Source organism: Bombus fervidus, chromosome 17 (assembly GCF_041682495.2).
Source record: "Bombus fervidus isolate BK054 chromosome 17, iyBomFerv1, whole genome shotgun sequence".
NCBI classification, from domain to species: Eukaryota; Metazoa; Arthropoda; class Insecta; order Hymenoptera; family Apidae; genus Bombus; species Bombus fervidus.
Genome location: NC_091533.1, coordinates 2,078,524 through 2,150,612, shown reverse-complemented (window position 1 = coordinate 2,150,612; position 72,089 = coordinate 2,078,524).

Sequence of the window (72,089 nt, the reverse complement as noted above, 5' to 3'; positions counted from 1 at the left end):
TTATACGTTATAACGTACTGCTACATGACGTTATACATTATAAGGTAATAGTCTATAACGTTATACGTTATAACGTAATGCTACATAACGTTATGCGTTATAACGTAATGCTACATAACGTTATACGTTATAAGGTAATAGTATATAACGTTATACGTTATGACGTAATACTATATAACGATATACGTCATAACGTAATGCTACATGACGTTATACATTATAAGGTAATAGTCTATAACGTTATACGTTATAACGTAATGCTACATAACGTTATACGTTATAACGTAATGCTACATAACGTTATACGTTATAACGTAATGCTACATAATGTTATACATTATAAGGTAATAGCTTATATCGTTATACGTTATAGGGTAATAGTATATAACGTTATACGTTATAACGTAATACTATATAACGTTATACGTTATATCGTAATGCTACATGACGTTATACATTTTAAGGTAATAGTCTATAACGTTATACGTTATAACGTAATGCTACATAACGTTATACGTTAATACGTAATAGTATATAACGTTATACGTTATAAGATAATAGTATATAACGTTATACGTTATAACGTAATACTATATAACGTTATACGTTATAACGTAGTGCTACATGACGTTATACATTATAAGGTAATAGTCTATAACGTTATACGTTATAACGTAATGCAACATAACGTTATACGTTATAACGTAATGCTACATGACGTTATACATTAATACGTAATAGTATATAACTTTGTACATTATAAGGTAATTCTATATAAGGTTATACGTTATAGGGTAATATTCTATAAAGTTATACGTTATAACGTAATACTATATAACGTTATACCTTATAACGCAAAGCTAGATGACGTTATACATTATAAGGTAATAGTCTATAACGTTATACGTTATAACGTAATGCTACATAAGGTTATACGTTATAACGTAATACTATATAACGATATACGTCATAACGTAATGCTACATGACGGTATACATTATAAGGTAATAGTCTATAACGTTATACGTTATAACGTAATGCTACATGACGTTATACGTTATAACGTAATGCTACATAACGTTATACATTATAAGGTAATAGCTTATAACGTTATACGTTATAGGGTAATAGTATATAACGTTATACGTTATAACGTAATACTATATAACGTGATACGTTATATCGTAATGCTACATGACGTTATACATTATAAGGTAATAGTCTATAACGTTATACGTTATAACGTAATGCTACATAACGTTATACGTTATAACGTAATGCTACATAACGTTATACGTTAATACGTAAGAGTATATAACGTTATACGTTATAAGATAATAGTATATAACGTTATACGTTATAACATAATACTATATAACGTTATACGTTATAACGTAGTGCTACATGACGTTATACATTATAAGGTAATAGTCTATAACGTTATACGTTATAACGTAGTGCTACATGACGTTATACATTATAAGGTAATAGTCTGTAACGTTATACGTTATAACGTAATGCTACATAACGTTAAACGTTATAACGTAATGCTACATAACGTTATACGTTATAACGTAATACTATATAACGTTATACGTTATAACGTAGTGCTACATGACGTTATACATTATAAGGTAATAGTCTATAACGTTATACGTTATAACGTAATGCTACATGACGTTATACATTAATACGTAATAGTATATAACTTTGTACATTATAAGGTAATTCTATATAAGGTTATACGTTATAGGGTAATATTCTATAAAGTTATACGTTATAACGTAATACTATATAACGTTATACCTTATAACGTAAAGCTAGATGACGTTATACATTATAAGGTAATAGTCTATAACGTTATACGTTATAACGTAATGCTACATAAGGTTATACGTTATAACGCAATGCTATATAACGTTATACGTTATAACGTAATGCTACATGACGTTGTACATTATAAGGTAAGAGTCTATAACGTTATACGTTATAACGTAATAGTATATAACGTTATACGTTATAACGTAATGCTACATGACGTTATACATTATAAGGTAATAGTCTATAACGTTATACGTTATATAGTAATGCTACATAACGTTATACGTTATAACGTAATGCTACATAACGTTATACGTTATAAGGTAATAGTATATAACGTTATACGTTATAACGTAATACTATATAACGATATACGTCATAACGTAATGCTACATGACGTTATACATTATAAGGTAATAGTCTATAACGTTATACGTTATAACGTAATGCTACATAACGTTATACGTTATAACGTAATGCTACATAACGTTATACATTATAAGGTAATAGCTTATAACGTTATACGTTATAGGGTAATAGTATATAACGTTATACGTTATAGCGTAATACTATATAACGTGATACGTTATATCGTAATGCTACATGACGTTATACATTATAAGGTAATAGTCTATAACGTTATACGTTATAACGTAATGCTACATAACGTTATACGTTATAACGTAATGCTACATAACGTTATACGTTATAAGGTAATAGCTTATAACGTTATACGTTATAACGTAATGCTAAATAACGTTATACGTTGTAACGTAATGCTACATAACGTTATACGTTATAACGTAATGCTACATAACGTAATACGTTAATACGTAATAGTATATAACGTTATACGTTATAAGGTAATTCTATATAACGTTATACGTTATAACGTAATGCTATATAACGTTATACGTTAAATGGTAATAGTATACAACGTTATATGTTATAAGGCAATAGTATATAACGCCATACGTTATAACGTAATAGTATATAACGTTATACGTTATAACGTAATGCTACATCACGTTATACATTATAAGGTAATAGTCTATAACGTTATACGTTATAACGTAATGCTACATAACGTTATACGTTATAACGTAATGCTACATAACGTTATACGTTATATGGTAATAGTATATAACGTTATACGTTATAACGTAATACTATATAACGTTATATGTCATAACGTAATGCTACATGACGTTATACATTATAAGGTAATAGTCTATAACGTTATACGTTATAACGTAATGCTACATAACGTTATACGTTATAACGTAATGCTACATAACGTTATACGTTATAAGGTAATAGCTTATAACGTTATACGTTATAGGGTAATAGTATATTACGTTATACGTTATAACGTAATACTATATAACGTTTTACGTTATAACGTAGTGCTACATGACGTTATACATTATAAGGTAATAGCCTATAACGTTATACGTTATAACGTAATGCTACATAACGTTATACGTTACAAGGTAATAGCTTATAACGTTATACGTTATAACGTAATGCTAAATAACGTTATACGTTGTAACGTAATGCTATATAACGTTATACGTTATAACGTAATAGTATATAACGTTATACGTTATAAGATAATAGTATATAACGTTATACGTTATAACGTAATACTATATAACGTTATACGTTATAACGTAGTGCTACATGACGTTATACGTTGTAACGTAATGCTATATAACGTTATACGTTATAACGTAATAGTATATAACGTTATACGTTATAAGATAATAGTATATAACGTTATACGTTGTAACGTAATGCTACATAACGTTATACGTTATAACGTAATGCTACATAACGTAATACGTTAATACGTAATAGTATATAACGTTATACGTTATAAGGTAATTCTATATAACGTTATACGTTATAACGTAATGCTATATAACGTTATACGTTATATGGTAATAGTATACAACGTTATACGATATAAGGTAATAGTATATAACGCTATACGTTATAACGTAATAGTATATAACGTTATACGTTATATCGTAATGCTACATGACGTTATACATTATAAGGTAATAGTCTATAACGTTATACGTTATAACGTAATGCTACATAACGTTATACGTTATAAGGTAATAGTATATAACGTTGTACGTTATAACGTAATACTATATAACGTTATACGTCATAACGTAATGCTACATGCCGTTATACATTATAAGGTAATAGCCTATAACGTTATACGTTATAACGTAATGCTACATAACGTTATACGTTATAACGTAATGCTACATAACGTTATACGTTATAAGGTAATAGCTTATAACGTTATACGTTATAGGGTAATAGTATATAACGTTATACGTTATAACGTAATACTATATAACGTTATACGTTATAACGTAGTGCTACATGACGTTATACATTATAAGGTAATAGCCTATAACGTTATACGTTATAACGTAATGCTAAATAACGTTATACGTTGTAACGTAATGCTACATAACGTTATGCGTTATAACGTAATGCTACATAACGTTATACGTTATAAGGTAATAGTATATAACGTTATACGTTATAACGTAATACTATATAACGATATACGTCATAACGTAATGCTACATGACGTTATACATTATAAGATAATAGTCTATAACGTTATACGTTATAACGTAATGCTACATAACGTTATACGTTATAACGTAATGCTACATAACGTTATACGTTATAACGTAATGCTACATAACGTTATACATTATAAGGTAATAGCTTATATCGTTATACGTTATAGGGTAATAGTATATAACGTTATACGTTATAACGTAATACTATATAACGTTATACGTTATATCGTAATGCTACATGACGTTATACATTTTAAGGTAATAGTCTATAACGTTATACGTTATAACGTAATGCTACATAACGTTATACGTTAATACGTAATAGTATATAACGTTATACGTTATAAGATAATAGTATATAACGTTATACGTTATAACGTAATACTATATAACGTTATACGTTATAACGTAGTGCTACATGACGTTATACATTATAAGGTAATAGTCTATAACGTTATACGTTATAACGTAACGCTACATGACGTTATACATTAATACGTAATAGTATATAACTTTGTACATTATAAGGTAATTCTATATAAGGTTATACGTTATAGGGTAATATTCTATAAAGTTATACGTTATAACGTAATACTATATAACGTTATACCTTATAACGTAAAGCTAGATGACGTTATACATTATAAGGTAATAGTCTATAACGTTATACGTTATAACGTAATGCTACATAAGGTTATACGTTATAACGCAATGCTATATAACGTTATACGTTATAACGTAATGCTACATGACGTTGTACATTATAAGGTAAGAGTCTATAACGTTATACGTTATAACGTAATAGTATATAACGTTATACGTTATAACGTAATGCTACATGACGTTATACATTATAAGGTAATAGTCTATAACGTTATACGTTATATAGTAATGCTACATAACGTTATACGTTATAAGGTAATAGTATATAACGTTATACGTTATAACGTAATACTATATAACGTTATATGTCATAACGTAATGCTACATGACGTTATACATTATAAGGTAATAGTCTATAACGTTATACGCTATAACGTAATGCTACATAACGTTGTACGTTATAACGTAATGCTACATAACGTTATACGTTATAAGGTAATAGCTTATAACGTTATACGTTATAGGGTAATAGTATATTACGTTATACGTTATAACGTAATACTATATAACGTTATACGTTATAACGTAGTGCTACATGACGTTATACATTATAAGGTAATAGCCTATAACGTTATACGTTATAACGTAATGCTACATAACGTTATACGTTACAAGGTAATAGCTTATAACGTTATACGTTATAACGTAATGCTAAATAACGTTATACGTTGTAACGTAATGCTATATAACGTTATACGTTATAACGTAATAGTATATAACGTTATACGTTATAAGATAATAGTATATAACGTTATACGTTATAACGTAATACTATATAACGTTATACGTTATAACGTAGTGCTACATGACGTTATACGTTGTAACGTAATGCTATATAACGTTATACGTTATAACGTAATAGTATATAACGTTATACGTTATAAGATAGTAGTATATAACGTTATACGTTGTAACGTAATGCTACATAACGTTATACGTTATAACGTAATGCTACATAACGTAATACGTTAATACGTAATAGTATATAACGTTATACGTTATAACGTAATTCTATATAACGTTATACGTTATAACGTAATGCTATATAACGTTATACGTTATATGGTAATAGTATACAACGTTATACGTTATAAGGTAGTAGTATATAACGCTATACGTTATAACGTAATAGTATATGACGTTATACGTTATAACGTAATGCTACATGACGTTATCCATTATAAGGTAATAGTCTATAACGTTATACGTTATAACGTAATGCTACATAACGTTATACGTTATAACGTAATGCTACATAACGTTATACGTTAATACGTAATAGTATATAACGTTATACGTTATAAGATAATAGTATATAACGTTATACGTTATAACGTAATACTATATAACGTTATACGTTATAACGTAGTGCTACATGACGTTATACATTATAAGGTAATAGTCTCTAACGTTATACGTTATAACGTAATGCTACATAACGTTATACGTTATAACGTAATGCTACATGACGTTATACATTAATACGTAATAGTATATAACTTTGTACATTATAAGGTAATTCTATATTAAGTTATACGTTATAGGGTAATAGTCTATAAAGTTAGACGTTATAACGTAAAACTATATAACGTTATACCTTATAAAGTAATGCTACATGACGTTATACATTATAAGGTAATAGTCTATAACGTTATACGTCATAAGGTAATGCTACATGACGTTATACATTATAAGGTAATAGTCTATAACGTTATACGTTATAACGTAATGCTACATAACGTTATACGTTATAACGTAATGCTACATAACGTTATACGTTATATGGTAATAGTATATAACGTTATACGTTATAACGTAATACTATATAACGTTATATGTCATAACGTAATGCTACATGACGTTATACATTATAAGGTAATAGTCTATAACGTTATACGTTATAACGTAATGCTACATAACGTAATACGTTAATACGTAATAGTATATAACGTTATACGTTATAAGGTAATTCTATATAACGTTATACGTTATAACGTAATGCTATATAACGTTATACGTTAAATGGTAATAGTATACAACGTTATATGTTATAAGGCAATAGTATATAACGCCATACGTTATAACGTAATAGTATATAACGTTATACGTTATAACGTAATGCTACATCACGTTATACATTATAAGGTAATAGTCTATAACGTTATACGTTATAACGTAATGCTACATAACGTTATACGTTATAACGTAATGCTACATAACGTTATACGTTATATGGTAATAGTATATAACGTTATACGTTATAACGTAATACTATATAACGTTATATGTCATAACGTAATGCTACATGACGTTATACATTATAAGGTAATAGTCTATAACGTTATACGTTATAACGTAATGCTACATAACGTTATACGTTATAACGTAATGCTACATAACGTTATACGTTATAAGGTAATAGCTTATAACGTTATACGTTATAGGGTAATAGTATATTACGTTATACGTTATAACGTAATACTATATAACGTTATACGTTATAACGTAGTGCTACATGACGTTATACATTATAAGGTAATAGCCTATAACGTTATACGTTATAACGTAATGCTACATAACGTTATACGTTACAAGGTAATAGCTTATAACGTTATACGTTATAACGTAATGCTAAATAACGTTATACGTTGTAACGTACTGCTATATAACGTTATACGTTATAACGTAATAGTATATAACGTTATACGTTATAAGATAATAGTATATAACGTTATACGTTATAACGTAATACTATATAACGTTATACGTTATAACGTAGTGCTACATGACGTTATACGTTGTAACGTAATGCTATATAACGTTATACGTTATAACGTAATAGTATATAACGTTATACGTTATAAGATAATAGTATATAACGTTATACGTTGTAACGTAATGCTACATAACGTTATACGTTATAACGTAATGCTACATAACGTAATACGTTAATACGTAATAGTATATAACGTTATACGTTATAAGGTAATTCTATATAACGTTATACGTTATAACGTAATGCTATATAACGTTATACGTTATATGGTAATAGTATACAACGTTATACGATATAAGGTAATAGTATATAACGCTATACGTTATAACGTAATAGTATATAACGTTATACGTTATATCGTAATGCTACATGACGTTATACATTATAAGGTAATAGTCTATAACGTTATACGTTATAACGTAATGCTACATAACGTTATACGTTATAAGGTAATAGTATATAACGTTGTACGTTATAACGTAATACTATATAACGTTATACGTCATAACGTAATGCTACATGCCGTTATACATTATAAGGTAATAGTCTATAACGTTATACGTTATAACGTAATGCTACATAACGTTATACGTTATAACGTAATGCTACATAACGTTATACGTTATAAGGTAATAGCTTATAACGTTATACGTTATAGGGTAATAGTATATAACGTTATACGTTATAACGTAATACTATATAACGTTATACGTTATAACGTAGTGCTACATGACGTTATACATTATAAGGTAATAGCCTATAACGTTATACGTTATAACGTTATGCTAAATAACGTTATACGTTGTAACGTAATGCTACATAACGTTATGCGTTATAACGTAATGCTACATAACGTTATACGTTATAAGGTAATAGTATATAACGTTATACGTTATAACGTAATACTATATAACGATATACGTCATAACGTAATGCTACATGACGTTATACATTATAAGGTAATAGTCTATAACGTTATACGTTATAACGTAATGCTACATAACGTTATACGTTATAACGTAATGCTACATAACGTTATACGTTATAACGTAATGCTACATAACGTTATACATTATAAGGTAATAGCTTATATCGTTATACGTTATAGGGTAATAGTATATAACGTTATACGTTATAACGTAATACTATATAACGTTATACGTTATATCGTAATGCTACATGACGTTATACATTTTAAGGTAATAGTCTATAACGTTATACGTTATAACGTAATGCTACATAACGTTATACGTTAATACGTAATAGTATATAACGTTATACGTTATAAGATAATAGTATATAACGTTATACGTTATAACGTAATACTATATAACGTTATACGTTATAACGTAGTGCTACATGACGTTATACATTATAAGGTAATAGTCTATAACGTTATACGTTATAACGTAATGCTACATGACGTTATACATTAATACGTAATAGTATATAACTTTGTACATTATAAGGTAATTCTATATAAGGTTATACGTTATAGGGTAATATTCTATAAAGTTATACGTTATAACGTAATACTATATAACGTTATACCTTATAACGTAAAGCTAGATGACGTTATACATTATAAGGTAATAGTCTATAACGTTATACGTTATAACGTAATGCTACATAAGGTTATACGTTATAACGCAATGCTATATAACGTTATACGTTATAAAGTAATGCTACATGACGTTGTACATTATAAGGTAAGAGTCTATAACGTTATACGTTATAACGTAATAGTATATAACGTTATACGTTATAACGTAATGCTACATGACGTTATACATTATAAGGTAATAGTCTATAACGTTATACGTTATATAGTAATGCTACATAACGTTATACGTTATAAGGTAATAGTATATAACGTTATACGTTATAACGTAATACTATATAACGTTATATGTCATAACGTAATGCTACATGACGTTATACATTATAAGGTAATAGTCTATAACGTTATACGCTATAACGTAATGCTACATAACGTTATACGTTATAACGTAATGCTACATAACGTTATACGTTATAAGGTAATAGCTTATAACGTTATACGTTATAGGGTAATAGTATATTACGTTATACGTTATAACGTAATACTATATAACGTTATACGTTATAACGTAGTGCTACATGACGTTATACATTATAAGGTAATAGCCTATAACGTTATACGTTATAACGTAATGCTACATAACGTTATACGTTACAAGGTAATAGCTTATAACGTTATACGTTATAACGTAATGCTAAATAACGTTATACGTTGTAACGTAATGCTATATAACGTTATACGTTATAACGTAATAGTATATAACGTTATACGTTATAAGATAATAGTATATAACGTTATACGTTATAACGTAATACTATATAACGTTATACGTTATAACGTAGTGCTACATGACGTTATACGTTGTAACGTAATGCTATATAACGTTATACGTTATAACGTAATAGTATATAACGTTATACGTTATAAGATAATAGTATATAACGTTATACGTTGTAACGTAATGCTACATAACGTTATACGTTATAACGTAATGCTACATAACGTAATACGTTAATACGTAATAGTATATAACGTTATACGTTATAACGTAATTCTATATAACGTTATACGTTATAACGTAATGCTATATAACGTTATACGTTATATGGTAATAGTATACAACGTTATACGTTATAAGGTAGTAGTATATAACGCTATACGTTATAACGTAATAGTATATAACGTTATACGTTATAACGTAATGCTACATGACGTTATCCATTATAAGGTAATAGTCTATAACGTTATACGTTATAACGTAATGCTACATAACGTTATACGTTATAACGTAATGCTACATAACGTTATACGTTAATACGTAATAGTATATAACGTTATACGTTATAAGATAATAGTATATAACGTTATACGTTATAACGTAATACTATATAACGTTATACGTTATAACGTAGTGCTACATGACGTTATACATTATAAGGTAATAGTCTATAACGTTATACGTTATAACGTAATGCTACATAACGTTATACGTTATAACGTAATGCTACATGACGTTATACATTAATACGTAATAGTATATAACTTTGTACATTATAAGGTAATTCTATATTAAGTTATACGTTATAGGGTAATAGTCTATAAAGTTAGACGTTATAACGTAAAACTATATAACGTTATACCTTATAAAATAATGCTACATGACGTTATACATTATAAGGTAATAGTCTATAACGTTATACGTCATAAGGTAATGCTACATGACGTTATACATTATAAGGTAATAGTCTATAACGTTATACGTTATAACGTAATGCTACATAACGTTATACGTTATAACGTAATGCTACATAACGTTATACGTTGTAAGGTAATAGCTTATAACGTTATACGTTATAGGGTAATAGTATATAACGTTATACGTTATAACGTAATACTATATAACGTTATACGTTATAACGTAGTGCGACATGACGTTATACATTATAAGGTAATAGCCTATAACGTTATACGTTATAACGTAATGCTACATAACGTTATACGTTATAACGTAATGCTACATGACGTTATACATTAATACGTAATAGTATATAACTTTGTACATTATAAGGTAATTCTATATAACGTTATACGTTATAACGTAATGCTAAATAACGTTATACGTTGTAACGTAATGCTACATAACGTTATACGTTATAACGTAATACTACATAACGTAATACGTTAATACGTAATAGTATATAACGTTATACGTTATAAGGTATTCTATATAACGTTATACGTTATAACGTAATGCTATATAACGTTATACGTTATAACGTAATGCTACATAACGTTATACGTTACAAGGTAATAGCTGATAACGTTATACGTTATAACGTAATGCTAAATAACGTTATACGTTGTAACGTAATGCTATATAACGTTATACGTTATAACGTAATGCTACATGACGTTATACATTATAAGGTAATAGTCTATAACGTTATACGTTATAACGTAATGCTACATAACGTTATACGTTATAACGTAATGCTACATATCGTTATACGTTATAACGTAATGCTACATAACGTTATACGTTATAAGGTAATAGCTTATAACGTTATACGTTATAACGTAATGCTAAATAACGTTATACGTTGTAACGTAATGCTACATAACGTTATACGTTATAACGTAATACTACATAACGTAATACGTTAATACGTAATAGTATATAACGTTATACGTTATAAGGTATTCTATATAACGTTATACGTTATAACGTAATTCTATATAACGTTATACGTTATAACGTAATGCTATTTAACGTTATACGTTATATGGTAATAGTATACAACGTTATACGTTATAAGGTAATAGTATATAACGCTATACGTTATAACGTAATAGTATATAACGTTATACGTTATAACGTACTGCTACATGACGTTATACATTATAAGGTAATAGTCTATAACGTTATACGTTATAACGTAATGCTACATAACGTTATGCGTTATAACGTAATGCTACATAACGTTATACGTTATAAGGTAATAGTATATAACGTTATACGTTATGACGTAATACTATATAACGATATACGTCATAACGTAATGCTACATGACGTTATACATTATAAGGTAATAGTCTATAACGTTATACGTTATAACGTAATGCTACATAACGTTATACGTTATAACGTAATGCTACATAACGTTATACGTTATAACGTAATGCTACATAACGTTATACGTTATAACGTAATGCTACATAACGTTATACATTATAAGGTAATAGCTTATATCGTTATACGTTATAGGGTAATAGTATATAACGTTATACGTTATAACGTAATACTATATAACGTTATACGTTATATCGTAATGCTACATGACGTTATACATTTTAAGGTAATAGTCTATAACGTTATACGTTATAACGTAATGCTACATAACGTTATACGTTAATACGTAATAGTATATAACGTTATACGTTATAAGATAATAGTATATAACGTTATACGTTATAACGTAATACTATATAACGTTATACGTTATAACGTGGTGCTACATGACGTTATACATTATAAGGTAATAGTCTATAACGTTATACGTTATAACGTAATGCTACATAACGTTATACGTTATAACGTAATGCTACATGACGTTATACATTAATACGTAATAGTATATAACTTTGTACATTATAAGGTAATTCTATATAAGGTTATACGTTATAGGGTAATATTCTATAAAGTTATACGTTATAACGTAATACTATATAACGTTATACCTTATAACGCAAAGCTAGATGACGTTATACATTATAAGGTAATAGTCTATAACGTTATACGTTATAACGTAATGCTACATAAGGTTATACGTTATAACGTAATACTATATAACGATATACGTCATAACGTAATGCTACATGACGGTATACATTATAAGGTAATAGTCTATAACGTTATACGTTATAACGTAATGCTACATAACGTTATACGTTATAACGTAATGCTACATAACGTTATACATTATAAGGTAATAGCTTATAACGTTATACGTTATAGGGTAATAGTATATAACGTTATACGTTATAACGTAATACTATATAACGTGATACGTTATATCGTAATCCTACATGACGTTATACATTATAAGGTAATAGTCTATAACGTTATACGTTATAACGTAATGCTACATAACGTTATACGTTATAACGTAATGCTACATAACGTTATACGTTAATACGTAATAGTATATAACGTTATACGTTATAAGATAATAGTATATAACGTTATAAGTTATAACATAATACTATATAACGTTATACGTTATAACGTAGTGCTACATGACGTTATACATTATAAGGTAATAGTCTATAACGTTATACGTTATAACGTAATGCTACATGACGTTATACATTAATACGTAATAGTATATAACTTTGTACATTATAAGGTAATTCTATATAAGGTTATACGTTATAGGGTAATATTCTATAAAGTTATACGTTATAACGTAATACTATATAACGTTATACCTTATAGCGTAAAGCTAGATGACGTTATACATTATAAGGTAATAGTCTATAACGTTATACGTTATAACGTAATGCTACATAAGGTTATACGTTATAACGCAATGCTATATAACGTTATACGTTATAACGTAATGCTACATGACGTTGTACATTATAAGGTAAGAGTCTATAACGTTATACGTTATAACGTAATAGTATATAACGTTATACGTTATAACGTAATGCTACATGACGTTATACATTATAAGGTAATAGTCTATAACGTTATACGTTATATAGTAATGCTACATAACGTTATACGTTATAACGTAATGCTACATAACGTTATACGTTATAAGGTAATAGTATATAACGTTATACGTTATAACGTAATACTATATAACGATATACGTCATAACGTAATGCTACATGACGTTATACATTATAAGGTAATAGTCTATAACGTTATACGTTATAACGTAATGCTACATACCGTTATACGTTATAACGTAATGCTACATAACGTTATACATTATAAGGTAATAGCTTATAACGTTATACGTTATAGGGTAATAGTATATAACGTTATACGTTATAGCGTAATACTATATAACGTGATACGTTATATCGTAATGCTACATGACGTTATACATTATAAGGTAATAGTCTATAACGTTATACGTTATAACGTAATGCTTCATAACGTTATACGTTATAACGTAATGCTACATAACGTTATACGTTATAAGGTAATAGCTTATAACGTTATACGTTATAACGTAATGCTAAATAACGTTATACGTTGTAACGTAATGCTACATAACGTTATACGTTATAACGTAATGCTACATAACGTAATACGTTAATACGTAATAGTATATAACGTTGTACGTTATAAGGTAATTCTATATAACGTTATACGTTATAACGTAATGCTATATAACGTTATACGTTAAATGGTAATAGTATACAACGTTATATGTTATAAGGTAATAGTATATAACGCCATACGTTATAACGTAATAGTATATAACGTTATACGTTATAACGTAATGCTACATCACGTTATACATTATAAGGTAATAGTCTATAACGTTATACGTTATAACGTAATGCTACATAACGTTATACGTTATAACGTAATGCTACATAACGTTATACGTTATAAGGTAATAGTATATAACGTTATACGTTATAACGTAATACTATATAACGTTATATGTCATAACGTAATGCTACATGACGTTATACATTATAAGGTAATAGTCTATAACGTTATACGTTATAACGTAATGCTACATAACGTTATACGTTATAACGTAATGCTACATAACGTTATACGTTATAGGGTAATAGCTTATAACGTTATACGTTATAGGGTAATAGTATATTACGTTATACGTTATAACGTAATACTATATAACGTTATACGTTATAACGTAGTGCTACATGACGTTATACATTATAAGGTAATAGCCTATAAAGTTATACGTTATAACGTAATGCTACATAACGTTATACGTTACAAGGTAATAGCTTATAACGTTATACGTTATAACGTAATGCTAAATAACGTTATACGTTGTAACGTAATGCTATATAACGTTATACGTTATAACGTAATAGTATATAACGTTATACGTTATAAGATAATAGTATATAACGTTATACGTTATAACGTAATACTATATAACGTTATACGTTATAACGTAGTGCTACATGACGTTATACGTTGTAACGTAATGCTATATAACGTTATACGTTATAACGTAATAGTATATAACGTTATACGTTATAAGATAATAGTATATAACGTTATACGTTGTAACGTAATGCTACATAACGTTATACGTTATAACGTAATGCTACATAACGTAATACGTTAATACGTAATAGTATATAACGTTATACGTTATAAGGTAATTCTATATAACGTTATACGTTATAACGTAATGCTATATAACGTTATACGTTATATGGTAATAGTATACAACGTTATACGATATAAGGTAATAGTATATAACGCTATACGTTATAACGTAATAGTATATAACGTTATACGTTATATCGTAATGCTACATGACGTTATACATTATAAGGTAATAGTCTATAACGTTATACGTTATAACGTAATGCTACATAACGTTATACGTTATAAGGTAATAGTATATAACGTTGTACGTTATAACGTAATACTATATAACGTTATACGTCATAACGTAATGCTACATGACGTTATACATTATAAGGTAATAGTCTATAACGTTATACGTTATAACGTAATGCTACATAACGTTATACGTTATAACGTAATGCTACATAACGTTATACGTTATAAGGTAATAGCTTATAACGTTATACGTTATAGGGTAATAGTATATAACGTTATACGTTATAACGTAATACTATATAACGTTATACGTTATAACGTAGTGCTACATGACGTTATACATTATAAGGTAATAGCCTATAACGTTATACGTTATAACGTAATGCTACATAACGTTATACGTTATAACGTAATGCTACATGACGTTATACATTAATACGTAATAGTATATAACTTTGTACATTATAAGGTAATTCTATATAACGTTATACGTTATAACGTAATGCTAAATAACGTTATACGTTGTAACGTAATGCTACATAACGTTATACGTTATAACGTAATACTACATAACGTAATACGTTAATACGTAATAGTATATAACGTTATACGTTATAAGGTATTCTATATAACGTTATACGTTATAACGTAATGCTATATAACGTTATACGTTATAACGTAATGCTACATAACGTTATACGTTACAAGGTAATAGCTGATAACGTTATACGTTATAACGTAATGCTAAATAACGTTATACGTTGTAACGTAATGCTATATAACGTTATACGTTATAACGTAATGCTACATGAAGTTATACATTATAAGGTAATAGTCTATAACGTTATACGTTATTACGTAATGCTACATAACGTTATACGTTATAACGTAATGCTACATAACGTTATACGTTATAACGTAATGCTACATGACGTTATACATTAATACGTAATAGTATATAACTTTGTACATTATAAGGTAATTCTATATAACGTTATACGTTATAACGTAATGCTAAATAACGTTATACGTTGTAACGTAATGCTACATAACGTTATACGTTATAACGTAATACTACATAACGTAATACGTTAATACGTAATAGTATATAACGTTATACGTTATAAGGTAATTCTATATAACGTTATACGTTATAACGTAATGCTATATAACGTTATACGTTATATGGTAATAGTATACAACGTTATACGTTATAAGGTAATAGTATATAACGCTATACGTTATAACGTAATAGTATATAACGTTATACGTTATAACGTACTGCTACATGACGTTATACATTATAAGGTAATAGTCTATAACGTTATACGTTATAACGTAATGCTACATAACGTTATGCGTTATAACGTAATGCTACATAACGTTATACGTTATAAGGTAATAGTATATAACGTTATACGTTATAACGTAATGCTAAATAACGTTATACGTTGTAACGTAATGCTACATAACGTTATACGTTATAACGTAATACTACATAACGTAATACGTTAATACGTAATAGTATATAACGTTATACGTTATAAGGTAATTCTATATAACGTTATACGTTATAACGTAATGCTATATAACGTTATACGTTATATGGTAATAGTATACAACGTTATACGTTATAAGGTAATAGTATATAACGCTATACGTTATAACGTAATAGTATATAACGTTATACGTTATAACGTACTGCTACATGACGTTATACATAATAAGGTAATAGTCTATAACGTTATACGTTATAACGTAATGCTACATAACGTTATGCGTTATAACGTAATGCTACATAACGTTATACGTTATAAGGTAATAGTATATAACGTTATACGTTATAACGTAATACTATATAACGATATACGTCATAGCGTAATGCTACATGACGTTATACATTATAAGGTAATAGTCTATAACGTTATACGTTATAACGTAATGCTACATAACGTTATACGTTATAACGTAATGCTACATAACGTTATACGTTATAACGTAATGCTACATAACGTTATACATTATAAGGTAATAGCTTATATCGTTATACGTTATAGGGTAATAGTATATAACGTTATACGTTATAACGTAATACTATATAACGTTATACGTTATATCGTAATGCTACATGACGTTATACATTTTAAGGTAATAGTCTATAACGTTATACGTTATAACGTAATGCTACATAACGTTATACGTTAATACGTAATAGTATATAACGTTATACGTTATAAGATAATAGTATATAACGTTATACGTTATAACGTAATGCTACATGACGTTATACATTTTAAGGTAATAGTCTATAACGTTATACGTTATAACGTAATGCTACATAACGTTATACATTAATACGTAATAGTATATAACTTTGTACATTATAAGGTAATTCTATATAAGGTTATACGTTATAGGGTAATATTCTATAAAGTTATACGTTATAACGTAATACTATATAACGTTATACCTTATAACGTAAAGCTAGATGACGTTATACATTATAAGGTAATAGTCTATAACGTTATACGTTATAACGTAATGCTACATAAGGTTATACGTTATAACGCAATGCTATATAACGTTATACGTTATAACGTAATGCTACATGACGTTGTACATTATAAGGTAAGAGTCTATAACGTTATACGTTATAACGTAATAGTATATAACGTTATACGTTATAACGTAATGCTACATGACGTTATACATTATAAGGTAATAGTCTATAACGTTATACGTTATATAGTAATGCTACATAACGTTATACGTTATAAGGTAATAGTATATAACGTTATACGTTATAACGTAATACTATATAACGTTATATGTCATAACGTAATGCTACATGACGTTATACATTATAAGGTAATAGTCTATAACGTTATACGTTATAACGTAATGCTACATAACGTTATACGTTATAACGTAATGCTACATAACGTTATACGTTATAAGGTAATAGCTTATAACGTTATACGTTATAGGGTAATAGTATATTACGTTATACGTTATAACGTAATACTATATAACGTTATACGTTATAACGTAGTGCTACATGACGTTATACATTATAAGGTAATAGCCTATAACGTTATACGTTATAACGTAATGCTACATAACGTTATACGTTACAAGGTAATAGCTTATAACGTTATACGTTATAACGTAATGCTAAATGACGTTATACGTTGTAACGTAATGCTATATAACGTTATACGTTATAACGTAATAGTATATAACGTTATACGTTATAAGATAATAGTATATAATGTTATACGTTATAACGTAATACTATATAACGTTATACGTTATAACGTAGTGCTACATGACGTTATACGTTGTATCGTAATGCTATATAACGTTATACGTTATAACGTAATAGTATATAACGTTATACGTTATAAGATAATAGTATATAACGTTATACGTTGTAACGTAATGCTACATAACGTTATACGTTATAACGTAATGCTACATAACGTAATACGTTAATACGTAATAGTATATAACGTTATACGTTATAACGTAATTCTATATAACGTTATACGTTATAACGTAATGCTATATAACGTTATACGTTATATGGTAATAGTATACAACGTTATACGTTATAAGGTAGTAGTATATAACGCTATACGTTATAACGTAATAGTATATAACGTTATACGTTATAACGTAATGCTACATGACGTTATCCATTATAAGGTAATAGTCTATAACGTTATACGTTATAACGTAATGCTACATAACGTTATACGTTATAACGTAATGCTACATAACGTTATACGTTAATACGTAATAGTATATAACGTTATACGTTATAAGATAATAGTATATAACGTTATACGTTATAACGTAATACTATATAACGTTATACGTTATAACGTAGTGCTACATGACGTTATACATTATAAGGTAATAGTCTATAACGTTATACGTTATAACGTAATGCTACATAACGTTATACGTTATAACGTAATGCTACATGACGTTATACATTATAAGGTAATAGTCTATAACGTTATACGTTATAACGTAATGCTACATAACGTTATACGTTACAAGGTAATAGCTTATAACGTTATACGTTATAACGTAATGCTAAATAACGTTATACGTTGTAACGTAATGCTATATAACGTTATACGTTATAACGTAATAGTATATAACGTTATACGTTATAAGATAATAGTATATAACGTTATACGTTATAACGTAATACTATATAACGTTATACGTTATAACGTAGTGCTACATGACGTTATACGTTGTAACGTAATACTATATAACGTTATATGTCATAACGTAATGCTACATGACGTTATACATTATAAGGTAATAGTCTATAACGTTATACGTTATAACGTAATGCTACATAACGTTATACGTTATAACGTAATGCTACATAACGTTATACGTTATATGGTAATAGTATACAACGTTATACGTTATAAGGTAATAGTATATAACGCTATACGTTATAACGTAATAGTATATAACGTTATACGTTATAACGTACTGCTACATGACGTTATACATTATAAGGTAATAGTCTATAACGTTATACGTTATAACGTAATGCTACATAACGTTATGCGTTATAACGTAATGCTACATAACGTTATACGTTATAAGGTAATAGTATATAACGTTATACGTTATAACGTAATGCTAAATAACGTTATACGTTGTATCGTAATGCTACATAACGTTATACGTTATAACGTAATACTACATAACGTAATACGTTAATACGTAATAGTATATAACGTTATACGTTATAAGGTAATTCTATATAACGTTATACGTTATAACGTAATGCTATATAACGTTATACGTTATATGGTAATAGTATACAACGTTATACGTTATAAGGTAATAGTATATAACGCTATACGTTATAACGTAATAGTATATAACGTTATACGTTATAACGTACTGCTACATGACGTTATACATTATAAGGTAATAGTCTATAACGTTATACGTTATAACGTAATGCTACATAACGTTATGCGTTATAACGTAATGCTACATAACGTTATACGTTATAAGGTAATAGTATATAACGTTATACGTTATAACGTAATACTATATAACGATATACGTCATAGCGTAATGCTACATGACGTTATACATTATAAGGTAATAGTCTATAACGTTATACGTTATAACGTAATGCTACATAACGTTATACGTTATAACGTAATGCTACATAACGTTATACGTTATAACGTAATGCTACATAACGTTATACATTATAAGGTAATAGCTTATATCGTTATACGTTATAGGGTAATAGTATATAACGTTATACGTTATAACGTAATACTATATAACGTTATACGTTATATCGTAATGCTACATGACGTTATACATTTTAAGGTAATAGTCTATAACGTTATACGTTATAACGTAATGCTACATAACGTTATACGTTAATACGTAATAGTATATAACGTTATACGTTATAAGATAATAGTATATAACGTTATACGTTATAACGTAATACTATATAACGTTATACGTTATAACGTAGTGCTACATGACGTTATACATTATTAGGTAATAGTCTATAACGTTATACGTTATAACGTAATGCTACATGACGTTATACATTAATACGTAATAGTATATAACTTTGTACATTATAAGGTAATTCTATATAAGGTTATACGTTATAGGGTAATATTCTATAAAGTTATACGTTATAACGTAATACTATATAACGTTATACCTTATAACGTAAAGCTAGATGACGTTATACATTATAAGGTAATAGTCTATAACGTTATACGTTATAACGTAATGCTACATAAGGTTATACGTTATAACGCAATGCTATATAACGTTATACGTTATAACGTAATGCTACATGACGTTGTACATTATAAGGTAAGAGTCTATAACGTTATACGTTATAACGTAATAGTATATAACGTTATACGTTATAACGTAATGCTACATGACGTTATACATTATAAGGTAATAGTCTATAACGTTATACGTTATATAGTAATGCTACATAACGTTATACGTTATAAGGTAATAGTATATAACGTTATACGTTATAACGTAATACTATATAACGTTATATGTCATAACGTAATGCTACATGACGTTATACATTATAAGGTAATAGTCTATAACGTTATACGTTATAACGTAATGCTACATAACGTTATACGTTATAAGGTAATAGCTTATAACGTTATACGTTATAGGGTAATAGTATATTACGTTATACGTTATAACGTAATACTATATAACGTTATACGTTATAACGTAGTGCTACATGACGTTATACATTATAAGGTAATAGCCTATAACGTTATACGTTATAACGTAATGCTACATAACGTTATACGTTACAAGGTAATAGCTTATAACGTTATACGTTATAACGTAATGCTAAATAACGTTATACGTTGTAACGTAATGCTATATAACGTTATACGTTATAACGTAATAGTATATAACGTTATACGTTATAAGATAATAGTATATAATGTTATACGTTATAACGTAATACTATATAACGTTATACGTTATAACGTAGTGCTACATGACGTTATACGTTGTATCGTAATGCTATATAACGTTATACGTTATAACGTAATAGTATATAACGTTATACGTTATAAGATAATAGTATATAACGTTATACGTTGTAACGTAATGCTACATAACGTTATACGTTATAACGTAATGCTACATAACGTAATACGTTAATACGTAATAGTATATAACGTTATACGTTATAACGTAATTCTATATAACGTTATACGTTATAACGTAATGCTATATAACGTTATACGTTATATGGTAATAGTATACAACGTTATACGTTATAAGGTAGTAGTATATAACGCTATACGTTATAACGTAATAGTATATAACGTTATACGTTATAACGTAATGCTACATGACGTTATCCATTATAAGGTAATAGTCTATAACGTTATACGTTATAACGTAATGCTACATAACGTTATACGTTATAACGTAATGCTACATAACGTTATACGTTAATACGTAATAGTATATAACGTTATACGTTATAAGATAATAGTATATAACGTTATACGTTATAACGTAATACTATATAACGTTATACGTTATAACGTAGTGCTACATGACGTTATACATTATAAGGTAATAGTCTATAACGTTATACGTTATAACGTAATGCTACATAACGTTATACGTTATAACGTAATGCTACATGACGTTATACATTATAAGGTAATAGTCTATAACGTTATACGTTATAACGTAATGCTACATAACGTTATACGTTGTAACGTAATGCTATATAACGTTATACGTTATAACGTAATAGTATATAACGTTATACGTTATAAGATAATAGTATATAACGTTATACGTTATAACGTAATACTATATAACGTTATACGTTATAACGTAGTGCTACATGACGTTATACGTTGTAACGTAATACTATATAACGTTATAAGTCATAACGTAATGCTACATGACGTTATACATTATAAGGTAATAGTCTATAACGTTATACGTTATAACGTAATGCTACATAACGTTATACGTTATAACGTAATGCTACATAACGTTATACGTTATAAGGTAATAGCTTATAACGTTATACGTTATAGGGTAATAGTATATTACGTTATACGTTATAACGTAATACTATATAACGTTATACGTTATAACGTAGTGCTACATGACGTTATACATTATAAGGTAATAGCCTATAACGTTATACGTTATAACGTAATGCTACACAACGTTATACGTTATAACGTAATGCTACATAACGTTATACGTTATGAGGTAATAGCTGATAACGTTATACGTTATAACGTAATGCTAAATAACGTTATACGTTGTAACGTAATGCTATATAACGTTATACGTTATAACGTAATGCTACATGACGTTATACATTATAAGGTAATAGTCTATAACGTTATACGTTATAACGTAATGCTACATAACGTTATACGTTATAACGTAATGCTACATAACGTTATACGTTATGAGGTAATAGCTGATAACGTTATACGTTATAACGTAATGCTAAATAACGTTATACGTTGTAACGTAATGCTATATAACGTTATACGTTATAACGTAATGCTACATGACGTTATACATTATAAGGTAATAGTCTATAACGTTATACGTTATAACGTAATGCTACATAACGTTATACGTTATAACGTAATGCTACATATCGTTATACGTTATAACGTAATGCTACATAACGTTATACGTTATAAGGTAATAGCTTATAACGTTATACGTTATAACGTAATGCTAAATAACGTTATACGTTGTAACGTAATGCTACATAACGTTATACGTTATAACGTAATGCTACATAACGTAATACGTTAATACGTAATAGTATATAACGTTATACGTTATAAGGTAATTCTATATAACGTTATACGTTATAACGTAATGCTATATAACGTTATACGTTATATGGTAATAGTATACAACGTTATACGTTATAAGGTAATAGTATATAACGCTATACGTTATAACGTAATAGTATATAACGTTATACGTTATAACGTACTGCTACATGACGTTATACATTATAAGGTAATAGTCTATAACGTTATACGTTATAACGTAATGCTACATAACGTTATGCGTTATAACGTAATGCTACATAACGTTATACGTTATAAGGTAATAGTATATAACGTTATACGTTATAACGTAATACTATATAACGATATACGTCATAACGTAATGCTACATGACGTTATACATTATAAGGTAATAGTCTATAACGTTATACGTTATAACGTAATGCTACATAACGTTATACGTTATAACGTAATGCTACATAACGTTATACGTTATAACGTAATGCTACATAACGTTATACGTTATAACGTAATGCTACATAACGTTATACATTATAAGGTAATAGCTTATATCGTTATACGTTATAGGGTAATAGTATATAACGTTATACGTTATAACGTAATACTATATAACGTTATACGTTATATCGTAATGCTACATGACGTTATACATTTTAAGGTAATAGTCTATAACGTTATACGTTATAACGTAATGCTACATAACGTTATACGTTAATACGTAATAGTATATAACGTTATACGTTATAAGATAATAGTATATAACGTTATACGTTATAACGTAATGCTACATAACGTTATACGTTATAACGTAATGCTACATGACGTTATACATTAATACGTAATAGTATATAACTTTGTACATTATAAGGTAATTCTATATAAGGTTATACGTTATAGGGTAATATTCTATAAAGTTATACGTTATAACGTAATACTATATAACGTTATACCTTATAACGCAAAGCTAGATGACGTTATACATTATAAGGTAATAGTCTATAACGTTATACGTTATAACGTAATGCTACATAAGGTTATACGTTATAACGTAATACTATATAACGATATACGTCATAACGTAATGCTACATGACGTTATACATTAATACGTAATAGTATATAACTTTGTACATTATAAGGTAATTCTATATAAGGTTATACGTTATAGGGTAATATTCTATAAAGTTATACGTTATAACGTAATACTATATAACGTTATACCTTATAACGTAAAGCTAGATGACGTTATACATTATAAGGTAATAGTCTATAACGTTATACGTTATAACGTAATGCTACATAACGTCATACGTTAATACGTAATAGTATATAACGTTATACGTTATAACGTAATGCTACATAACGTTATACGTTATAACGTAATGCTACATAACGTTATACGTTATAACGTAATGCTACATAACGTTATACGTTACAAGGTAATAGCTTATAACGTTATACGTTATAACGTAATGCTAAATAATGTTATACGTTGTAACGTAATGCTACATGACGTTATACATTATAAGGTAATAGTCTATAACGTTATACGTTATAACGTAATGCTACATAACGTTATACGTTATAACGTAATGCTACATGACGTTATACATTAATACGTAATAGTATATAACTTTGTACATTATAAGGTAATTCTATATAAGGTTATACGTTATAGGGTAATATTCTATAAAGTTATACGTTATAACGTAATACTATATAACGTTATACCTTATAACGTAAAGCTAGATGACGTTATACATTATAAGGTAATAGTCTATAACGTTATACGTTATAACGTAATGCTACATAAGGTTATACGTTATAACGCAATGCTATATAACGTTATACGTTATAACGTAATAGCTTATAACGTTATACGTTATAGGGTAATAGTATATAACGTTATACGTTATAACGTAATACTATATAACGTTATACGTTATAACGTAGTGCTACATGACGTTATACATTATAAGGTAATAGTCTATAACGTTATACGTTATAACGTAATGCTACATAACGTTATACGTTATAACGTAATGCTATATAACGTTATACATTATAAGGTAATAGCTTATATCGTTATACGTTATAGGGTAATAGTATATAACGTTATACGTTATAACGTAATACTATATAACGTTATACGTTATATCGTAATGCTACATGACGTTATACATTTTAAGGTAATAGTCTATAACGTTATACGTTATAACGTAATGCTACATAACGTTATACGTTAATACGTAATAGTATATAACGTTATACGTTATAAGATAATAGTATATAACGTTATACGTTATAACGTAATACTATATAACGTTATACGTTATAACGTAGTGCTACATGACGTTATACATTATAAGGTAATAGTCTATAACGTTATACGTTATAACGTAATGCTACATAACGTTATACGTTATAACGTAATGCTACATAACGTTATACATTATAAGGTAATAGCTTATATCGTTATACGTTATAGGGTAATAGTATATAACGTTATACGTTATAACGTAATACTATATAACGTTATACGTTATATCGTAATGCTACATGACGTTATACATTTTAAGGTAATAGTCTATAACGTTATACGTTATAACGTAATGCTACATAACGTTATACGTTAATACGTAATAGTATATAACGTTATACGTTATAAGATAATAGTATATAACGTTATACGTTATAACGTAATACTATATAACGTTATACGTTATAACGTAGTGCTACATGACGTTATACATTATAAGGTAATAGTCTATAACGTTATACGTTATAACGTAATGCTACATAACGTTATACGTTATAACATAATGCTACATGACGTTATACATTAATACGTAATAGTATATAACTTTGTACATTATAAGGTAATTCTATATAAGGTTATACGTTATAGGGTAATATTCTATAAAGTTATACGTTATAACGTATTACTATATAACGTTATACCTTATAACGTAAAGCTAGATGACGTTATACATTATAAGGTAATAGTCTATAACGTTATACGTTATAACGTAATGCTACATAAGGTTATACGTTATAACGCAATGCTATATAACGTTATACGTTATAACGTAATAGCTAATAACGTTATACGTTATAGGGTAATAGTATATAACGTTATACGTTATAACGTAATACTATATAACGTTATACGTTATAACGTAATGCTAAATAACGTTATACGTTATAACGTAATGCTACATGACGTTATACATTAATACGTAATAGTATATAACTTTGTACATTATAAGGTAATTCTATATAAGGTTATACGTTATAGGGTAATATTCTATAAAGTTATACGTTATAACGTAATACTATATAACGTTATACCTTATAACGTAAAGCTAGATGACGTTATACATTATAAGGTAATAGTCTATAACGTTATACGTTATAACGTAATGCTACATAAGGTTATACGTTATAACGCAATGCTATATAACGTTATACGTTATAACGTAATGCTACATGACGTTATACATTATAAGGTAATAGTCTATAACGTTATACGTTATAACGTAATAGTATATAACGTTATACGTTATAACGTAATGCTACATGACGTTATACATTATAAGGTAATAGTCTATAACGTTATACGTTATATAGTAATGCTACATAACGTTATACGTTATAACGTAATGCTACATAACGTTATACGTTATAAGGTAATAGTATATAACGTTATACGTTATAACGTAATACTATATAACGATATACGTCATAACGTAATGCTACATGACGTTATACATTATAAGGTAATAGTCTATAACGTTATACGTTATAACGTAATGCTACATAACGTTATACGTTATAACGTAATGCTACATAACGTTATACATTATAAGGTAATAGCTTATAACGTTATACGTTATATGGTAATAGTATATAACGTTATACGTTATAACGTAATACTATATAACGTTATACGTTATAACGTAATGCTACATGACGTTATACATTATAAGGTAATAGTCTATAACGTTATACGTTATAACGTAATGCTACATAACGTTATACGTTATAACGTAATGCTAAATAACGTTATACGTTGTAACGTAATGCTACATAACGTTATACGTTATAACGTAATGCTACATAACGTCATACGTTAATACGTAATAGTATATAACGTTATACGTTATAACGTAATGCTACATAACGTTATACGTTATAACGTAATGCTACATAACGTTATACGTTATAACGTAATGCTACATAACGTTATACGTTACAAGGTAATAGCTTATAACGTTATACGTTATAACGTAATGCTAAATAATGTTATACGTTGTAACGTAATGCTACATGACGTTATACATTATAAGGTAATAGTCTATAACGTTATACGTTATAACGTAACGCTACATAAGGTTATACGTTATATCGTAATGCTACATAACGTTATACGTTAATACGTAATAGTATATAACGTTATACGTTATAAGGTAATAGTATATCACGTTATACGTTATAACGTAATGCTAAATAACGTTATACGTTGTAACGTAATGCTATATAACGTTATACGTTATAACGTAATGCTACATGACGTTATACATTATAAGGTAATAGTCTATAACGTTATACGTTATAACGTAATGCTACATTACGTTATACGTTATAACGTAATGCTACATAACGTTATACGTTATAACGTAATGCTACATAACGTTATACATTATAAGGTAATAGCTTATAACGTTATACGTTATAGGGTAATAGTATATAACGTTATACGTTATAACGTAATACTATATAACGTTATACGTTATATCGTAATGCTACATGACGTTATACATTATAAGGTAATAGTCTATAACGTTATACGTTATAACGTAATGCTACATAACGTTATACGTTATAACGTAATGCTACATGACGTTATACATTAATACGTAATAGTATATAACTTTGTACATTATAAGGTAATTCTATATAAGGTTATACATTATAGGGTAATATTCTATAAAGTTATATGTTATAACGTAATACTATATAACGTTATACCTTATAACGTAATGCTACATGACGTTATACATTATAAGGTAATAGTCTATAACGTTATACGTTATAACGTAATGCTACATAAGGTTATACGTTATAACGTAATGCTACATAACGTTATACGTTAATACGTAATAGTATATAACGTTATACGTTATAAGGTAATAGTATATCACGTTATACGTTATAACGTAATACTATATAACGTTATACGTTATAACGTAATGCTACATAACGTTATACGTTATAACGTAATGCTACATAACGTTATACGTTACAAGGTAATAGCTCATAACGTTATACGTTATAACGTAATGCTAAATAACGTTATACGTTGTAACGTAATGCTATATAACGTTATACGTTATTACGTAATGCTACATGACGTTATACATTATAAGGTAATAGTCTATAACGTTATACGTTATAACGTAATGCTACATTACGTTATACGTTATAACGTAATGCTACATAACGTTATACGTTATAACGTAATGCTACATAACGTTATACATTATAAGGTAATAGCTTATAACGTTATACGTTATAGGGTAATAGTATATAACGTTATACGTTATAACGTAATACTATATAACGTTATACGTTATATCGTAATGCTACATGACGTTATACATTATAAGGTAATAGTCTATAACGTTATACGTTATAACGTAATGCTACATAACGTTATACGTTATAACGTAATGCTACATGACGTTATACATTAATACGTAATAGTATATAACTTTGTACATTATAAGGTAATTCTATATAAGGTTATACATTATAGGGTAATATTCTATAAAGTTATATGTTATAACGTAATACTATATAACGTTATACCTTATAACGTAATGCTACATGACGTTATACATTATAAGGTAATAGTCTATAACGTTATACGTTATAACGTAATGCTACATAAGGTTATACGTTATAACGTAATGCTACATAACGTTATACGTTATAACGTAATACTATATAACGTTATACGTTACAACGTAATGCTACATGACGTTATACATTATAAGGTAATAGTCTATAACGTTATACGTTATAACGTAATGCTACATAACGTTATACGTTAATACGTAATAGTATATAACGTTATACGTTATAAGACAATAGTATATAACGTTATACGTTATAACATAATGCTATATAACGTTATACGTTATAACGTAGTGCTACATGACGTTATACATTATAAGGTAATAGTCTATAACTTTATACGTTATAACGTAATGCTACATATCCTTATACGTTATAACGTAATGCTACATGACGTAATACATTAATACGTAATAGTATATAACTTTGTACATTATAAGGTAATTCTATATAAGGTTTTACGTTATAGGGTAATATTCTATAAAGTTATACGTTATAACGTAATACTATATAACGTTATACCTTATAACGTAATGCTACATGACGTTATACATTATAAGGTAATAGTCTATAACGTTATACGTTATAACGTAATGCTACATAAGGTTATACGTTATAACGTAATGCTACATAACGTTATACGTTATAACGTAATGCTACATAACGTTATACGTTAATACGTAATAGTATATAACGTTATACGTTATAAGATAATAGTATATAACGTTATACGTTATAACGTAATACTATATAACGTTATACGTTATAACGTAGTGCTACATGACGTTATGCATTATAAGGTAATAGTCTATAACCTTATACGTTATAACGTAATGCTACATAACGTTATACGTTATAACGTAATGCTACATGACGTTATACATTATAAGGTAATAGTCTATAACCTTATACGTTATAACGTAATGCTACATAACGTTATACGTTATAACGTAATGCTACATGACGTTATACATTAATACGTAATAGTATATAACTTTGTACATTATAAGGTAATTCTATATAAGGTTATACATTATAGGGTAATATTCTATAAAGTTATATGTTATAACGTAATACTATATAACGTTATACGTTATAACGTAATGCTACATAACGTTAAACGTTATAACGTAATGCTACATAACGTTATACGTTATAACGTAATGCTACATAACGTTATACGTTATAGGGTAATAGTATATAACGTTATACGTTATAACGTAATACTATATAACGTTATACGTTATAACGTAATGCTACATGACGTTATACATTATAAGGTAATAGTCTATAACGTTATACGTTATAACGTAATGCTACATAACGTTATACGTTATAACGTAATGCTAAATAACGTTATACGTTGTAACGTAATGCTACATAACGTTATACGTTATAACGTAATGCTACATAACGTCATACGTTAATACGTAATAGTATATAACGTTATACGTTATAACGTAATGCTACATAACGTTATACGTTATAACGTAATGCTACATAACGTTATACGTTATAACGTAATGCTACATAACGTTATACGTTACAAGGTAATAGCTTATAACGTTATACGTTATAACGTAATGCTAAATAATGTTATACGTTGTAACGTAATGCTACATGACGTTATACATTATAAGGTAATAGTCTATAACGTTATACGTTATAACGTAACGCTACATAAGGTTATACGTTATATCGTAATGCTACATAACGTTATACGTTATAAGGTAATAGCTTATAACGTTATACGTTATAGGGTAATAGTATATAACGTTATACGTTATAACGTAATACTATATAACGTTATACGTTATAACGTAATGCTACATGACGTTATACATTATAAGGTAATAGTCTATAACCTTATACGTTATAACGTAATGCTACATAACGTTATACGTTATAACGTAATGCTACATAACGTTATACGTTAATACGTAATAGTATATAACGTTATACGTTATAAGGTAATAGTATATCACGTTATACGTTATAACGTAATACTATATAACGTTATTCGTTATAACGTAATGCTACATAACGTTATACGTTATAACGTAATGCTACATAACGTTATACGTTACAAGGTAATAGCTCATAACGTTATACGTTATAACGTAATGCTAAATAACGTTATACGTTGTAACGTAATGCTATATAACGTTATACGTTATAACGTAATGCTACATAACGTTATACGTTACAAGGTAATAGCTCATAACGTTATACGTTATAACGTAATGCTAAATAACGTTATACGTTATAACGTAATGCTACATGACGTTATACATTAATACGTAATAGTATATAACTTTGTACATTATAAGGTAATTCTATATAAGGTTATACGTTATAGGGTAATATTCTATAAAGTTATACGTTATAACGTAATACTATATAACGTTATACCTTATAACGTAAAGCTAGATGACGTTATACATTATAAGGTAATAGTCTATAACGTTATACGTTATAACGTAATGCTACATAAGGTTATACGTTCTAACGCAATGCTATATAACGTTATACGTTATAACGTAATGCTACATGACGTTATACATTATAAGGTAATAGTCTATAACGTTATACGTTATAACGTAATAGTATATAACGTTATACGTTATAACGTAATGCTACATGACGTTATACATTATAAGGTAATAGTCTATAACGTTATACGTTATATAGTAATGCTACATAACGTTATACGTTATAACGTAATGCTACATAACGTTATACGTTATAAGGTAATAGTATATAACGTTATACGTTATAACGTAATACTATATAACGATATACGTCATAACGTAATGCTACATGACGTTATACATTATAAGGTAATAGTCTATAACGTTATACGTTATAACGTAATGCTACATAACGTTATACGTTATAACGTAATGCTACATAACGTTATACATTATAAGGTAATAGCTTATAACGTTATACGTTATATGGTAATACTATATAACGTTATACGTTATAACGTAATACTATATAACGTGATACGTTATATCGTAATGCTACATGACGTTATACATTATAAGGTAATAGTCTATAACGTTATACGTTATAACGTAATGCTACATAACGTTATACGTTATAACGTAATGCTACATAACGATATACGTTAATACGTAATAGTATATAACGTTATACGTTATAAGATAATAGTATATAACGTTATACGTTATAACATAATACTATATAACGTTATACGTTATAACGTAGTGCTACATGACGTTATACATTATAAGGTAATAGTCTATAACGTTATACGTTATAACGTAATGCTACATAACGTTAAACGTTATAACGTAATGCTACATAACGTTATACGTTATAACGTAATGCTACATAACGTTATACGTTATAGGGTAATAGTATATAACGTTATACGTTATAACGTAATACTATATAACGTTATACGTTATAACGTAATGCTACATGACGTTATACATTATAAGGTAATAGTCTATAACGTTATACGTTATAACGTAATGCTACATAACGTTATACGTTATAACGTAATGCTAAATAACGTTATACGTTGTAACGTAATGCTACATAACGTTATACGTTATAACGTAATGCTACATAACGTCATACGTTAATACGTAATAGTATATAACGTTATACGTTATAACGTAATGCTACATAACGTTATACGTTATAACGTAATGCTACATAACGTTATACGTTATAACGTAATGCTACATAACGTTATACGTTACAAGGTAATAGCTTATAACGTTATACGTTATAACGTAATGCTAAATAATGTTATACGTTGTAACGTAATGCTACATGACGTTATACATTATAAGGTAATAGTCTATAACGTTATACGTTATAACGTAACGCTACATAAGGTTATACGTTATATCGTAATGCTACATAACGTTATACGTTATAAGGTAATAGCTTATAACGTTATACGTTATAGGGTAATAGTATATAACGTTATACGTTATAACGTAATACTATATAACGTTATACGTTATAACGTAATGCTACATGACGTTATACATTATAAGGTAATAGTCTATAACGTTATACGTTATAACGTAATGCTACATAACGTTATACGTTATAACGTAATGCTACATAACGTTATACGTTAATACGTAATAGTATATAACGTTATACGTTATAAGGTAATAGTATATCACGTTATACGATATAACGTAATACTATATAACGTTATACGTTATAACGTAATGCTACATAACGTTATACGTTATAACGTAATGCTACATAACGTTATACGTTACAAGGTAATAGCTCATAACGTTATACGTTATAACGTAATGCTAAATAACGTTATACGTTGTAACGTAATGCTATATAACGTTATACGTTATAACGTAATGCTACATGACGTTATACATTATAAGGTAATAGTCTATAACGTTATACGTTATAACGTAATGCTACATAACGTTATACATTATAAGGTAATAGCTTATAACGTTATACGTTATAGGGTAATAGTATATAACGTTATACGTTATAACGTAATACTATATAACGTTATACGTTATATCGTAATGCTACATGACGTTATACATTATAAGGTAATGGTCTATAACGTTATACGTTATAACGTAATGCTACATGACGTTATACATTATAAGGTAATAGTCTATAACGTTATACGTTATAACGTAATGCTACATAACGTTATACGTTATAACGTAATGCTACATAACGATATACGTTAATACGTAATAGTATATAACGTTATACGTTATAAGATAATAGTATATAACGTTATACGTTATAACATAATACTATATAACGTTATACGTTATAACGTAGTGCTACATGACGTTATACATTATAAGGTAATAGTCTATAACGTTATACGTTATAACGTAATGCTACATAACGTTAAACGTTATAACGTAATGCTACATAACGTTATACGTTATAACGTAATGCTACATAACGTTATACGTTATAGGGTAATAGTATATAACGTTATACGTTATAACGTAATACTATATAACGTTATACGTTATAACGTAATGCTACATGACGTTATACATTATAAGGTAATAGTCTATAACGTTATACGTTATAACGTAATGCTACATAACGTTATACGTTATAACGTAATGCTAAATAACGTTATACGTTGTAACGTAATGCTACATAACGTTATACGTTATAACGTAATGCTACATGACGTTATATATTAATACGTAATAGTATATAACTTTGTACATTATAAGGTAATTCTATATAAGGTTATACATTATAGGGTAATATTCTATAAAGTTATATGTTATAACGTAATACTATATAACGTTATACCTTATAACGTAATGCTACATAACGTTATACATTATAAGGTAATAGTCTATAACGTTATACGTTATAACGTAATGCTACATAAGGTTATACGTTATAACGTAATGCTACATAACGTTATACGTTATAACGTAATACTATATAACGTTATACGTTATAACGTAATGCTACATGACGTTATACATTATAAGGTAATAGTCTATAACGTTATACGTTATAACGTAATGCTACATAACGTTATACGTTAATACGTAATAGTATATAACGTTATACGTTATAAGACAATAGTATATAACGTTATACGTTATAACATAATGCTATATAACGTTATACGTTATAACGTAGTGCTACATGACGTTATACATTATAAGGTAATAGTCTATAACTTTATACGTTATAACGTAATGCTACATAACCTTATACGTTATAACGTAATGCTACATGACGTAATACATTAATACGTAATAGTATATAACTTTGTACATTATAAGGTAATTCTATATAAGGTTTTACGTTATAGGGTAATATTCTATAAAGTTATACGTTATAACGTAATACTATATAACGTTATACCTTATAACGTAATGCTACATGACGTTATACATTATAAGGTAATAGTCTATAACGTTATACGTTATAACGTAATGCTACATAAGGTTATACGTTATAACGTAATGCTACATAACGTTATACGTTATAACGTAATGCTACATAACGTTATACGTTAATACGTAATAGTATATAACGTTATACGTTATAAGATAATAGTATATAACGTTATACGTTATAACGTAATACTATATAACGTTATACGTTATAACGTAGTGCTACATGACGTTATGCATTATAAGGTAATAGTCTATAACCTTATACGTTATAACGTAATGCTACATAACGTTATACGTTATAACGTAATGCTACATGACGTTATACATTAATACGTAATAGTATATAACTTTGTACATTATAAGGTTATTCTATTAAAGGTTATACGTTATAGGGTAATATTCTATAAAGTTATATGTTATAACGTAATACTATATAACGTTATACCTTATAACGTAATGCTACATGACGTTATACATTATAAGGTAATAGTCTATAACTATATACGTTATAACGTAATGCTACATAACGTTATACGTTATAACGTAATGCTACATAAGGTTATACGTTATAACGTAATGCTACATAACGTTATACGTTATAACGTAATACTATATAACGTTATACGTTATAACGTAATGCTACATGACGTTATACATTATAAGGTAATAGTCTATAACGTTATACGTTATAACGTAATGCTACATAATGTTATACGTTAATACGTAATAGTATATAACGTTATACGTTATAAGACAATAGTATATAACGTTATACGTTATAACATAATGCTATATAACGTTATACGTTATAACGTAGTGCTACATGACGTTATACATTATAAGGTAATAGTCTATAACTATATACGTTATAACGTAATGCTACATAACGTTATACGTTATAACGTAATGCTACATGACGTTATACATTAATACGTAATAGTATATAACTTTGTACATTATAAGGTAATTCTATATAAGGTTATACGTTATAGGGTAATATTCTATAAAGTTATACGTTATAACGTAATACTATATAACGTTATACCTTATAACGTAATGCTACATGACGTTATACATTATAAGGTAATAGTCTATAACGTTATACGTTATAACGTAATGCTACATAAGGTTATACGTTATAACGTAATGCTACATAACGTTATACGTTATAAGGTAATAGCTTATAACGTTATACGTTATAGGGTAATAGTATATAACGTTATACGTTATAACGTAATACTATATAACGTTATACGTTATAACGTAATGCTACATGACGTTATACATTATAAGGTAATAGTCTATAACGTTATACGTTATAACGTAATGCTACATAACGTTATACGTTACAACGTAATGCTACATAACGTTATACGTTATAAGGTAATAGCTGATAACGTTATACGTTATAACGTAATGCTAAATAACGTTATACGTTGTAACGTAATGCTACATAACGTTATACGTTATAACGTAATGCTACATAACGTCATACGTTAATACGTAATAGTATATAACGTTATACGTTATAAGGTAATTCTATATAACGTTATACGTTATAACGTAATGCTATATAACGTTATACGTTATATGGTAATAGTATACAACGTTATACGTTATAAGGTAATAGTATATAACGTTATACGTTATAACGTAATGCTACATGACGTTATACATTATAAGGTAATAGTCTATAACGTTATACGTTATAACGTAATGCTACATGACGTTATACATTATAAGGTAATAGTCTCTAACTTTATACGTTCTAACGTAATGCTACATAACGTTATACGTCATAACGTAATGCTACATGACGTTATACATTAATACGTAATAGTATATAACATTGTACATTATAAGGTAATTCTATATAAGGTTATACGTTATAGGGTAATATTCTATAAAGTTATACGTTATAACGTAATACTATATAACGTTATACCTTATAACGTAATGCTACATGACGTTATACATTATAAGGTAATAGTCTATAACGTTATACGTTATAACGTAATGCTACATAAGGTTATACGTTATAACGTAATGCTACATAACGTTATACGTTATAAGGTAATATCTTATAACGTTATACGTTATAGGGTAATAGTATATAACGTTATACGTTATAACGTAATACTATATAACGTTATACGTTATAACGTAATGCTACATGACGTTATACATTATAAGGTAATAGTCTATAACGTTATACGTTATAACGTAATGCTACATAACGTTATACGTTACAACTTAATGCTACATAACGTTATACGTTATAAGGTAATAGCTTATAACGTTATACGTTATAACGTAATGCTAAATAACGTTATACGTTGTAACGTAATGCTACATAACGTTATACGTTATAACATAATGCTACATAACGTCATACGTTAATACGTAATAGTATATAACGTTATACGTTATAAGGTAATTCTATATAACGTTATACGTTATAACGTAATGCTATATAACGTTATACGTTATATGGTAATAGTATACAACGTTATACGTTATAAGGTAATAGTATATAACGTTATACGTTATAACGTAATGCTACATGACGTTATACATTATAAGGTAATAGTCTGTAACGTTATACGTTATAACGTAGTGCTACATGACGTTATACATTAATACGTAATAGTATATAACTTTGTACATTATAAGGTAATTCTATATAAAGTTATACGTTATAGGGTAATAGTATATAACGTTATACGTTATCAGGTAATAGTACATAACGTTAGACGTTATAACGTAATGCTACATAACGTTATACGTTGATACGTAATAGTATATAACGTTATACGTTATCACGTAATGCTACATAACGTTATACGTTATAACGTAATGCTACATAACGTTACACGTTATTACGTAATAGTATATAACGTTATACGTTATAAGGTAATTCTATATAACGTTATGCGTTATAACGTAATGCTATATAACGTTATACGTTATATGGTAATAGTATACAACGTTATGCGTTATAAGATAATAGTCTATAACGTTATACGTTATAACGTAATGCTACATAACGTTATACGTTATAACGTAATGCTACATAACGTTATACGTTAATACGTAATAGTATATAACGTTATACGTTATAAGATAATAGTATATAACGTTATACGTTATAACGTAATACTATATAACGTTATACGTTATAACGTAGTGCGACATGACGTTATACATTATAAGATAATAGTCTATAACGTTATACGTTATAACGTAATGCTACATAACGTTATACGTTATAACGTAGTGCTACATGACGTTATACATTATAAGGTAATAGTCTATAACGTTATACGTTATAACGTAATGCTACATAACGTTATACGTTATAACGTAATGCTACTTAACGTTATACGTTAATACGTAATAGTATATAATGTTATACCTTATAACGTAATGCTACATGACGTTATACATTATAAGGTAATAGTCTATAACGTTATACGTTATAACGTAATGCTACATAAGGTTATACGTTATAACGTAATGCTACATAACGTTATACGTTATAAGGTAATAGCTTATAACGTTATACGTTAGAGGGTAATAGTATATAACGTTATACGTTATAACGTAATGCTACATAACGTTATACGTTATAAGGTAATAGCTTATAACGTTATACGTTATAGGGTAATAGTATATAACGTTATACGTTATAACGTAATACTATATAACGTTATACGTTATAACGTAATGCTACATGACGTTATACATTATAAGGTAATAGTCTATAACGTTATACGTTATAACGTAATGCTACATGACGTTATACGTTATAACGTAATGCTAGATGACGTTATACGTTATAACGTAATGCTACATAACGTTATACGTTATAAGGTAATAGCTTATAACGTTATACGTTATAGGGTAATAGTATATAACGTTATACGTTATAACGTAATACTATATAACGTTATACGTTATAACGTAATGCTACATGACGTTATACATTATAAGGTAATAGTCTATAACGTTATACGTTATAACGTAATGCTACATGACGTTATACGTTATAACGTAATGCTACATAACGTTATACGTTATAACGTAATGCTACATAACGTTATACGTTAATACGTAATAGTATATAACGTTATACGTTATAAGATAATAGTATATAACGTTATACGTTATAACGTAATACTATATAACGTTATACGTTATAACGTAGTGCGACATGACGTTATACATTATAAGATAATAGTCTATAACGTTATACGTTATAACGTAATGCTACATAACGTTATACGTTATAACGTAGTGCTACATGACGTTATACATTATAAGGTAATAGTCTATAACGTTATACGTTATAACGTAATGCTACATAACGTTATACGTTATAACGTAATGCTACATAACGTTATACGTTAATACGTAATAGTATATAACGTTATACCTTATAACGTAATGCTACATGACGTTATACATTATAAGGTAATAGTCTATAACGTTATACGTTATAACGTAATGCTACATAAGGTTATACGTTATAACGTAATGCTACATAACGTTATACGTTATAAGGTAATAGCTTATAACGTTATACGTTATATGGTAATAGTATACAACGTTATGCGTTATAAGATAATAGTCTATAACGTTATACGTTGTAACGTAATGCTACATAAGGTTATACGTTATAACGTAATGCTACATAACGTTATACGTTATAAGGTAATATCTTATAACGTTATACGTTATAGGGTAATAGTATATAACGTTATACGTTATAACGTAATACTATATAACGTTATACGTTATAACGTAATGCTACATGACGTTATACATTATAAGGTAATAGTCTATAACGTTATACGTTATAACGTAATGCTACATAACGTTATACGTTACAACTTAATGCTACATAACGTTATACGTTATAAGGTAATAGCTTATAACGTTATACGTTATAACGTAATGCTAAATAACGTTATACGTTGTAACGTAATGCTACATAACGTTATACGTTATAACATAATGCTACATAACGTCATACGTTAATACGTAATAGTATATAACGTTATACGTTATAAGGTAATTCTATATAACGTTATACGTTATAACGTAATGCTATATAACGTTATACGTTATATGGTAATAGTATACAACGTTATACGTTATAAGGTAATAGTATATAACGTTATACGTTATAACGTAATGCTACATGACGTTATACATTATAAGGTAATAGTCTATAACGTTATACGTTATAACGTAGTGCTACATGACGTTATACATTAATACGTAATAGTATATAACTTTGTACATTATAAGGTAATTCTATATAAAGTTATACGTTATAGGGTAATAGTATATAACGTTATACGATATCAGGTAATAGTACATAACGTTAGACGTTATAACGTAATGCTACATAACGTTATACGTTGATACGTAATAGTATATAACGTTATACGTTATCACGTAATGCTACATAACGTTATACGTTATAACGTAATGCTACATAACGTTACACGTTATTACGTAATAGTATATAACGTTATACGTTATAAGGTAATTCTATATAACGTTATGCGTTATAACGTAATGCTATATAACGTTATACGTTATATGGTAATAGTATACAACGTTATGCGTTATAAGATAATAGTCTATAACGTTATACGTTATAACGTAATGCTACATAACGTTATACGTTATAACGTAATGCTACATAACGTTATACGTTAATACGTAATAGTATATAACGTTATACGTTATAAGATAATAGTATATAACGTTATACGTTATAACGTAATACTATATAACGTTATACGTTATAACGTAGTGCGACATGACGTTATACATTATAAGATAATAGTCTATAACGTTATACGTTATAACGTAATGCTACATAACGTTATACGTTATAACGTAGTGCTACATGACGTTATACATTATAAGGTAATAGTCTATAACGTTATACGTTATAACGTAATGCTACATAACGTTATACGTTATAACGTAATGCTACATAACGTTATACGTTAATACGTAATAGTATATAACGTTATACCTTATAACGTAATGCTACATGACGTTATACATTATAAGGTAATAGTCTATAACGTTATACGTTATAACGTAATGCTACATAAGGTTATACGTTATAACGTAATGCTACATAACGTTATACGTTATAAGGTAATAGCTTATAACGTTATACGTTAGAGGGTAATAGTACATAACGTTATACGTTATAACGTAATGCTACATAACGTTATACGTTATAAGGTAATAGCTTATAACGTTATACGTTATAGGGTAATAGTATATAACGTTATACGTTATAACGTAATACTATATGACGTTATACGTTATAACGTAATTCTACATGACGTTATACATTATAAGGTAATAGTCTATAACGTTATACGTTATAACGTAATGCTACATGACGTTATACGTTATAACGTAATGCTACATGACGTTATACGTTATAACGTAATGCTACATAACGTTATACGTTATAAGGTAATAGCTTATAACGTTATACGTTATAGGGTAATAGTATATAACGTTATACGTTATAACGTAATACTATATAACGTTATACGTTATAACGTAATGCTACATGACGTTATACATTATAAGGTAATAGTCTATAACGTTATACGTTATAACGTAATGCTACATGACGTTATACGTTATAACGTAATGCTACATAACGTTATACGTTATAACGTAATGCTACATAACGTTATACGTTAATACGTAATAGTATATAACGTTATACGTTATAAGATAATAGTATATAACGTTATACGTTATAACGTAATACTATATAACGTTATACGTTATAACGTAGTGCGACATGACGTTATACATTATAAGATAATAGTCTATAACGTTATACGTTATAACGTAATGCTACATAACGTTATACGTTATAACGTAGTGCTACATGACGTTATACATTATAAGGTAATAGTCTATAACGTTATACGTTATAACGTAATGCTACATAACGTTATACGTTATAACGTAATGCTACATAACGTTATACGTTAATACGTAATAGTATATAACGTTATACGTTATAAGATAATAGTATATAACGTTATACGTTATAACGTAATACTATATAACGTTATACGTTATAACGTAGTGCGACATGACGTTATACATTATAAGATAATAGTCTATAACGTTATACGTTATAACGTAATGCTACATAACGTTATACGTTATAACGTAGTGCTACATGACGTTATACATTATAAGGTAATAGTCTATAACGTTATACGTTATAACGTAATGCTACATAACGTTATACGTTATAACGTAATGCTACATAACGTTATACGTTAATACGTAATAGTATATAACGTTATACCTTATAACGTAATGCTACATGACGTTATACATTATAAGGTAATAGTCTATAACGTTATACGTTATAACGTAATGCTACATAAGGTTATACGTTATAACGTAATGCTACATAACGTTATACGTTATAAGGTAATAGCTTATAACGTTATACGTTAGAGGGTAATAGTATATAACGTTGTACGTTATAACGTAATGCTACATAACGTTATACGTTATAAGGTAATAGCTTATAACGTTATACGTTATAGGGTAATAGTATATAACGTTATACGTTATAACGTAATACTATATGACGTTATACGTTATAACGTAATGCTACATGACGTTATACATTATAAGGTAATAGTCTATAACGTTATACGTTATAACGTAATGCTACATGACGTTATACGTTATAACGTAATGCTACATGACGTTATACGTTATAACGTAATGCTACATAACGTTATACGTTATAAGGTAATAGCTTATAACGTTATACGTTATAGGGTAATAGTATATAACGTTATACGTTATAACGTAATACTATATAACGTTATACGTTATAACGTAATGCTACATGACGTTATACATTATAAGGTAATAGTCTATAACGTTATACGTTATAACGTAATGCTACATGACGTTATACGTTATAACGTAATGCTACATAACGTTATACGTTATAACGTAATGCTACATAACGTTATACGTTAATACGTAATAGTATATAACGTTATACGTTATAAGATAATAGTATATAACGTTATACGTTATAACGTAATACTATATAACGTTATACGTTATAACGTAGTGCGACATGACGTTATACATTATAAGATAATAGTCTATAACGTTATACGTTATAACGTAATGCTACATGACGTTATACGTTATAACGTAGTGCTACATGACGTTATACATTATAAGGTAATAGTCTATAACGTTATACGTTATAACGTAATGCTACATAACGTTATACGTTATAACGTAATGCTACATAACGTTATACGTTAATACGTAATAGTATATAACGTTATACCTTATAACGTAATGCTACATGACGTTATACATTATAAGGTAATAGTCTATAACGTTATACGTTATAACGTAATGCTACATAAGGTTATACGTTATAACGTAATGCTACATAACGTTATACGTTATAAGGTAATAGCTTATAACGTTATACGTTATATGGTAATAGTATACAACGTTATGCGTTATAAGATAATAGTCTATAACGTTATACGTTGTAACGTAATGCTACATAACGTTATACGTTATAACGTAATGCTACATAACGTCATACGTTAATACGTAATAGTATATAACGTTATACGTTATAACGTAATGCTACATAACGTTATACGTTATAACGTAATGCTACATAACGTTATACGTTATAACGTAATGCTACATAACGTTATACGTTACAAGGTAATAGCTTATAACGTTATACGTTATAACGTAATGCTAAATAATGTTATACGTTGTAACGTAATGCTACATGACGTTATACATTATAAGGTAATAGTCTATAACGTTATACGTTATAACGTAACGCTACATAAGGTTATACGTTATATCGTAATGCTACATAACGTTATACGTTATAAGGTAATAGCTTATAACGTTATACGTTATAGGGTAATAGTATATAACGTTATACGTTATAACGTAATACTATATAACGTTATACGTTATAACGTAATGCTACATGACGTTATACATTATAAGGTAATAGTCTATAACGTTATACGTTATAACGTAATGCTACATAACGTTATACGTTATAACGTAATGCTACATAACGTTATACGTTAATACGTAATAGTATATAACGTTATACGTTATAAGGTAATAGTATATCACGTTATACGTTATAACGTAATACTATATAACGTTATACGTTATAACGTAATGCTACATAACGTTATACGTTATAACGTAATGCTACATAACGTTATACGTTACAAGGTAATAGCTCATAACGTTATACGTTATAACGTAATGCTAAATAACGTTATACGTTGTAACGTAATGCTATATAACGTTATACGTTATAACGTAATGCTACATGACGTTATACATTATAAGGTAATAGTCTATAACGTTATACGTTATAACGTAATGCTACATTACGTTATACGTTATAACGTAATGCTACATAACGTTATACGTTATAACGTAATGCTACATAACGTTATACATTATAAGGTAATAGCTTATAACGTTATACGTTATAGGGTAATAGTATATAACGTTATACGTTATAACGTAATACTATATAACGTTATACGTTATATCGTAATGCTACATGACGTTATACATTATAAGGTAATAGTCTATAACGTTATACGTTATAGCGTAATGCTACATAACGTTATACGTTATAACGTAATGCTACATGACGTTATACATTAATACGTAATAGTATATAACTTTGTACATTATAAGGTAATTCTATATAAGGTTATACATTATAGGGTAATATTCTATAAAGTTATATGTTATAACGTAATACTATATAACGTTATACCTTATAACGTAATGCTACATGACGTTATACATTATAAGGTAATAGTCTATAACGTTATACGTTATAACGTAATGCTACATAAGGTTATACGTTATAACGTAATGCTACATAACGTTATACGTTATAACGTAATACTATATAACGTTATACGTTATAACGTAATGCTACATGACGTTATACATTATAAGGTAATAGTCTATAACGTTATACGTTATAACGTAATGCTACATAACGTTATACGTTAATACGTAATAGTATATAACGTTATACGTTATAAGACAATAGTATATAACGTTATACGTTATAACATAATGCTATATAACGTTATACGTTATAACGTAGTGCTACATGACGTTATACATTATAAGGTAATAGTCTATAACTTTATACGTTATAACGTAATGCTACATAACCTTATACGTTATAACGTAATGCTACATGACGTAATACATTAATACGTAATAGTATATAACTTTGTACATTATAAGGTAATTCTATATAAGGTTTTACGTTATAGGGTAATATTCTATAAAGTTATACGTTATAACGTAATACTATATAACGTTATACCTTATAACGTAATGCTACATGACGTTATACATTATAAGGTAATAGTCTATAACGTTATACGTTATAACGTAATGCTACATGACGTTATACATTATAAGGTAATAGTCTATAACGTTATACGTTATAACGTAATGCTACATAAGGTTATACGTTATAACGTAATGCTACATAACGTTATACGTTATAAGGTAATAGCTTATAACGTTATACGTTATAGGGTAATAGTATATAACGTTATACGTTATAACGTAATACTATATAACGTTATACGTTATAACGTAATGCTACATGACGTTATACATTATAAGGTAATAGTCTATAACGTTATACGTTATAACGTAATGCTACATAACGTTATACGTTACAACGTAATGCTACATAACGTTATACGTTATAAGGTAATAGCTGATAACGTTATACGTTATAACGTAATGCTAAATAACGTTATACGTTGTAACGTAATGCTACATAACGTTATACGTTATAACGTAATGCTACATAACGTCATACGTTAATACGTAATAGTATATAACGTTATACGTTATAAGGTAATTCTATATAACGTTATACGTTATAACGTAATGCTATATAACGTTATACGTTATATGGTAATAGTATACAACGTTATACGTTATAAGGTAATAGTATATAACGTTATACGTTATAACGTAATGCTACATGACGTTATACATTATAAGGTAATAGTCTATAACGTTATACGTTATAACGTAATGCTACATGACGTTATACATTATAAGGTAATAGTCTCTAACTTTATACGTTCTAACGTAATGCTACATAACGTTATACGTTATAACGTAATGCTACATGACGTTATACATTAATACGTAATAGTATATAACATTGTACATTATAAGGTAATTCTATATAAGGTTATACGTTATAGGGTAATATTCTATAAAGTTATACGTTATAACGTAATACTATATAACGTTATACCTTATAACGTAATGCTACATGACGTTATACATTATAAGGTAATAGTCTATAACGTTATACGTTATAACGTAATGCTACATAAGGTTATACGTTATAACGTAATGCTACATAACGTTATACGTTATAAGGTAATATCTTATAACGTTATACGTTATAGGGTAATAGTATATAACGTTATACGTTATAACGTAATACTATATAACGTTATACGTTATAACGTAATGCTACATGACGTTATACATTATAAGGTAATAGTCTATAACGTTATACGTTATAACGTAATGCTACATAACGTTATACGTTACAACTTAATGCTACATAACGTTATACGTTATAAGGTAATAGCTTATAACGTTATACGTTATAACGTAATGCTCAATAACGTTATACGTTGTAACGTAATGCTACATAACGTTATACGTTATAACATAATGCTACATAACGTCATACGTTAATACGTAATAGTATATAACGTTATACGTTATAAGGTAATTCTATATAACGTTATACGTTATAACGTAATGCTATATAACGTTATACGTTATATGGTAATAGTATACAACGTTATACGTTATAAGGTAATAGTATATAACGTTATACGTTATAACGTAATGCTACATGACGTTATACATTATAAGGTAATAGTCTATAACGTTATACGTTATAACGTAGTGCTACATGACGTTATACATTAATACGTAATAGTATATAACTTTGTACATTATAAGGTAATTCTATATAAAGTTATACGTTATAGGGTAATAGTATATAACGTTATACGTTATCAGGTAATAGTACATAACGTTAGACGTTATAACGTAATGCTACATAACGTTATACGTTGATACGTAATAGTATATAACGTTATACGTTATCACGTAATGCTACATAACGTTATACGTTATAACGTAATGCTACATAACGTTACACGTTATTACGTAATAGTATATAACGTTATACGTTATAAGGTAATTCTATATAACGTTATGCGTTATAACGTAATGCTATATAACGTTATACGTTATATGGTAATAGTATACAACGTTATGCGTTATAAGATAATAGTCTATAACGTTATACGTTATAACGTAATGCTACATAACGTTATACGTTATAACGTAATGCTACATAACGTTATACGTTAATACGTAATAGTATATAACGTTATACGTTATAAGATAATAGTATATAACGTTATACGTTATAACGTAATACTATATAACGTTATACGTTATAACGTAGTGCGACATGACGTTATACATTATAAGATAATAGTCTATAACGTTATACGTTATAACGTAATGCTACATAACGTTATACGTTATAACGTAGTGCTACATGACGTTATACATTATAAGGTAATAGTCTATAACGTTATACGTTATAACGTAATGCTACATAACGTTATACGTTATAACGTAATGCTACATAACGTTATACGTTAATACGTAATAGTATATAACGTTATACCTTATAACGTAATGCTACATGACGTTATACATTATAAGGTAATAGTCTATAACGTTATACGTTATAACGTAATGCTACATAAGGTTATACGTTATAACGTAATGCTACATAACGTTATACGTTATAAGGTAATAGCTTATAACGTTATACGTTAGAGGGTAATAGTATATAACGTTATACGTTATAACGTAATGCTACATAACGTTATACGTTATAAGGTAATAGCTTATAACGTTATACGTTATAGGGTAATAGTATATAACGTTATACGTTATAACGTAATACTATATGACGTTATACGTTATAACGTAATGCTACATGACGTTATACATTATAAGGTAATAGTCTATAACGTTATACGTTATAACGTAATGCTACATGACGTTATACGTTATAACGTAATGCTACATGACGTTATACGTTATAACGTAATGCTACATAACGTTATACGTTATAAGGTAATAGCTTATAACGTTATACGTTATAGGGTAATAGTATATAACGTTATACGTTATAACGTAATACTATATAACGTTATACGTTATAACGTAATGCTACATGACGTTATACATTATAAGGTAATAGTCTATAACGTTATACGTTATAACGTAATGCTACATGACGTTATACGTTATAACGTAATGCTACATGACGTTATACGTTATAGCGTAATGCTACATAACGTTATACGTTAATACGTAATAGTATATAACATTATACGTTATAGGGTAATAGTATATAACGTTATACGTTATAACGTAATACTATATAACGTTACACGTTATAACGTAATGCTACATAACGTTATACGTTATAACGTAATGCTACATAACGTTATACGTTATAAGGTAATAGCTTATAACGTTATACGTTATAACGTAATGCTAAATAACGTTATACGTTGTAACGTAATGCTATATAACGTTATACGTAATAACGTAATGCTACATGACGTTATACATTAATACGTAATAGTATATAACTTTGTACATTATAAGGTAATTCTATATAAAGTTATACGTTATAGGGTAATAGTATATAACGTTATACGTTATAAGGTAATAGTACATAACGTTATACGTTATAACGTAATGATACATAACGTTATACGTTATAACGTAATTCTACATAACGTTATACGTTGATACGTAATAGTATATTACGTTATACGTTATCACGTAGTGCTACATACCGTTATACGTTATAACGGAATTGCTACATAACGTTACACTTTAATACGTAATAGTATATAACGTTATACGTTATAAGGTAATTCTATATAACGTTATACGTTATAACGTAATGCTATATAACGTTAAACGTTATATGGTAATAGTATACAACGTTATACGTTATAAGATAATAGTCTATAACGTTATACGTTATAACGTAATGCTACATAACGTTATACGTTATAACGTAATGCTACATAACGTTATACGTTAATACGTAATAGTATATAACGTTATACGTTATAACGTAGTGCTACATGACGTTATACATTATAAGGTAATAGTCTATAACGTTATACGTTATAACGTAATGCTACATAACGTTATACGTTATAACGTAATGCTACATAACGTTATACGTTAATACGTAATAGTATATAACGTTATACGTTATAAGATAATAGTATATAACGTTATACGTTATAACGTAATACTATATAACGTTATACGTTATAACGTAGTGCTACATGACGTTATACATTATAAGGTAATAGTCTATAACGTTATACGTTATAACGTAATGCTACATAACGTAATACGTTATAACGTAATGCTACATGACGTTATACATTAATACGTAATAGTATATAACTTTGTACATTATAAGGTAATTCTATATAAAGTTATACGTTATAGGGTAATAGTCTATAAAGTTATACGTTATAACGTAATACTATATAACGTTATATCTTATAGCGTAATGCTACATAACGTTATACGTTAATACGTAATAGTATATAACGTTATACGTTATAAGATAATAGTATATAACGTTATACGTTATAACGTAATACTATATAACGTTATACGTTATAACGTAATGCTACATGACGTTATACATTATAAGGTAATAGTCTATAACGTTATACGTTATAACGTAATGCTACATAACGTTATACGTTACAACGTAATGCTACATAACGTTATACGTTATAAGGTAATAGCTTATAACGTTATACGTTATAACGTAATGCTAAATAACGTTATACGTTGTAACATAATGCTACATAACGTTATACGTTATAACGTAATGCTACATAACGTCATACGTTAATACGTAATAGTATATAACGTTATACGTTATAAGGTAATTCTAAATAACGTTATACGTTATAACGTAATGCGATATAACGTTATACGTTATATGGTAATAGTATACAACGTTATACGTTGTAAGGTAATAGTATACAACGCTATACGTTATAACGTAATAGTATATAACGTTATACGTTATAACGTAATGCTACATAACGTTATACGTTATAACGTAATGCTACATAACGTTATACGTTAATACGTAATAGTATATAACGTTATACGTTATAAGGTAATAGTATATAACGTTATACGTTATAACGTAATACTATATAACGTTATACGTTATAACGTAATGCTACATGACGTTATACATTATAAGGTAATAGTCTATAACGTTATACGTTATAATGTAATGCTACATGACGTTATACGTTATAACGTAATGCTACATAACGATATACGTTATAAGGTAATAGCTTATAACGTTATACGTTATAGGGTAATAGTATATAACGTTATACGTTATAACGTAATACTATATAACGTTATACGTTATAACGTAATGCTACATGACGTTATACATTATAAGGTAATAGTCTATAACGTTATACGTTATAACGTAATGCTACATAACGTTATACGTTACAACGTAATGCTACATAACGTTATACGTTATAAGGTAATAGCTGATAACGTTATACGTTATAACGTAATGCTAAATAACGTTATACGTTGTAACGTAATGCTACATAACGTTATACGTTATAACGTAATGCTACATAACGTCATACGTTAATACGTAATAGTATATAACGTTATACGTTATAAGGTAATTCTATATAACGTTATACGTTATAACGTAATGCTATATAACGTTATACGTTATATGGTAATAGTATACAACGTTATACGTTATAAGGTAATAGTATATAACGTTATACGTTATAACGTAATGCTACATGACGTTATACATTAATACGTAATAGTATATAACTTTGTACATTATAAGGTAATTCTATATAAAGTTATACGTTATAGGGTAATAGTCTATAAAGTTATACGTTATAACGTAATACTATATAACGTTATATCTTATAGCGTAATGCTACATAACGTTATACGTTAATACGTAATAGTATATAACGTTATACGTTATAAGATAATAGTATATAACGTTATACGTTATAACGTAATACTATATAACGTTATACGTTATAACGTAATGCTACATGACGTTATACATTATAAGGTAATAGTCTATAACGTTATACGTTATAACGTAATGCTACATAACGTTATACGTTACAACGTAATGCTACATAACGTTATACGTTATAAGGTAATAGCTTATAACGTTATACGTTATAACGTAATGCTAAATAACGTTATACGTTGTAACATAATGCTACATAACGTTATACGTTATAACGTAATGCTACATAACGTCATACGTTAATACGTAATAGTATATAACGTTATACGTTATAAGGTAATTCTAAATAACGTTATACGTTATAACGTAATGCTATATAACGTTATACGTTATATGGTAATAGTATACAACGTTATACGTTGTAAGGTAATAGTATACAACGCTATACGTTATAACGTAATAGTATATAACGTTATACGTTATAACGTAATGCTACATAACGTTATACGTTATAACGTAATGCTATATAACGTTATACGTTATATGGTAATAGTATACAACGTTATACGTTATAAGGTAATAGTATATAACGTTATACGTTATAACGTAATGCTACATGACGTTATACATTATAAGGTAATAGTCTATAACGTTATACGTTATAACGTAATGCTACATGACGTTATACATTAATACGTAATAGTATATAACTTTGTACATTATAAGGTAATTCTATATAAAGTTATACGTTATAGGGTAATAGTATATAACGTTATACGTTGTAAGGTAATAGTACATAACGTTATACGTTATAGCGTAATGCTACATAACGTTATACGTTGATACGTAATAGTATATAACGTTATACGTTATCACGTAATGCTACATAATGTTATACGTTATAACGTAATGCTACATAACGTTACACGTTAATACGTAATAGTATATAACGTTATACGTTATAAGGTAATTCTATATAACGTTATGCGTTATAACGTAATGCTATATAACGTTATACGTTATATGGTAATAGTATACAACGTTATACGTTATAAGATAATAGTCTATAACGTTATACGTTATAACGTAATGCTACATAACGTTATACGTTATAACGTAATGCTACATAACGTTATACGTTAATACGTAATAGTATATAACGTAATACGTTATAAGATAATAGTATATAACGATATACGTTATAACGTAATACTATATAACGTTATACGTTATAACGTAGTGCTACATGACGTTATACATTATAAGGTAATAGTCAATAACGTTATACGTTATAACGTAATGCTACATAACGTTATACGTTATAACGTAATGCTACATAACGTTATACGTTATAACGTAATGCTACATAACGTTATACGTTAATACGTAATACTATATAACGTTATACGTTATAAGATAATAGTATATAACGTTATACTTTATAACGTAATACTATATATCGTTATACGTTATAACGTAGTGCTACATGATGTTATACGTTATAGCGTAATGCTACATAACGTTATACGTTATAAGGTAATAGCTTATAACGTTATACGTTATAACGTAATGCTACATAACGTTATACGTTATAACGTAATGCTACATAACGTTATACGTTATAGGGTAATAGTATATAACGTTATACGTTATAACGTAATACTATATAACGTTATACGTTATAACGTAATGCTACATGACGTTATACATTATAAGGTAATAGTCTATAACGTTATACGTTATAACGTAATGCTACATAACGTTATACGTTATAACGTAATGCTACATGACGTTATACGTTATAGCGTAATGCTACATAACGTTATACGTTAATACGTAATAGTATATAACATTATACGTTATAGGGTAATAGTATATAACGTTATACGTTATAACGTAATACTATATAACGTTACACGTTATAACGTAATGCTACATAACGTTATACGTTATAACGTAATGCTACATAACGTTATACGTTATAAGGTAATAGCTTATAACGTTATACGTTATAACGTAATGCTAAATAACGTTATACGTTGTAACGTAATGCTATATAACGTTATACGTAATAACGTAATGCTACATGACGTTATACATTAATACGTAATAGTATATAACTTTGTACATTATAAGGTAATTCTATATAAAGTTATACGTTATAGGGTAATAGTATATAACGTTATACGTTATAAGGTAATAGTACATAACGTTATACGTTATAACGTAATGATACATAACGTTATACGTTATAACGTAATTCTACATAACGTTATACGTTGATACGTAATAGTATATAACGTTATACGTTATCACGTAATGCTACATACCGTCATACGTTATAACGGAATTGCTACATAACGTTACACTTTAATACGTAATAGTATATAACGTTATACGTTATAAGGTAATTCTATATAACGTTATACGTTATAACGTATTGCTATATAACGTTAAACGTTATATGGTAATAGTATACAACGTTATACGTTATAAGATAATAGTCTATAACGTTATACGTTATAACGTAATGCTACATAACGTTATACGTTATAACGTAATGCTACATAACGTTATACGTTAATACGTAATAGTATATAACGTTATACGTTATAACGTAGTGCTACATGACGTTATACATTATAAGGTAATAGTCTATAACGTTATACGTTATAACGTAATGCTACATAACGTTATACGTTATAACGTAATGCTACATAACGTTATACGTTAATACGTAATAGTATATAACGTTATACGTTATAAGATAATAGTATATAACGTTATACGTTATAACGTAATACTATATAACGTTATACGTTATAACGTAGTGCTACATGACGTTATACATTATAAGGTAATAGTCTATAACGTTATACGTTATAACGTAATGCTACATAACGTTATACGTTATAACGTAATGCTACATGACGTTATACATTAATACGTAATAGTATATAACTTTGTACATTATAAGGTAATTCTATATAAAGTTATACGTTATAGGGTAATAGTCTATAACGTTATACGTTATAACGTAATACTATATAACGTTATACGTTATAACGTAATGCTACATGACGTTATACATTATAAGGTAATAGTCTATAACGTTATACGTTATAACGTAATGCTACATAACGTTATACGTTACAACGTAATGCTACATAACGTTATACGTTATAAGGTAATAGCTTATAACGTTATACGTTATAACGTAATGCTAAATAACGTTATACGTTGTAACATAATGCTACATAACGTTATACGTTATAACGTAATGCTACATAACGTCATACGTTAATACGTAATAGTATATAACGTTATACGTTATAAGGTAATTCTAAATAACGTTATACGTTATAACGTAATGCTATATAACGTTATACGTTATATGGTAATAGTATACAACGTTATACGTTGTAAGGTAATAGTATACAACGCTATACGTTATAACGTAATAGTATATAACGTTATACGTTATAACGTAATGCTACATAACGTTATACGTTATAACGTAATGCTACATAACGTTATACGTTAATACGTAATAGTATATAACGTTATACGTTATAAGGTAATAGTATATAACGTTATACGTTATAACGTAATACTATATAACGTTATACGTTATAACGTAATGCTACATGACGTTATACATTATAAGGTAATAGTCTATAACGTTATACGTTATAATGTAATGCTACATGACGTTATACGTTATAACGTAATGCTACATAACGATATACGTTATAAGGTAATAGCTTATAACGTTATACGTTATAGGGTAATAGTATATAACGTTATACGTTATAACGTAATACTATATAACGTTATACGTTATAACGTAATGCTACATGACGTTATACATTATAAGGTAATAGTCTATAACGTTATACGTTATAACGTAATGCTACATAACGTTATACGTTACAACGTAATGCTACATAACGGTATACGTTATAAGGTAATAGCTGATAACGTTATACGTTATAACGTAATGCTAAATAACGTTATACGTTGTAACGTAATGCTACATAACGTTATACGTTATAACGTAATGCTACATAACGTCATACGTTAATACGTAATAGTATATAACGTTATACGTTATAAGGTAATTCTATATAACGTTATACGTTATAACGTAATGCTATATAACGTTATACGTTATATGGTAATAGTATACAACGTTATACGTTATAAGGTAATAGTATATAACGTTATACGTTATAACGTAATGCTACATGACGTTATACATTATAAGGTAATAGTCTATAACGTTATACGCTATAACGTAATGCTACATGACGTTATACATTAATACGTAATAGTATATAACTTTGTACATTATAAGGTAATTCTATATAAAGTTATACGTTATAGGGTAATAGTATATAACGTTATACGTTGTAAGGTAATAGTACATAACGTTATACGTTATAACGTAATGCTACATAACGTTATACGTTCATACGTAATAGTATATAACGTTATACGTTATCACGTAATGCTACATAAAGTTATACGTTATAACGTAATGCTACATAACGTTACACGTTAATACGTAATAGTATATAACGTTATACGTTATAAGGTAATTCTATATAACGTTATGCGTTATAACGTAATGCTATATAACGTTATACGTTATATGGTAATAGTATACAACGTTATACGTTATAAGATAATAGTCTATAACGTTATACGTTATAACGTAATGCTACATAACGTTATACGTTATAACGTAATGCTACATAACGTTATACGTTAATACGTAATAGTATATAACGTAATACGTTATAAGATAATAGTATATAACGTTATACGTTATAACGTAATACTATATAACGTTATACGTTATAACGTAGTGCTACATGACGTTATACATTATAAGGTAATAGTCTATAACGTTATACGTTATAACGTAATGCTACATAACGTTATACGTTATAACGTAATGCTACATAACGTTATACGTTAATACGTAATACTATATAACGTTATACGTTATAAGATAATAGTATATAACGTTATACTTTATAACGTAATACTATATATCGTTATACGTTATAACGTAGTGCTACATGATGTTATACGTTATAACGTAATGCTACATAACGTTATACGTTATAAGGTAATAGCTTATAACGTTATACGTTATAACGTAATGCTACATAACGTTATACGTTATAACGTAATGCTACATAACGTTATACGTTAATACGTAATAGTATATAACGTTATACGTTATAAGATAATAGTATATAACGTTATACGTTATAACGTAATACTATATAACGTTATACGTTATAACGTAATACTATATAACGTTATACGTTATAACGTAGTGCTACATGACGTTATACATTATAAGGTAATAGTCTATAACGTTATACGTTATAACGTAATGCTACATAACGTTATACGTTATAACGTAGTGCTACATGACGTTATACATTATAAGGTAATAGTCTATAACGTTATACGTTATAACGTAATGCTACATAACGTTATACGTTATAACGTAATGCTACATAACGTTATACGTTAATACGTAATAGTATATAACGTTATACCTTATAACGTAATGCTACATGACGTTATACATTATAAGGTAATAGTCTATAACGTTATACGTTATAACGTAATGCTACATAAGGTTATACGTTATAACGTAATGCTACATAACGTTATACGTTATAAGGTAATAGCTTATAACGTTATACGTTAGAGGGTAATAGTATATAACGTTATACGTTATAACGTAATGCTACATAACGTTATACGTTATAAGGTAATAGCTTATAACGTTATACGTTATAGGGTAATAGTATATAACGTTATACGTTATAACGTAATGCTACATAACGTTATACGTTATAACGTAATGCTACATAACGTTATACGTTATAACGTAATACTATATAACGTTATACGTTATAACGTAATGCTACATGACGTTATACATTATAAGGTAATAGTCTATAACGTTATACGTTATAACGTAGTGCTACATAACGTTATACGTTATAACGTAATGCTACATAACGTTATACGTTATCAGGTAATAGCTTATAACGATATACGTTATAACGTAATGCTAAATAACGTTATACGTTGTAACGTAATGCTACATAACGTTATACGTTATAACGTAATGCTACATAACGTTATACGTTAAGACGTAATAGTATATAACGTTATACGTTATAAGGTAATAGTATATAACGTTATACGTTATAACGTAATACTATATAACGTTATACGTTAGAGGGTAATAGTATATAACGTTATACGTTATAACGTAATACTATATAACGTTATACGTTATAACGTAGTGCTACATGACGTTATACATTATAAGGTAATAGTCTATAACGTTATACGTTATAACGTAATGCTACATAACGTTATACGTTATAACGTAATACTACATAACGTTATACGTTAATACGTAATACTATATAACGTTATACGTTATAAGATAATAGTATATAACGTTATACTTTATAACGTAATACTATATATCGTTATACGTTATAACGTAGTGCTACATGATGTTATACGTTATAACGTAATGCTACATAACGTTATACGTTATAAGGTAATAGCTTATAACGTTATACGTTATAACGTAATGCTACATAACGTTATACGTTATAACGTAATGCTACATAACGTTATACGTTAATACGTAATAGTATATAACGTTATACGTTATAAGATAATAGTATATAACGTTATACGTTATAACGTAATACTATATAACGTTATACGTTATAACGTAATACTATATAACGTTATACGTTATAACGTAGTGCTACATGACGTTATACATTATAAGGTAATAGTCTATAACGTTATACGTTATAACGTAATGCTACATAACGTTATACGTTATAACGTAGTGCTACATGACGTTATACATTATAAGGTAATAGTCTATAACGTTATACGTTATAACGTAATGCTACATAACGTTATACGTTATAACGTAATGCTACATAACGTTATACGTTAATACGTAATAGTATATAACGTTATACCTTATAACGTAATGCTACATGACGTTATACATTATAAGGTAATAGTCTATAACGTTATACGTTATAACGTAATGCTACATAAGGTTATACGTTATAACGTAATGCTACATAACGTTATACGTTATAAGGTAATAGCTTATAACGTTATACGTTAGAGGGTAATAGTATATAACGTTATACGTTATAACGTAATGCTACATAACGTTATACGTTATAAGGTAATAGCTTATAACGTTATACGTTATAGGGTAATAGTATATAACGTTATACGTTATAACGTAATGCTACATAACGTTATACGTTATAACGTAATGCTACATAACGTTATACGTTATAACGTAATACTATATAACGTTATACGTTATAACGTAATGCTACATGACGTTATACATTATAAGGTAATAGTCTATAACGTTATACGTTATAACGTAGTGCTACATAACGTTATACGTTATAACGTAATGCTACATAACGTTATACGTTATCAGGTAATAGCTTATAACGATATACGTTATAACGTAATGCTAAATAACGTTATACGTTGTAACGTAATGCTACATAACGTTATACGTTATAACGTAATGCTACATAACGTTATACGTTAAGACGTAATAGTATATAACGTTATACGTTATAAGGTAATAGTATATAACGTTATACGTTATAACGTAATACTATATAACGTTATACGTTATAACGTAATGCTACATGACGTTATACATTATAAGGTAATAGTCTATAACGTTATACGTTATAACGTAATGCTACATGACGTTATACGTTATAACGTAATGCTACATAACGTTATACGGTATAAGGTAATAGCTTATAACGTTATACGTTATAGGGTAATAGTATATAACGTTATACGTTATAACGTAATACTATATAACGTTATACGTTATAACGTAATGCTACATGACGTTATACATTATAAGGTAATAGTCTATAACGTTATACGTTTTAACGTAATGCTACATAACGTTATACGTTATAACGTAATGCTACATAACGTTATACGTTAATACGTAATAGTATATAACATTATACGTTATAAGGTAATAGTATATAACGTTATACGTTATAACGTAATACTATATAACGTTACACGTTATAACGTAATGCTACATAACGTTATACGTTATAACGTAATGCTACATAACGTTATACGTTAATACGTAATAGTATATAACGTTATACCTTATAACGTAATGCTACATGACGTTATACATTATAAGGTAATAGTCTATAACGTTATACGTTATAACGTAATGCTACATAAGGTTATACGTTATAACGTAATGCTACATAACGTTATACGTTACAAGGTAATAGCTTATAACGTTATACGTTAGAGGGTAATAGTATATAACGTTATACGTTATAACGTAATGCTACATAACGTTATACGTTATAAGGTAATAGCTTATAACGTTATACGTTATAGGGTAATAGTATATAACGTTATACGTTATAACGTAATGCTACATAACGTTATACGTTATAACGTAATGCTACATAACGTTATACGTTATAACGTAATACTATATAACGTTATACGTTATAACGTAATACTACATGACGTTATACATTATAAGGTAATAGTCTATAACGTTATACGTTATAACGTAGTGCTACATAACGTTATACGTTATAACGTAATGCTACATAACGTTATACGATATCAGGTAATAGCTTATAACGATATACGTTATAACGTAATGCTAAATAACGTTATACGTTGTAACGTAATGCTACATAACGTTATACGTTATAACGTAATGCTACATAACGTTATACGTTAAGACGTAATAGTATATAACGTTATACGTTATAAGGTAATAGTATATAACGTTATACGTTATAACGTAATACTATATAACGTTATACGTTATAACGTAATGCTACATGACGTTATACATTATAAGGTAATAGTCTATAACGTTATACGTTATAACGTAATGCTACATGACGTTATACGTTATAACGTAATGCTACATAACGTTATACGGTATAAGGTAATAGCTTATAACGTTATACGTTATAGGGTAATAGTATATAACGTTATACGTTATAACGTAATACTATATGACGTTATACGTTATAACGTAATGCTACATGACGTTATACGTTATAACGTAATGCTACATAACGTTATACGTTATAAGGTAATAGCTTATAACGTTATACGTTATAGGGTAATAGTATATAACGTTATACGTTATAACGTAATACTATATAACGTTATACGTTATAACGTAATGCTACATGACGTTATACATTATAAGGTAATAGTCTATAACGTTATACGTTATAACGTAATGCTACATAACGTTATACGTTATAACGTAATGCTACATAACGTTATACGTTAATACGTAATAGTATATAACATTATCCGTTATAAGGTAATAGTATATAACGTTATACGTTATAACGTAATACTATATAACGTTACACGTTATAACGTAATGCTACATAACGTTATACGTTATAACGTAATGCTACATAACGTTATACGTTATACGGTAATAGCTTATAACGTTATACGTTATAACGTAATGCTAAATAACGTTATACGTTGTAACGTAATGCTATATAACGTTATACGTTATAACGTAATGTTACATGACGTTATACATTAATACGTAATAGTATATAACTTTGTACATTATAAGGTAATTCTATATAAAGTTATACGTTATAGGGTAATAGTATATAACGTTATACGTTATAAGGTAATAGTACATAACGTTATACGTTATAACGTAATGATACATAACGTTATACGTTATAACGTAATTCTACATAACGTTATACGTTGATACGTAATAGTATATAACGTTATACGTTATAAGATAATAGTATATAACGTTATTCGTTATAACGTAATACTATATAACGTTATACGTTATAAGATAATAGTATATAACGTTATACGTTATAACATAATACTATATAACGTTATACGTTATAACGTAGTGCTACATGACGTTATACATTATAAGGTAATAGTCTATAACCTTATACGTTATAACGTAATGCTACATAACGTTATACGTTATAACGTAATGCTACATGAAGTTATACATTAATACGTAATAGTATATAACTTTGTACATTATAAGGTAATTCTATATAAGGTTATACGTTATAGGGTAATATTCTATAAAGTTATACGTTATAACGTAATACTATATAACGTTATACCTTATAACGTAATGCTACATGACGTTATACATTATAAGGTAATAGTCTATAACGTTATACGTTATAACGTAATGATACATAACGTTATACGTTATAACGTAATTCTACATAACGTTATACGTTGATACGTAATAGTATATAACGTTATACGTTATAAGATAATAGTATATAACGTTATACGTTATAACGTAATACTATATAACGTTATACGTTATAACGTAGTGCTACATGACGTTATACATTATAAGGTAATAGTCTATAACGTTATACGTTATAACGTAATGCTACATAACGTTATACGTTAATACGTAATAGTATATAACGTTATACGTTATAAGACAATAGTATATAACGTTATACGTTATAACATAATGCTATATAACGTTATACGTTATAACGTAGTGCTACATGACGTTATACATTATGAGGTAATAGTCTCTAACTTTATACGTTATAACGTAATGTTACATGACGTTATACATTAATACGTAATAGTATATAACTTTGTACATTATAAGGTAATTCTATATAAAGTTATACGTTATAGGGTAATAGTATATAACGTTATACGTTATAAGGTAATAGTACATAACGTTATACGTTATAACGTAATGATACATAACGTTATACGTTATAACGTAATTCTACATAACGTTATACGTTGATACGTAATAGTATATAACGTTATACGTTATAAGATAATAGTATATAACGTTATACGTTATAACGTAATACTATATAACGTTATACGTTATAAGATAATAGTATATAACGTTATACGTTATAACGTAATACTATATAACGTTATACGTTATAACGTAGTGCTACATGACGTTATACATTATAAGGTAATAGTCTATAACCTTATACGTTATAACGTAATGCTACATAACGTTATACGTTATAACGTAATGCTACATGAAGTTATACATTAATACGTAATAGTATATAACTTTGTACATTATAAGGTAATTCTATATAAGGTTATACGTTATAGGGTAATATTCTATAAAGTTATACGTTATAACGTAATACTATATAACGTTATACCTTATAACGTAATGCTACATGACGTTATACATTATAAGGTAATAGTCTATAACGTTATACGTTATAACGTAATGATACATAACGTTATACGTTATAACGTAATTCTACATAACGTTATACGTTGATACGTAATAGTATATAACGTTATACGTTATAAGATAATAGTATATAACGTTATACGTTATAACGTAATACTATATAACGTTATACGTTATAACGTAGTGCTACATGACGTTATACATTATAAGGTAATAGTCTATAACGTTATACGTTATAACGTAATGCTACATAACGTTATACGTTAATACGTAATAGTATATAACGTTATACGTTATAAGACAATAGTATATAACGTTATACGTTATAACATAATGCTATATAACGTTATACGTTATAACGTAGTGCTACATGACGTTATACATTATGAGGTAATAGTCTCTAACTTTATACGTTATAACGTAATGCTACATAACGTTATACGTTATAACGTAATGCTACATGACGTTATACATTAATACGTAATAGTATATAACTTTGTACATTATAAGGTAATTCTATATAAGGTTATACGTTATAGGGTAATATTCTATAAAGTTATACGTTATAACGTAATACTATATAACGTTATACCTTATAACGTAATGCTACATGACGTTATACATTATAAGGTAATAGTCTATAACGTTATACGTTATAACGTAATGCTACATAAGGTTATACGTTATAACGTAATGCTACATAACGTTATACGTTATAAGGTAATAGTCTATAACGTTATACGTTATAACGTAATGCTACATAACGTTATACGTTACAACGTAATGCTACATAACGTTATACGTTATAAGGTAATAGCTTATAACGTTATACGTTATAACGTAATGCTAAATAACGTTATACGTTGTAACGTAATGCTACATAACGTTATACGTTATAACATAATGCTACATAACGTCATACGTTAATACGTAATAGTATATAACGTTATACGTTATAAGGTAATTCTATATAACGTTATACGTTATAACGTAATGCTATATAACGTTATACGTTATATGGTAATAGTATACAACGTTATACGTTATAAGGTAATAGTATATAACGTTATACGTTATAAGATAATAGTCTATAACGTTATACGTTATAACGTAATGCTACATAACGTTATACGTTAATACGTAATAGTATATAACGTTATACGTTATCACGTAATGCTACATAACGTTATACGTTATAACGTAATGCTACATAACGTTACACGTTAATACGTAATAGTATATAACGTTATACGTTATAAGGTAATTCTATATAACGTTATGCGTTATAACGTAATGCTATATAACGTTATACGTTATATGGTAATAGTATACAACGTTATACGTTATAAGATAATAGTCTATAACGTTATACGTTATAACGTAATGCTACATAACGTTATACGTTAATACGTAATAGTATATAACGTTATACGTTATAAGATAATAGTATATAACGTTATACGTTATAACGTAATACTATATAACGTTATACGTTATAACGTAGTGCTACATGATGTTATACGTTATAACGTAATGCTACATAACGTTATACGTTATAAGGTAATAGCTTATAACGTTATACGTTATAACGTAATGCTACATAACGTTATATGTTATAACGTAATGCTACATAACGTTATACGTTAATACGTAATAGTATATAACGTTATACGTTATAAGATAATAGTATATAACGTTATGCGTTATAACGTAATACTATATAACGTTATACGTTATAACGTAGTGCGACATGACGTTATACATTATAAGATAATAGTCTATAACGTTATACGTTATAACGTAATGCTACATAACGTTATACGTTATAACGTAGTGCTACATGACGTTATACATTATAAGGTAATAGTCTATAACGTTATACGTTATAACGTAATGCTACATAACGTTATACGTTATAACGTAATGCTACATAACGTTATACGTTAATACGTAATAGTATATAACGTTATACCTTATAACGTAATGCTACATGACGTTATACATTATAAGGTAATAGTCTATAACGTTATACGTTATAACGTAATGCTACATAAGGTTATACGTTATAACGTAATGCTACATAACGTTATACGTTATAAGGTAATAGCTTATAACGTTATACGTTAGAGGATAATAGTATATAACGTTATACGTTATAACGTAATGCTACATGACGTTATACATTATAAGGTGATAGTCTATAACGTTATAAGTTATAACGTAATGCTACATAACGTTATACGTTATAACGTAATGCTACATAACGTTATACGTTATAAGGTAATAGCTTATAACGTTATACGTTATAACGTAATGCTAAATAACGTTATACGTTGTAACGTAATGCTACATAACGTTATACGTTATAACGTAATGCTACATAACGTCATACGTTAATACGTAATAGTATATAACGTTATACGTTATAAGGTAATTCTAAATAACGTTATACGTTATAATGTAATGCTACATAACGTTATACGTTATAAGGTAATAGCTTATAACGTTATACGTTATAACGTAATGCTAAATAACGTTATACGTTGTAACGTAATGCTACATAACGTTATACGTTATAACGTAATGCTACATAACGTTATACGTTATAAGGTAATAGCTTATAACGTTATACGTTATAACGTAATGCTACATAACGTTATACGTTATAACGTAATGCTACATAACGTTATACGTTATAAGGTAATAGCTTATAATGTTATACGTTATAACGTAATGCTAAATAACGTTATACGTTGTAACGTAATGCTACATAACGTTATACGTTATAACGTAATGCTACATAACGTCATACGTTAATACGTAATAGTATATAACGTTATACGTTATAAGGTAATTCTAAATAACGTTATACGTTATAACGTAATGCTACATAACGTTATACGTTATAAGGTAATAGCTTATAACGTTATACGTTATAACGTAATGCTAAATAACGTTATACGTTGTAACGTAATGCTACATAACGTTATACGTTATAACGTAATACTATATAACGTTATACGTTATAACGTAATGCTACATGACGTTATACATTATAAGGTAATAGTCTATAACGTTATAAGTTATAACGTAATGCTACATAACGTTATACGTTATAACGTAATGCTACATAACGTTATACGTTATAAGGTAATAGCTTATAACGTTATACGTTATAACGTAATGATAAATAACGTTATACGTTGTAACGTAATGCTACATAACGTTATACGTTATAACGTAATGCTACATAACGTCATACCTTAATACGTAATAGCATATAACGTTATACGTTATAAGGTAATTCTATATAACGTTATACGTTATAACGTAATGCTATATAACGTTATACGTTATATGGTAATAGTATACAACGTTATACGTTATAAGGTAATAGTATATAACGTTATACGTTATAAAGTAATGCTACATGACGTTATACATTATAAGGTAATGCTACATAACGTTACACGTTAATACGTAATAGTATATAACGTTTTACGTTATAAGGTAATTCTATATAACGTTATGCGTTATAACGTAATGCTATATAACGTTATACGTTATATGGTAATAGTATACAACGTTATACGTTATAAGATAATAGTCTATAACGTTATACGTTATAACGTAATGCTACATAACGTTATACGTTATAACGTAGTGCTACATGACGTTATACATTATAAGGTAATAGTCTATAACGTTATACGTTATAACGTAATGCTACATAACGTTATACGTTATAACGTAATGCTACATAACGTTATACGTTAATACGTAATAGTATATAACGTTATACCTTATAACGTAATGCAACATGACGTTATACATTATAAGGTAATAGTCTATAACGTTATACGTTATAACGTAATGCTACATAAGGTTATACGTTATAACGTAATGCTACATAACGTTATACGTTATAAGGTAATAGCTTATAACGTTATACGTTAGAGGGTAATAGTATATAACGTTATACGTTATAACGTAATGCTACATAACGTTATACGTAATAAGGTAATAGCTTATAACGTTATACGTTATAGGGTAATAGTATATAACGTTATACGTTATAACGTAATGCTACATAACTTTATACGTTATAACGTAATGCTACATAACGTTATACGTTATAACGTAATACTATATAACGTTATACGTTATAACGTAATGCTACATGACGTTATACGTTAATACGTAATAGTATATAACATTATACGTTATAAGGTAATAGTATATAACGTTATACGTTATAACGTAATACTATATAACGTTACACGTTATAACGTAATGCTACATAACGTTATACGTTATAACGTAATGCTACATAACGTTATACGTTATACGGTAATAGCTTATAACGTTATACGTTATAACGTAATGCTAAATAACGTTATACGTTGTAACGTAATGCTATATAACGTTATACGTTATAACGTAATGTTACATGACGTTATACATTAATACGTAATAGTATATAACTTTGTACATTATAAGGTAATTCTATATAAAGTTATACGTTATAGGGTAATAGTATATAACGTTATACGTTATAAGGTAATAGTACATAACGTTATACGTTATAACGTAATGATACATAACGTTATACGTTATAACGTAATTCTACATAACGTTATACGTTGATACGTAATAGTATATAACGTTATACGTTATAAGATAATAGTATATAACGTTATTCGTTATAACGTAATACTATATAACGTTATACGTTATAAGATAATAGTATATAACGTTATACGTTATAACGTAATACTATATAACGTTATACGTTATAACGTAGTGCTACATGACGTTATACATTATAAGGTAATAGTCTATAACCTTATACGTTATAACGTAATGCTACATAACGTTATACGTTATAACGTAATGCTACATGAAGTTATACATTAATACGTAATAGTATATAACTTTGTACATTATAAGGTAATTCTATATAAGGTTATACGTTATAGGGTAATATTCTATAAAGTTATACGTTATAACGTAATACTATATAACGTTATACCTTATAACGTAATGCTACATGACGTTATACATTATAAGGTAATAGTCTATAACGTTATACGTTATAACGTAATGATACATAACGTTATACGTTATAACGTAATTCTACATAACGTTATACGTTGATACGTAATAGTATATAACGTTATACGTTATAAGATAATAGTATATAACGTTATACGTTATAAGATAATAGTCTATAACGTTATACGTTATAACGTAATGCTACATAACGTTATACGTTATAACGTAGTGCTACATGACGTTATACATTATAAGGTAATAGTCTATAACGTTATACGTTATAACGTAATGCTACATAACGTTATACGTTATAACGTAATGCTACATAACGTTATACGTTATAACGTAATGCTACATAACGTTATACGTTAATACGTAATAGTATATAACGTTATACCTTATAACGTAATGCAACATGACGTTATACATTATAAGGTAATAGTCTATAACGTTATACGTTATAACGTAATGCTACATAAGGTTATACGTTATAACGTAATGCTACATAACGTTATACGTTATAAGGTAATAGCTTATAACGTTATACGTTAGAGGGTAATAGTATATAACGTTATACGTTATAACGTAATGCTACATAACGTTATACGTAATAAGGTAATAGCTTATAACGTTATACGTTATAGGGTAATAGTATATAACGTTATACGTTATAACGTAATGCTACATAACTTTATACGTTATAACGTAATGCTACATAACGTTATACGTTATAACGTAATACTATATAACGTTATACGTTATAACGTAATGCTACATGACGTTATACGTTAATACGTAATAGTATATAACATTATACGTTATAAGGTAATAGTATATAACGTTATACGTTATAACGTAATACTATATAACGTTACACGTTATAACGTAATGCTACATAACGTTATACGTTATAACGTAATGCTACATAACGTTATACGTTATACGGTAATAGCTTATAACGTTATACGTTATAACGTAATGCTAAATAACGTTATACGTTGTAACGTAATGCTATATAACGTTATACGTTATAACGTAATGTTACATGACGTTATACATTAATACGTAATAGTATATAACTTTGTACATTATAAGGTAATTCTATATAAAGTTATACGTTATAGGGTAATAGTATATAACGTTATACGTTATAAGGTAATAGTACATAACGTTATACGTTATAACGTAATGATACATAACGTTATACGTTATAACGTAATTCTACATAACGTTATACGTTGATACGTAATAGTATATAACGTTATACGTTATAAGATAATAGTATATAACGTTATTCGTTATAACGTAATACTATATAACGTTATACGTTATAAGATAATAGTATATAACGTTATACGTTATAACGTAATACTATATAACGTTATACGTTATAACGTAGTGCTACATGACGTTATACATTATAAGGTAATAGTCTATAACCTTATACGTTATAACGTAATGCTACATAACGTTATACGTTATAACGTAATGCTACATGAAGTTATACATTAATACGTAATAGTATATAACTTTGTACATTATAAGGTAATTCTATATAAGGTTATACGTTATAGGGTAATATTCTATAAAGTTATACGTTATAACGTAATACTATATAACGTTATACCTTATAACGTAATGCTACATGACGTTATACATTATAAGGTAATAGTCTATAACGTTATACGTTATAACGTAATGATACATAACGTTATACGTTATAACGTAATTCTACATAACGTTATACGTTGATACGTAATAGTATATAACGTTATACGTTATAAGATAATAGTATATAACGTTATACGTTATAACGTAATACTATATAACGTTATACGTTATAACGTAGTGCTACATGACGTTATACATTATAAGGTAATAGTCTATAACGTTATACGTTATAACGTAATGCTACATAACGTTATACGTTAATACGTAATAGTATATAACGTTATACGTTATAAGACAATAGTATATAACGTTATACGTTATAACATAATGCTATATAACGTTATACGTTATAACGTAGTGCTACATGACGTTATACATTATGAGGTAATAGTCTCTAACTTTATACGTTATAACGTAATGTTACATGACGTTATACATTAATACGTAATAGTATATAACTTTGTACATTATAAGGTAATTCTATATAAAGTTATACGTTATAGGGTAATAGTATATAACGTTATACGTTATAAGGTAATAGTACATAACGTTATACGTTATAACGTAATGCTACATAACGTTATACGTTAATACGTAATAGTATATAACGTTATACGTTATAAGACAATAGTATATAACGTTATACGTTATAACATAATGCTATATAACGTTATACGTTGTAACGTAATGCTACATAACGTTATACGTTATAACGTAATGCTACATAACGTCATACCTTAATACGTAATAGCATATAACGTTATACGTTATAAGGTAATTCTATATAACGTTATACGTTATAACGTAATGCTATATAACGTTATACGTTATATGGTAATAGTATACAACGTTATACGTTATAAGGTAATAGTATATAACGTTATACGTTATAAAGTAATGCTACATGACGTTATACATTATAAGGTAATGCTACATAACGTTACACGTTAATACGTAATAGTATATAACGTTTTACGTTATAAGGTAATTCTATATAACGTTATGCGTTATAACGTAATGCTATATAACGTTATACGTTATATGGTAATAGTATACAACGTTATACGTTATAAGATAATAGTCTATAACGTTATACGTTATAACGTAATGCTACATAACGTTATACGTTATAACGTAGTGCTACATGACGTTATACATTATAAGGTAATAGTCTATAACGTTATACGTTATAACGTAATGCTACATAACGTTATACGTTATAACGTAATGCTACATAACGTTATACGTTATAACGTAATGCTACATAACGTTATACGTTAATACGTAATAGTATATAACGTTATACCTTATAACGTAATGCAACATGACGTTATACATTATAAGGTAATAGTCTATAACGTTATACGTTATAACGTAATGCTACATAAGGTTATACGTTATAACGTAATGCTACATAACGTTATACGTTATAAGGTAATAGCTTATAACG